The sequence below is a fragment of the Oncorhynchus gorbuscha genome, linkage group LG17 (assembly GCF_021184085.1).
Source record: "Oncorhynchus gorbuscha isolate QuinsamMale2020 ecotype Even-year linkage group LG17, OgorEven_v1.0, whole genome shotgun sequence".
Taxonomy (NCBI): domain Eukaryota; kingdom Metazoa; phylum Chordata; class Actinopteri; order Salmoniformes; family Salmonidae; genus Oncorhynchus; species Oncorhynchus gorbuscha.
Genome location: NC_060189.1, coordinates 38,078,689 through 38,150,777, shown reverse-complemented (window position 1 = coordinate 38,150,777; position 72,089 = coordinate 38,078,689).

Sequence of the window (72,089 nt, the reverse complement as noted above, 5' to 3'; positions counted from 1 at the left end):
CGCCCGAACTCGTCTGATTACAGTCATTCCAGCTGACCTCAGAAAAGCCACAGTGTTGGCAGCCACCTTCAACTAATCTACCTTTGCTAAGTGAGTAATTGAATGTGAGAGCTTATGTATTTTTGTAATGAGCTGACAGCATATTTCCACTCGCTGCCCAAAAGGTTACCCTAATCAACATGGTCACGCTGTTTCTTTCCTCATGACAGCTCTGCGGGTAGGCATGACAAAACACGGAGCTACGCCGTGTCGCACCACACCACACTGCCTTCCCCAGCCTCCCTATGGACATGTCAGGAGTGAGAGGTTTGTCTGTTCTCATGCAAAATGGAGGGATGGAGGGGGTGGTCGAGCGGGTAGACGAGAGAATGCGACCTCTGCCGTTGAATTAACATCAGTTCTCGACCTTGGCCTGGAAGCGGAGTTGAAATAAATCCTCCCTGTCCCTCTGCATGATGGGTAACTTTCAAGACGATGGCACGGTGTGTGTGTAATGTGTGTCCCCCCTCCTTTCCCCTCCACTTCTCGTAGAGACAGTAATGCGAGAGGGTTGTTATTGCTTGTGGGATTACGCATGCTAAAACCCAAACATTTGCAGTCGAAAGGAAAAAAAGACCAAATGATATAAGAGGTGATCCTGTCTTTTGAATCTGTAACTTAACCTGATGGTCTATGTGGGAAATCAGCCCTGGCCCTGGGCCCTGCTTGGGTTAGGTCTTTCTACCCCTCTCTCTCTCTTCCTCTGGGCCGGCTCAGACCACAGAGGCCTCCCCTCTAGTTAAACACACGGCAGGGATACACACAGAACGGAGGCATCTGGGGGATCATTCTAGATTGCGTACGGAGGTGTTCCATTTAGAATGCCAAAACAATTTCATTGAGACGTTCTGAGGTTCTGTTTGGAACCTCTCTGAGGACCTCTACCCACAACACATTCCAGACATGTGACATGGTTGGGAGGCCGGGTGAACCCACGGTAACCTGTGTGGGGTCGTTGGATTGGTCAGGGCCCACGAGGACCTCTACTACTCACGCTCACACTCTGTTCATCACAGGTAAGCAGAAAAAAAACGTAACTGTAGATATGTAATCAAAGCTCCACCGCACCAGTACACTTTTCCCTGGGAAACGAAGCAATTATAATCACTCTGTTCTAGCTCTCCTCTCCACGCGTCCTTGCAGCAAATCGGCCTTGCACTCTGAAGATCACTCCCCGGCTCTTCGCTCCTTCTATGTTCTATCTGCAGAGCGTCAATCCATGCGTGAACGTTTGTAATATAATCAAAGTCTGTGTTATATTCTACAACCAATCAGGACCAATCAATCATGAGGAACAGGCAGTAAGGAGAGGAGGGCCATAACTAGCAGTGTGTGTTACTCATCAGTCTCAGGGCCTGCTCTGTTTGGATTGCTGTGTTTGGATAAACCAGATTGGTTTGCACTTAACCCTGTAATATATGCAAAACAATCCTCCTGATAATAGTGTGTAGCTTTGCCAGTCACCACTCTGGCAGCTGCTGTAAATGCCACCGCCCCAGAAAAATGGCCGGTAATAAATTATGACAAGAACCCTCCTTGTCCCTCCTGCATCACCATTTCTCACCCCTTCGTTCCCCTCCTTCCTCCTTCTCACCAAAGCTCACGCCCCTCTCTCCTCACCCCTCCTCCCCTCTCAACCCTCTCCTCCTCAATGCTCAACCCTCACACCCTCTTTTTTCCCCCTCACCCTAATCCCCCTCCCCCTCCTCCTCATCCCTCTTCACCCTCTCAGATCAATGGTCAGGAATTTAAATAAGGCACAGAGATTTAGCATGCCCATAGGACTCTGGTTCAAAATTAGTGCATGATATATGGGATAGGGTGCCATTTGGGACGCAGACAATGGTGGATTTACTGATCAGGGGTCAAGGTCAGGGGGTCAAGGTGTTGTTGGGGGTAAGCGAGCGGAGCTTGAGCCCTCATAAAGGACTATGTTAAATAAACACACAGCAGTAAGAGATTGTGTCCTAAATGACACCTTATTCCCTGCACTACTTTTAACCAGGGCCTCTTGTCAATAGTAGTGCACTTTATAGGGAATGGGGTGCCATTTGGGACACACAGGCTGCAGTGATTTACCCTGCGTCGAAAACTTACACACTAACCCACACTCAGGGCTCTGGAGCATGACAGACAGCCAGGAGAGTGAAAGAGAGAGACAGGGAGTGTGCGTAAGTTGTGATAATAATAATAATAATAATATATGCCATTTAGCAGACGCTTTTATCCAAAGCGACTTACAGTCATGTGTGATAAACAGCCTTTAGGTTAATGAACTCATACTAGACACACAAGAAATGACTTAACATTTGTCTTTGAGGATCTCTATAAGTGGGTCACTTCTAGGGCTTATGTAGGCTAGCTGACTGTTTTTGAGTGACATATCCACTGCTACAGTATCAACCCGTTTCTCAAACAAAGCCTATCATTACAAACAATCAAACAGCTGCATTGCAAATGAAAAGCCCTGTTGTGTTTGCCTGAGGACCATTGCTTTCTTTGCAGCATTTGAGAGCCTAATGTAATGTATTATCATAACCAAACATCAGATGGGATCTCCCCCATGTAATAAGTAGCTGTGTGGTTTTCATAGTTTCATAGTCCAGTGCCATGCAGTAATGTTGGCCTCCCCAGCAGTCTCCTGCCAGATTCTCTTCATGAAACTTAATAAGAGCTGTGTGTGTGTACACGCAGAGACTGGGGGCGCTATGCAAATGATGTCATAATCAAATCTGTCTGTTTCCAAGAGTTCAACAGCACCCTGAAGGTACCTCTGTCAATAGGCTCAAAGTGAATTTACAGTAATGCACGCAATTCTCACCAGCCAGGCTGTAATTAGGACCGCTAAGCTCTCTCTCTCTCTCTCTCTCTCTCTCTCTCTCTCTCTCTCTCTCTCTCTCTCTCTCTCTCTCTCTCTCTCTCTCTCTCTCTCTCTCTCTCTCTCTCTCTCTCTCTCTCTCAGGTGTCTACTGCTGTTTTGTGTGGCAGTGGTTTATGAGAAGTGGCAGCTGCATATGACTTTTTTTATCACTTTGGTGTAATTTTCACAAGTATGTGGTACATTTTCACAATTCATAATACAAAACTTAAAACAGATAATCAAAAAAAGGCAGTTGTTTCAAAAACTCTAAGCACATTTTCAATTGACTAAGTACAACACACAACATCATAGTCACTTTTTCACCAAACTTAATCAGTGTTTCATCTGGAAGTACATGTTTCACATCGCAATAAATGTTTTCATATAAAGTAATTAAAGTAACATGCATTTTTGTCTCCCACAGTACTATCATTGGAATGTGATACAAAACGAGGCAACGGTGTGCTTTAGGAACACGTGGACGCCTCCAAGCGTTGGATAATGAAAATGTGTCTGTAAAGTAGAAAAATAGAAAGTATGAGACACACTCAGATGTACTGCCATGATGATGACCACGATGATTTTACTTACAAGCTACTGTAAGGAAAAGAAATGGGATAGTCACAAGATCAGAGATGTACTGTGTGTAACAAATCAAAACAAAGTTTGTTGGTCGCGTACACAGATTAGCTGATGTTACAGCAGGTGCAGTGAAATGCTTGTGTTTCTATCTCTTACAGCGCAGTAACACAACATCAACACAATACAATACCAATGCGCAAATCATCCAGAAAGACCAAAACAAGAAAGAAATGCATCCCCTATACAGTAAACATTCATCCCAAAATGGAGGAGGGCACACTGCTTTACTTAAAATGTGGTTTGGCAATACAGTACTGTAGCACAGTAAATATATTCCATTTACATATCAGAAACTGTTATCCAATGTGACAACTGTCCACACGTTTTGGTATGTGACCCCAGTGGGAATCGAAACCCATGACTAGGGTGTGGCTAGTGCCATGCTCTTGTGAACCAAGCCACGTACAGGACCACTACAATGCACAAGTACAATACAATACATGAATACAATACAGGTGGCAGATGTGTGACTGCCATCCTCATGATGCCACCACCCTCCTTCAGGTCATGGATGAGGCATGCAATGATTTTCAATCCAGACCTATGTTCAGGCTTGGATTCCAGGTGCATGAACAGTGAGGATATTTACTATGATTTTGATGGGAACTATGGCCAAACGCTCAAGACAGGCTTAATGGGAACTAGTGCCATTGTTTCTTTCATTTTTTTGTTTTGATTATATTGTAAAATATGTTTCAAGTTTTATTATTTTAGTCGGATGTACGGGATACACACGGTGTACACCGTCCAACAAAATGCTTACTTGCAGGCTGCTTCTCGACAATGCAGCAACAACAAGAAATGATCAAATATACAAATACGAACATAAAGTCAATGGCTCAGTAGAACAGAATAAACATTTTAGCGTAAGTAATACAGGAAGGCACAATCTCTAGTCCAATGTTTACAGGTGTTTTGGGGAAGGGGGTATTGGGAGAGGTGTCTTCAATGATCACGCCATTGATCAGACATGGTATGGACACTTGACATTCAGTCAATTTTAACGGGTAGTGCAAGTGTGTTGCCTAACACCATGTATCCTAATGTACAGTACTGTAGCACATTCAAAGGGGAATTCTGAAACGAGTGTCTTCAAACGCGAGTCGGGCGTGGCTTCGTGACAACGATCGCAAGAGCAGCTGCTCACCAATTGGAAGGCTCCAACACAGTTCCACCAATGCCTGTGCGGGTGTTTGCTATCACCACTTGATCTGATTGAATCTAGGCCTAAACCAATGTACTCATTATGTTTTATATTTATCAGTAAACTTTTAATATTTTGGATCAATGGTTGGGTGGAAAGATGTCTACAAACAAAATGAATGCACAACAAAAGGTTTGGAATGTAAATACTGACTGTGTTACAAGTTACAATTGTTACTGGATCTTTGGTTCTGGCATTTAGGTCGCCACAGACTAGTACATGTCCCTGGGCCTGGAAATGATTGATTTCCCCCTCCAAGATGGAGAAGGTGTCTTCATTAAAGTATGGGGATTCTAGTCTCTCTCTCTCTCTCTCTCTCTCTCTCTCTCTCTCTCTCTCTCTCTCTCTCTCTCTCTCTCTCTCTCTCTCTCTCTCTCTCTCTCTCTCACTCTCTTTCTTTCTCTCAATTCAATTCAATTCAAGGGACTTTATTGGCATGGGAAATATATGTCAACATTGTCAATGCAAGTGAGGTAGTTAATATACAAAAGTGAAATAAACAATAAAATTTAATATTAAATATTACACTCACAGAAGTTCCAAAAGAATAAAGACATTACAAATGTCATATATATGTATATATACAGTGTTGTAACGATGTACAATGGTTAAAGTACAAAATCGAAAATAAATAAGCATAAATATGGGTTGTATTTACAATGGTGTTTGTTCTTCACTGGTTGACCTTTTCTTGTGGCAACAGGTCACAAATATTGCTGCTGTGATGGCACACTGGGGCATTTCACTCAGTAGATATGGGAGTTTATCAAAATTGGGTTTGTTTTCGAATTCTTTGTGGATCTGTGTAATCTGAGGGAAATATGTGTCTCTAATACATTGGGCAGGAGGTTAGGAAGTGCAGCTCAGTTTCCACCTCATTTTGTGGGCAGTGTGCACATAGCCTGTCTTCTCTTGAGAGCCAGGTCTGCCGACGGTAGCCTTTCTCAATAGCAAGGCTATGTTCACATAATCAAAGCTTTCCTTAAGTCAGTCACAGTTGTCAGGTATTCTGCCACGGTGTACTCTCTGTTTAGGGCCAAATAGCATTCTAGTTTTCTCTGTTTTTTGTATTTTTTTTCCAATGTGTTAAGTAATTATCTTTTTTTCTTATGATAATTGTTGTTGCTGTGCTGGGGCTCTGTGGGGTGTGTTTGTGTTTGTGAACAGAGCCCCAGGACCAGCTTGCTCTTCTCCAGGCTCATCTCCCTGTAGGTGATGGCTTTGTTATTGAAGGTTTGGGAATCGCTTCCTTTTAGGTGGTTGTAGAATTTAGCATGTCTTTTCTGGATTTTGATAATTAGAGGGTATCGGCCTAATTCTGCTCTGCATGCATTATTTGGTGTTATACGTTGTACACAGAGGATATTTTTGCAGAATTCTGTATGCAGAGTTTCAATTATTTTTTTTGTCTCATTTTGTGAATTCTTGATTGGTGAGCGGACCCCAGACCTCACAACCATAAAGGGTAATGGGTTCTATAAATTATTAAAGTATTTTTTGCCAGATCCTAATTGGTATGAATTTTATGTTCCTTTTGATGGCATAGAATGCCCTTCTTGCCTTGTCTCTCAGATCGTTCACAGCTTTGTGGAAGTTACCTGTGGCGCTGATGTTTAGGCCAAGGTATGTGTAGTTTTTTGTGTGCTCTAGGGCAGCGGTGTCTAGAGAGAATTTGCATTTGTGGTCCTGGTGACTGGACCTTTTTTGGAACACCATTATTTTGGTCTTACTGAGATTTAGGAAGTGCAGCTCAGTTTCCACCTCAATGTTTGGGCAGTGTGCACATACCCTGTATTCACTCAGTCTCTTGAGCGGTGCAGCTGTCTAAGGCACTGCAACTCTGTGCTAGATTGTGTCACTATAGACCCTGGTTCAATTCCCGGCTTCATGACAACTGACCATGATTGGGATTCCCTTAGGGTGGTGCATGATTGGTCCAGTGTTGTCTGGGCTAGGGGAGGCTGTCATTATAAATAAGAATTTGTTCTTAACTGACTTGCCTAGTTGAAAAATAAAAAATAAAAATAAAAAGCCAGGTCTGCCTATGGTGGCCTTTCTCAATAGCAAGGCTATCCTCACTGAGTTTGTACATAGTCACAGCTTTTCTTAATTTTGGGTTAGTCATACTGGTCAGGTATTCTGCCACTGTGTACTCTCTGTTTAGGCCCAAATAACATTCTCGTTTGCACTGTTATTTTAAATTAATGCTTTCCAATTTTGTTCGGTCTAAAATTGTTGCTGTCCTGGGGCTTTCCCCCCCCTCTCTCTCTCTCTCTCTCTCTCTCTCTCTCTCTCTCTCTCTCTCTCTCATTCTCTCTCTGATGCAAACTGTTAACAGTTACATCACATCCCCTCAGGCAGAATGTCAGCTGGAGTATGAAGCTCTATCTCTCCCCAGATTCACCTGCCACAGACAACATACTTCACTGTTTCAATTGTCAAAGAAATGTGACTGATGTCAACTGCACATTAGGAAGCAGAGAATAAAGATTCTTTGGAAATCCACAGGAGAGATTGGAGGATTCTGGTAACTTACATCTTGTTCACTCACATGCTCAGGGTGAAGAGAGAACACTCTCACACAGAAAGACTTTGTCAGTGTTGTCAATGTGTCAAGTTGTCAATGTGATGGCACTAGAAATGCCAAAAATGTGAAGGAAAAGTGCTGTTGCTAGCAGTAAGTAAGTAAGTAATGCATTAGAAACAGCTTACCTAGCCACCACCTCGCGGGGAAAACATTTTAGTAACCCCTACTCTTGACGGCAGAGAGAAACACACAAGCATACATAGATACATGTAAGGTTCTTCATTCTCATTGTATAACTAAATATTCTAAACAGCGATGTCATATATGTCATCAGCCCATCAAGCAACAATATTAGTCAATCTGTTTAACTACTTTCGTGTAACCCAAGAACTCTAGAGTTTGATCAATCTTATCCTCACCATGTTGTGGGGTTAACCCTCCCGTGGTCCTGGGGGTCGGGGTGACCCAGGTCCTGTGTGTGGAGGGCTCCCCTTTCTGCGCTCTGCGCTCGCGGGTCAGAGCGACCCAGGCCCTGTGTTTCCAGGGCTCTGCGCTCTGCATTCATGGGTCAGAGCGACCCTGCCAGCCACTGGCGAGGCGTGTGCCTTTGAACGTAGTAGAGAGTCTGTGAGTGTTAGAGTCGTGCTCTGCGCTCTGCACTCGTGGGTCAGAGCGACCCAGGCCCTGTGTTTCCAGGGCTCTGCGCTCTGCGCTCGTGGGTCAGAGCGACCCGGCCAGCCGCCGCACAGGTCCGGACGTGCTCTGGGCTCACCGCTCTGCGCTCGTGGGTCAGAGCGACCCAGGCCCTGTGTTTCCAGGGCTCTGCGCTCTGCGCTCGTGGGTCAGAGCGACCCAGGCCCTGTGTTTCCAGGGCTCACCGCTCTGCGCTCATGGGTCAGAGCGACCCAGGCCCTGTGTTTCCAGGGCTCACCGCTCTGCGCTCATGGGTCAGAGCGACCCTGCCAGCCGCTGCACAGGTCCGGACGTGCTCTGGGCTCACCGCTCTGCGCTCGTGGGTCAGAGCGACCCAGGCCCTGTGTTTCCAGGGCTCACCGCTCTGCGCTCATGGGTCAGAGCGACCCAGGCCCTGTGTTTCCAGGGCTCACCGCTCTGCGCTCATGGATCAGAGCGACCCGGCCAGCCGCTGCACAGGTCCGGACGTGCTCTGGGCTCACCGCTCTGCGCTCGTGGGTCAGAGCGACCCGGCCAGCCGCCGCACAGGTCCGGACGTGCCCCCCGCTGTGTGCTAGAGAGCAGCCGAGTTGCGCTCTGCGCTCGTGGGTCAGAGCGACCCGGCCAGCCGCCGCACAGGTCCGGGTACGTGATGCACTGGGGTGGTCTTTGGGACATAGAGTCCTTGTTGTGATAATCTCGTAGGTGGAGATAGTCTCACGTCTACCTTGGTTCCATATGCACCCGTTGCCTAGAACAGGGCCTCTCTTGTATTTCTCCATTCTGATTGGTATAGTGGTTCAGTTATAGTAGCTTATATGGGGTGCATATGGAGACCCCTCATTGACTTTTGCCGGGGGGTTGTTAAGGTCTGACCAAACAGTGCTGTGTATTCCACATCTGTCTGACCAACCCGACCACAGATGCACAAGTCAACCATGATGCTGCCTCAAGCTTGGTAATCCGACAATGGTTCCTTTGAGGACCCGATTAGGACAAGAACGTCCAGCCATTCATTTGCAATATAAGCACGATGATGCTCCTAGCTTGGTAATTGGAGGACCAGTCCTACAAAGACCTGTTCTATCTATCTTGCCTCACTGTCAAAGGGTGCTGTTATCCTGCAAGAATGGCCCAGCACTTATACCGGTCTCACCTACACGTCCAGATAAATGGAACCTTCTCACCACAGAATGGTATCCTGTCCATAGAGACACTGTTAGAGAACACATCCTTTGACAATGGACCAGGTTCCAAGGGTCTGACAAGATGTGCATTAGGAAATTCCTCGATTGCGCCGTAAGTCACACACTGTCACTGTGTTAAACGGACAAGGGTAAGGTAGTGAGCTTGTGTAACACATTGATTCTGTCTCCTTATCCCCCCCTCAAGGTTCAGAGACCCCAGTATAACAGAGTTCCGCTTGCATTCAGCCTGAGTGGATATATCGCCGTGAGAGATCTCACCGAGTCCCAGTTTGGGAGCATAGCATGTCCGGGTCTGTCTATTTACACAGAGGGTAAAATCAGTTTTGGTCGTGCACAAAGCAAGGCTTTGACTGCTTTGGAAATGGCAATACTGTTCTATTTTACTCCCCTCTCACTATGTACTGGGTGTCCAACGATGCATATATAAAGCACTCCGCATGATGTGATAACCGCTGAGTGCCACTCTCCACCCGGCGCTACGATCGACCGCTAAAGTCGCGACTAAGACCGCTACGGGATCCAGGCTGTGACTTGTACCCGTGCCACACACTTGTTAACCAGAGTTGAACAGGGCTCCAGATGACACAATGAATGATTGTGAACAGTTTCTGTTGCAGTTGTACATGAAATACATGATGATGTTACCAGATGCACTCTGTGTTTGTGAGTTTTATTGTACACACACACACACACACACACACACACACACACACACACACACACACACACACACACACACACACACACACACACACACACACACACACACACACACACACACACACACACACACACACACACACACACACACACACACACACACACACACACACACACACACACACACACACACACACACTTGTGTAGCATTTCATCATTGTATTATTGTTCATTTGCAGTGGATCATTTGCAATGGATACAGACACAATGGTACATTGACATGGTTATATTCTCAACAATATACAAGTGATACATACTAAAAGCAAACCCGCGCCACTATCCTGGCAACACGGATTGGGCTATTTGTTACATGCCGGGTGTCCGAGATCCACACCGGTCCCTTCATCCGTGGCGGCTACCGGTTGTCCTATATCCACACCTGCTCCTTCTGAGCTTGCCCCTTCCACACTTGGTCCTTCCATCATCTCGCTCATATCCCTCCCCATTCCATCTAGTCCACAGAGCGGCAGGTAGGTAGAGAGCAACACTCGGCACACCACATTCTTCATTGCGCACCAGATGTCTTCCATGTTTATAACCCCGTCCCTTGTTCAAGATGAGTATCATGTTCTTGGGACACCTAGGACCAGTCTCAATCCTAGTCTGATGCTGTAGAGTTTGATCGATCTCCGTGGTAAGGCAAACATCAAAGTTGTCCTGGGTTGGTTGTTTGACGTCGCCGGAGCAGTTTGACACCAGAGAAGACGTTCCCGGAGCTTTGTCAGCAGCAGCAGCAGCAGCAGCAGCAGCAGCAGCACCTACAGCACTTATAAATGACTTACTATACATACCATGTGAGCCCTATACATATAGGTGTGATAGATGCTGTGCCTATACGGGCACTCGTGTATATCCTGCAAAATGGCCATCATTCTTCTGTTGCCCTCCACAGAGATAGACGTATTGACTCTGCCGTAAGCTTGACATCATCACTTTGAAAGTCAATGTGAAAGGAGGGCCCGATGTTGCAAATTCGACCATACGGTTGAACATATCATCAGCTGCATCGGTCATATCGGCCGTATCCCTCGTCTCAGCCCGAAGCCAGGGGCTGCTTTCGTCAGTTAACATCAGGAAGCGATTGCTACCTTGGCATACCAGTGAAGGCTCCTGTGTGGGTTTGCCATTGAAGCCTGAGTTCGATGCCATTGCAGAAGCTACCGTTGAAAGAGTGTCTACACCACCACCACCACCACCACCACCACCACCACCACCACCACCACCACCACCACCACCACCACCACCACCACCACCACCACCACCACTAGCTTATATAGGAAACGTGATAGCCTAGAAGATGTGAGACACAACTATGATGTGAGGTTGGATTACCTGGCCAACCGATGGATGTTTCAGTACTAAGCCGAAGGGTGTTGTTGCTAGGTCTTCCCAGTCCGGCCGGCCGGCCGGCCCTACGTAGAGAGGATACTAATATTGTCAGCGGCAACACCCTCACACACACAAAGTGACCGGCTCCCCACCCGTGCCAAGTGCGCTCTTGCCCGCAGCTCAGCGGACCCGCTAGGCTCCACCGATCGGCCATGGCCGCGCGTTTTACGGCCGCGCAGGTTCTAGAACAGATCTTGTCCAGCGTGGACCAAGAAGACTACTCGGATTGCCAGGAGGAGGAGGACGAAGAGGTTTCGGAAGAGGAAGACGGCGAGGAATACAACCCCGAGAGCCGCGAGGTCGACGATGCCCCTCCTCCCTCTTCTGGGGAAGAGCAGCCCGAGGAAGAGGCGCCCGAGGACGAACACGAGGACGAGCACGAGGACCGCGGCGAGCAAGAGATCTCCTCGGCCCCGGACCGACGGGAGCCTCCGTTGCTGTCGAAAAACGGCAAAATCGAGTGGTCCCCCGTGGCCTACGGTCGCCACCGCGGGCCCCTGCCGATCTGCCACGCCGGGCCGGACCAGACTCCGGGCCCCACGGCCTATGCCGCGACACAGGCCCGCGACATTGCGTCCGCCTTCCACCTGTTTGTCACACCGGCGATAGAAAGGATAATTGTGGAAATGACGAACCTGCACAGGGCCAGAAAATACGGCGACAGCTGGCGACCCATGGACGCCACGGACCTGCGCGCCTACCTAGGGCTGCTGATCCTAGCGGGCGTCTACAGGTCCCGGGGCGAGGCCGCGGCAAGCCTGTGGGACGCCGAGAGCGGCAGGACCGTGTTCCGAGCCACCATGACGCTCAAGGTCTTTCACAGGTACTCGAGGCTGCTGCGATTCGACGACCGCCAGTCGAGAGCCGCCAGACTCGCCACGGACAAACTCGCAGCCATTACGGGAGGTCTGGGACCTGTGGGAGGCGCGGCTGCCGGCCCTCTACAACCTGGGGCCCGACGTGACGGTGGACGAGCAACTGGTCCCGTTCAGAGGTACTGTGCTTTTGCGCTTGTGCGTGTGCGTGCGCGCGTGCGCATGTGCTTACATGTCTACACAGAGCGTGTGTAACACAAAAGGTGGCCCTTGTCTACCCCGGTTGCACACAGTAACCACACAAATGTCTTGTCCCCTTTCCAACAAGGCCGCTGTCCCTTCCGTCAGTACATCCCCAGCAAGCCGGCCAAATACGGCATCAAGTCGTGGGTGGCCTGCGACGCCAAGTCCAGCTACGCTTGTGGAAGATGCAAGTGTACACCGGCAAGGCGGCCGGCACAGGCCCACGAGAAGAACCAGGGGATGCGCGTCGTCCTCGATCTGACAACGGGCCTGAGCGGACGCAACGTCACCTGCGACAACTTCTTCACCTCCTACGACCTGGGCCAGCGGCTCCTTGAGAGGAACCTCACCATGGTGGGCACGGTGAGAAAGAACAAGGCCGAGCTCCCGCCCGCGCTGCTCGAGTCCAGGGGCAGACAGGTCCTGTCCTCCAGGTTCGCCTTCACGCCCACCGCCACTCTGGTGTCCTACCTGGCAAAGAGAAACAAGAACGTGCTACTCTTGAGCACGCTGCACACAGAGGGCCACATCAGCCCCGCACCGAAGCGGCCTCAGCGCTTGTCAAAGTCCTACAGAGTGCTTACGGCGGCGCCTCCTGAGCAACAGCGCCAGGGCACGGCCGCTGCCCCGCTCGTTGCCCCGGCCCCGGCAAGTAAGAGGAAGAGGTGTCAGCTCTGCCCACCCAAGGAGGACTCCAAGACACACACGGTGTGCTGCAGGTGTAAGAAATACATCTGCAAAGGCTGTTCACACCGCTACTGTCACACTTGCGCACATTGGGCCTTTAGCCAGGACGGGACAGGGTGACCCGGAGGACACGGGGACTAGACACAGTACCAGGACAACGGGAGGGATAACAATACATAACGGCCATACCCAAAGGCACAATGCACACAACACAGGGAAGGTAGGGTAGAGGGTGAGGGGGAGGGGGGCGTTTTTAAAACCCATACCCAAAACCACACGGGGCCCAAGGGCACAACGGGGGGCAGACTGCTGGAAATCACACACACGGGTCTGCCCGTGAAATGTCCAGGATGTGAGTGTCAACCACAACTTCTCAGTTATTATCCAACACTTAATGTTCTAGCCAACGTACTAAAACAGGGAAGTACTTATTTGGGTTGTTTACAAGAGTTTACATTTATCAACACTCGGGAAACTATAACAAGTTATGGGTAACCCGTTCATCTTCCTTGCAACAATCCACTTGTCTCTATGTGTGCATCTGTACGAAAAGCACAGTGTAATCAGTGATGGACCTGTGCTTGAAGAAGGGTGTGGATGGGGGACCTGTGTTTGACGGAGAAAATGGGGTTGTGAACTCAGGCCCTGAGTTTGTGAGCGGAGGCCCTGTGTTTGATAGACTTTGACAGGATTACAAGGGAGATCTAGAGTGGCCCGCTCTAGATGGTTCGGATGACCACTCTATGCCTGACCTCATTGGGGTAGAGGAAGGTTATTGCTAATTTGTAGGCAATTTGACATCTGGAACGTTACTTACCGGGTGACATTGATGAAAACATACCAAGTGTATAAACTTGATGGTAAATGTCTGCCTATCAACGTGAACACTGGTGCCAGACTACATTCCCTGGGTCTCAGTGTACTGAAGACTTGAAGGTGTGAGGATGATGGACACGGCTTCGGTCTCACTGAATCTGACACTGCTTCGAGAAAGTATGGGGGAGATGTAATTACCAGTTGAAATGTTATATTGTATTAATTTGGTACTATGGTGATGTGGACCTCTTTTATCAATAAAGTACAGTGGTTACTCTTGACAGTTGCTTGTCTGAGCATACTTTATTTTTTAAACTTGCATTCAACAGCATTATAAACTATAACATGGCTACCCAAGCCCTCACAGTGAGCATGCATGGCAGCCATTATAGGATCCTGTGGCTTCTGTCAAGATCTGTGTGATTGATGAGGCTTTCCTTAGGCTCGCCCTATATCATGACTCAGTCAGCAAGCATGGCAGCCATTATAGGCTCCTGTGGCTCCTGTGGCTTCTGTCAAGCTCGGTGTGATTGATGACGCTTTCCTTAGGCCCGCCCTATTATGACTCAGTCAGCAAGCATGGCAGCCATTATAGGCTCCTGTGGCTTCTGTCAAGCTCTGTGTGATTGATGAAGCTTTCCTTAGACCCGCCCTATCATGACTCAGTCAGCAAGCATATGGCAGCCATTATAGTATCCTGTGGCTTGCGTCAAGCTCTGTGTGATTGATGACGCTTTTCCTTAGGCCCGCCCTATCATGACTGTCTGCAGAGCTGTGGGTCTCTCTGACAATAGGGGCCAAAGCGATATATTAATGACTATTACGGACGTCTCTCAGGAAGCACAACAGAGTGTATAATGGCACATGGGAAATCAGAGTACCAGAGTGCCTACTCTGTTTGTTTTCAGAGCCAGCCAAGAACAGGGAAGGATTAAATAGCCTCGACGTGTCCTCCTACAACGCCTTTGTCATATATGGCGAGAGGTCAAGCCTGACTGGATGCCTGGCAAGCAGAACAAGCGCAGGGTGTTCCTCGAGCAGCTGGGAAAGGCAGCATCTGCCCCGCACCGAAGCGGCCTCAGCGCTTGTCAAAGTCCTACAGAGTGCTTACGGCGGCGCCTCCTGAGCAACAGCGCCAGGGCACGGCCGCTGGATAATAGATTTGTGGTGAGATGTACCAGTCACAGTCAGATAGCCACACTGTGCTGGATACTACAGTCATGTTTGGATCATAGATTTGTTGTGGGGTGTACCAGTCACGGTTCAATTATCCAACCTGCGTTGAGTCTACTATGAGAGAAAGTTACATTAGCCAACCAATGGTAAGTGATGTCAATATAAGGCTGTCATGTAACAGCACAGGGAATGCACAGGTCACATCCACTTCACAACCTTGGAAAATTTGAGAGAAGTCTAACAGGCTCCCGGTCTACCCCATATACTACAGTGGGCTACGTGTCGTGTAAAGGCAGGTTCATGTGAAACACAAGACCCGTTTATGAGAGGTGATATTAATCAAACACCATGGAAAGGTGTAACCACAAAATACATCGTTACAGAACAGCCTCCTTGGTATTTGACATCTGATTACAAAGATAGCTTCACTTGTAAACAGACAGAAGGACTGTTTGATAAAGTGGTCGACCTGATGATGTGTAAGCAACAGGCCCTGTCGGAAAGGGAGAAGAGATACAAACCTAAAACCATACATAAGATTATCAGGAATATGGTGATCAAGGACGCTAATCACTATTACAACAACAACCTTCCCGGTCGTTCCTTCTTGCGCTGATGGACCTAGTTGACATTGAAAGTGGAACAGGCTTAGAGTCTATGGCAGATGTAGACAAGGCCGGTCTCAAGCACGTGATACTGGCATATGGTAACTACAGAAACTTCTATATACCGATACCAGTGACAAATTCATAAATGACGGATCTACCGGTGAGTCATATAGCAGTGACGAGGAGGAGGACGAGGACGCGTTCTGTGCTCAGGTGACAAACAGGGCCAAAGTGGCTAAGTGTAAAATCAAGAATGCTTATAAGCGCGGACATAGGTATAAGGTGGAGGAGTCACACTCAGAGTCTGAAAAGGATGCCCGCTCCCCAAAGCCTGGCTGCAGTGGTTTGAAAGAGGAAAGGAGCTGCTATAAGCGCGCACTGCTTTCCGACTCGGACACGGATTCTATGATGCCAGAGTACAAGCGTGTCAAACGCACAAAAGACAACCTCAGGTCCCACAAGAGAGGATCTAAACTGAACAGGAGTGACAAGGTGGTTAAAGATTACGGCTCTCCAGCTCTTAGGAAAGCAAGATAACTTGTGTGCTAAAAAAGAGACTGGACAAGTCTAACAAAAGGTGCAAAGCAAGTACAGACTGCTATAAGACCATACCAAGCCGCAATCGAGAATCCCACCAATACAAAAACAAACTGTCGGATACGGAGGACGACGACTACGAAGGGGAGTGAAATCGCTGGCAAGGTATAAAAATTGTTCCAAGCTACAAGTGACTCGCTCTCCGGTCATTGATACTGACTCAGAGCACAAAGATATATGCACGCTTAAGAAGAGGCAAACAGGCACACTTGTCAATAGGTCCGGAGAAAACCTGGACAACCCAGTAACCGAGAGGTCCCGGGTCCAGCAAGACGATTCCAAAAGCCAGCAAACCCAGCAAACTCTCCGGTGCTAAAAGTTCTACATGGGAGGTCTGATGTGTCACAATTCAAAGGACACGGATTATCTGTAGAGGCTGGGAAAAAGAGATCCAAGGTTACTGATCAAGCTGCTGCCTGGCCTGCTGACACCACTCAACAGGATTGTTCAGATCAGGAAGGAAACAAGGGAGTGGGGCCGTGACCACGGAGGACTAAAACAGAGAATCACCCTACCCATCCTGTTGAGCCTCTACATCCGCGGCCGAGCCAGAGGAAGATTCTGGTTCGGACTTTCATGGAGGAACAGCAAGGACAGGGTGTAGCCACCCTGTAATGGAGGCAGAATATTTCATTTCTATGTGATACTAGTTATGTCTTCCCGTATAATAAAGAAGCAGCCTGTACGTGGGCTCAGGGCCGATTATGTGATACGATATCTAGAGGGGCGGGCTAACAGCGTGTCTGTCTCACAGTTAGACGAACCGGCCACCTCATCAGCAGTGCTGTCAGCAACCTAATTCAACTGTGGCTTATAAAGCAGAGGAACGAAAGGTTGTTGTATAGGTATCTTGTAGGTATCTTGTGAGGAATAGGTATCTTGTGAGGAAATGATAACAAATGTGGTTAGTTTGATATGTAAGTTCAAGAAATGTGTGAATCTGTGTGATTGCCTTATAGCCAAAGTTATACCCAACCCTGTACCACATAATAAACTTGAGTTTAAACATGGCACATGTATCAGGATCTCTTTGCATCTGTCTCTAACTTCATGTAGTTGTTATACTACAATCATTGACAAATACGATGGTACCTTTATCGCAACTTTATTATTTCATGCAGGGAAATGTAAGGTACATGCTGTTAGGGAGTATCACATATGTACAGATCCTGCAGGTCGTGTCACAAGGGGTTCAACGATGCTCTTTATGGTACATGAGCATGTAAGCTACGCCATTGCATATAGCATAGATCCCGCTTCGTACGTCGACATCTTCCCATGAGCACACTCTGACACGTGAGAGTCGTCTGCAAGATACCAAATGTCATCTTCTCGCACATAAGCTGTGTAATGTCCACAGTAGTGAGAAACCACTGTGGGCTACAACAGCGTACAGCTTGTATACAGTATCTACCGTGGATTCAGGTTCTTTCATGACATATTTCAGGTCCAGTGTCTCAGGGAAAGCACACCTGGAGCCCGTCTTGACTATATCAGCTGTATCTCTGCCAATGTTCCTAACCCGTTCAAACCTCATACCGTGCTCGTGATTTCTATCTGTGTTCCTTGTGTGGCAGTGTGTACAATGGTAGTCACACGTTGTAAACGTGTTGTCAGTGTACATTTTGATATAGTCCTTGCAGCTCCGTGGGGAGATGAGCTCCTATCAACACGGTGATTGTGTTGGACTTAATTTGAGTGTGGACTGGACTGTGTTACTACAACTGAGGCAGCGCACACGGTCCTCGTTCTCAATGTCCCACAGAGAATGCTAGAGCGTTGATGATTACACTTGAAGACCACGTCTGAGTCCTCCTGAACTTCGAAAGGCGCTCCTCTGTACGATGTCATTGCGTCTACTAAGTAGACGGATCACACGGCGACGGGTTGCCTTTGGTCATATCGGAGATGAGACGCTTAAGTTAGGAGACGGGTGATCGTGATCATCGACCAGCAGAAGGAGGTCCCGTAGCTCACTTGTCCCATACAGCACTTGGACAGCATGGTGTACTGTGTAAAGGGAGATAGTGATCAGCGGAGACAGCAGGCTTTGGTAGAACAATTTCACAGAGTCCGATGTGGCACAGTGAACATGGGGTTAGGATATTTAGTTATAGTACTCGGTCACACTGAACGTAGTCACGCTCTGGAACATCTCTCGGATGTGTATTTGGGTTCTTAGACCCCTGCGGGCTCAGTAAGACCATGATTATTGTCATCTTGTAATAGTCGCTAGTGAACTCCTCCACAGGTCCCTGCCGCTTACGCTTTGTGAACATTATAACAGGGGCCCACTTGGAATCGGTCTGGGACACTAGGTCGTGTGTGAAACGGCTGGCGTTCTCGGTGAGTGACATCGACCGGTCCAGTTGATCTATCCTGGTAATCACAGAGAGCGCAGAGGCGTCCAGAGTCACCTTGGTCAACCCCTGCGTACAATCCAGTGTCGTCACTTCGAGCCTAGACGTTCGGAATATCTTTACTCTCATCCGTAGCACTATGTTCCTAACCAGTGTACTCAGCTTAGTAGCACCCAGGCCTTCCGATATCTGGTTGCCCCTGTAAGGATCAGGTTCTCCGTATCGCAGCAGTTTGCCCCTGCTTCTATTACGAGTGTCTTCTTCCTCGCCCACGTCTGTCATGTATAGTCTCTGAACGTGAAGTATCTACCAAGTAGATTTTTGTGGTGTGGACTTGTCCTTTCGCAGCTTTGTTAATCCTCTCAACCACTCGATCGACACAGTCAGCACCTGAGAGGCAGCCGTGCCTCTGCTCAGCTTGCAAAGCCATTGGCACAGTTTCGATTCGGGTAAGTACTTTGCCACCAGAGTAGTACAGAGACTGACCAAGCTCCTTACATTGGTCACCGAACATCGAGGACAATGGCTTGTTGAAGTTCCTCGATCATCACGGCTCCTTTACCGATCAGGACATATCTCCATTCGGTCATGTGCGTAGGCAACAACTGCATATCTAGGGCTGCTTTGAGCGTGAGAAACACTTGTAGCAGGAAGGCATGTGCCGAGTGAGGTGAGTCCGAGGTGGTCCAGTCCAACATATTGGAAGATGAACATAGCCCTGTTCCTAGAGCACTTACACAATCCATCTCTGGGACCAGCAAAACATAGCAGGGTTCATTCTGGTCATGATTTGTGACTGGATAACCACCCTGTCTTTGAAGCATGCAATCTCCTCTTCGTTGTTACTATTCCGAATGACCATGGGAACGCTAACCATCTCCCCTTCGATCATCTTGCCTCTTTACAATCACTCTACCCTGTATGTCATCACTGAACCCGGGGACTGTCTCTGCTGCCCGGGTGCTGCTGGGTGCTTTTGGCGCATCCTCGCCACTGGCGTCAACAATGTTCCCTTGCCAGTCGGCTGACAATGTGCTTGTACACACAAGCTTCAGTGTCACTGTTCGAGTGCCTAATAGTGGCAGGCGCACCAGCTACAGGGCTGCTCCAAGACAGTGGGTTAAAGAGCAGAGAAGTGCTCCACAGATGGCATTGCAGGTCTTGAGAGATATGTGGAAGAGAGCCGATACCTTGTATATTTACCCAGAGGTGATGTAGAATCTCTCCACCGCATGGAATGCTACTACAGCACTGCATAGCGAAACTCCTATACCCGAGAAGATATTATCCGATGCTGGCAAGTGCTCCAGATACTACATATATCTGTTGTTCCGTTACTGCATGACTTCAGATGGCCCAGCGACATACAGCCAGCAGGGTCTGGATGGGTATAACTGCCTGATCCGCAAGGCTCTGTGGGAACCCAAGACAAAAACATTTCCCCTAGGCGATATACCCAGGAGCTGGCTCGATGCTACAGTGTCTACAACCCTCCCCTCAGCTCCACCTAGCCCAGATGATAGCTTCACGAACGGCTTTCATCAGTACCTTCCCCAACAGCCACCTCATACGGTATCCCCCAGCAGCAGCAACATCTTCAGCCACAGCCACCGCGGCATGTTCGACAGTGTAATGGACCCTTTGACCGTACCAAACCTCTCCCTTTATAATGCACCACCAAACAGTTATATCCAGCTCTGACTGAGCAAAACGTTTGTGAACCGTCCCACGGCAAGCCCATTGCTGGTGTGGTTACCAAAGCCTAGATCAAGGAATCTGTCTATGAAAGGCTGTTATGACTCCAATGTTGACAGTGAGGAGGACTATAATTGAGTGGATGCAGAAGAACACATAACCATGTGCCCAAGTGCCTAGTAATGGTTGTCTAGGAAACAGTATGTAATCATTAGGGGCATATAGTCCACCTGTACATGGCAAGGAATGTAATAGTAAAGAATTTGGGCGGTTGGATGCCAATGTTCAATGTAATAATAAAACAGTCTACAGTATAATTCCCTGAGTTAAAATGTTCGGTGACACGGTCCTTGTGTTCAGGCTATTGGATCTTTAAGAACACTAACAGTGGTGCTGTCTACCTCAGTAAGACTTACAATCATCACAGATTGCAATGGCAGCAGCATATATAGGGGACCAGAGGAGATGGACCATACCAGTGAGGTTATGAAGGAGGTGAGACAGAACTCACTTATGGGGCCTGCCATTGGGGCCACAGTTGCCACCCAGCGCAATATGGCCATGGTATGTGGTGGTATGTGGTGACACGGTCCTTGCACTTGGAGACACTGACTGTTGTGGGGCGAGGAGAATAGTTAAAGATCTTCCTCTGTGCACCAAGTCGATCCCCTATTGACAGTCTCTTGATCTTGGATGATAGGGTGTCCAGGTCCACGGGTCCTGGTTTCCTTGGGTTTCTTCATCAACACCTTCCGTAGAGTATCGCACAGACTCCGATGTTGTTTAGCGAAATGTTCTCCGTAGTCGTCCATCAACTGTCTGTAAGGGATAGCTAGAAACCTATCCAGGGTCACATGCTTTAACTGTCACTGTGATGACATTGATCCCATTCCGTCAGATAAGGACTGTACAGCCATGACTTGTAGATGTGGCTGTTGTACAAGAGTCAGAGTCTAGGTTAACATGAGTACAATGGTAAATAGAAAGTGTGTCTTTTATTTCTAGCCGACTTTACCCACTTTGACCCTCGTGTTCCGGTTGAGACCTCAGCCGGAACACGAGCTTGACATTGGGTGCACGGGATATCCTGTCTTTACAACTGGAGGACACAGAGAACTGGCTGTATGAAGACGGAGAGGACCAAACTAAACAACAGTACATCGACAAACTGGCCGTGCTGAAGAAACTGGGCCAGCCTAGCCAGGAGAGGTACATGGAGTCTGAGGAAAGACCCAGAGCCTTCGATGACATGCCCGACACCAAAGTGATATCAGTTGACAACTGAATGGACGACTCTCCACAACATGAACCATGTTTCATTCTCTGTGATGTCCATATATGCAACCCATGTTTTCTTTTCGTAAAATAAACCGAATATCAGTCTTATGTACTAATAAGTTATTGTGTATGTTCATTGTGCACTACAAAATGTAAACCACATTCCGTTTGGTGATAATCAACAAAGAACTGTTAAAGGACATGTAAATTTGCTAAGATGCACATGTACCTCAAGGTAATGATCTGTGGATAACCCTACACACATCCAGAGATCGGACACCTTCCTCTTCAGGGTTAACAGCAAGGACGATTGGCTCAATATCTCCTTGCTATAAGGGGCTCCGTTGATGATTGTTTTTGGGTTGGCGCTGCTGATAATTCACAGGACCTGTAACAAACGGGCCTTGTCCCCTATTTTACACACCATGTTCGCGTGTACATTCGCTACATTATGATGCCGTGTATGTGCCCACAACGTGCTCCTGTGACAAGTTGAGCTACGATGGGAACTGCCGGTGCCATGTCGTGGAAGCTACAGAATCTTCTGTGATTCCTGTTGTGGAAATATGTCTCCGGTCCGCAAATATAAACGCTTGCCTTGCAACATGTACAACAACATCTGACACATACAACTGAGGTCTACTTCTTGTTTCCTACTCCATCCTCCACATCTGAATTTAGAACCAGAACAGATCGAGAAGGTCGTGTGAACACCGGGACCGGGCTAGAGTGAGACATTAGTTAAACTCCAGGAACACACTTCGACTGTGTACCCTATATAATACATTATCTACACACCCTTCCCATTCATTGTACGTCTGATGTCGTTTGTGTTTGGACAACCAATAAAGGACACTACTGGGAATCTCGAATGTGTTTGTTTATTAGCAGATGAAATGAATAACATCACATGTACATAATAGAATCACACCGCAATCAAAGGTAGTAGATACACAGCCAATATTAGGACTGTAGCCATGCTCCATATGCACAGCCCTATGTCCGAATGGTACACAGTAGTTATTAGAAAAGCTGGATATTACGCCAGACATGGCTGCTGCTCCTCGTGCCTCGGCAGACTGTCACCCGGGGCTCTGTACGGGCTCACAGCTTGGTTAGGTGTACTGTTCCACAGCAGCCCCTTCCCTTCTTCACATGAGCCTCAGAACCTGGTGTCAGAGGCGCAGGACACAGGTAGTTTGTAGGTCGCAATATGTTGTTAGTGTTCCATCATAAGGTAAAGGCGTGCTGTAATTGTAGTCTGTTCACTGTAAGACAGTAGACATTTACTACTACATAAATTGTTGACGTGAACATTATCCTTACACACAGAACACCAGCTTACACCCACACCCATATGGGTGGTCCTTCTGTAGCTCAGTTGGTAGAGCATGGCGCTTGTAACGCCAGGGTAGTGGGTTCGATCCCCGGGACCACCCATACGTAGAATGTATGCACACATGACTGTAAGTCGCTTTGGATAAAAGCGTCTGCTAAATGGCATATATTATTATTATTATTATTATTATTATTATATTATACCAGTAGAGGCTACACACCCAGAGGGCCCAGAGTCCCTAGAAACAGCAGTGTATAATAGCAGTGCAATGAACACGTCCATTACAGAGGTATTGCAGAGCGACCCTGGGTGGATAAATGTGCCCAAGTGCATTGATTTAACATTGGGCTGGATGTGAACATGACAGTTCTCTGTATACCACTTGGTTAACACTCATTTGTATGTGTCACCCCTAGAAACCCCACGTTGTCACCGTTATACTGACTGGTTCATCAAACAAGATATAATAACAGTACAATGTGAAGAACCTCAGAGAATATACGACCTGATGCTGCAACGTATGGGATTCCAACATAGCACTGTCATCGACTGCTGCTTTGTACAGCACTGAGTGACCACTAGATGATGCTATAGTCTATGCAAACACGATCCCCTACACCGAGAATGGTGGTCAGGACGCCAATGTGGACACATTCTACCACAACATGAAATACATCACACTGGAAACGAAGGGCAGAGTACTGAGACACAGACCATACACCATGCCTCTCCGCCGCTGGGTAGATAATACCACCACAGCCATCGACCAGTCGTAACAACATCATCTCAAGGGACACTCAGGACGATACTATACCACTTGCTTCTGTACTACGGTGATCAATGGGCAAAACTAAGCGCCGTTATCAAGTCAGACGGCCGATTTGTTACAAGTGTGGAGTGTGAGGATACCCAGATTGACCAAGATACAAAATTGAACCGGGTGAAAAAGTTGTGCTTATAGGTAGGTACATCATTGTACATAGGACTGTTGTAAGGATAAGCTTATCTGGTTACACTTGTGTTGTGTAACTTATGTGTCTATCCTTATATAGGTACCGATGAAGATGATGGGTCAGAGGACATGTGCCGCAACCCGTTTTAGCTGTCTCTGCTGCTTGGAGATATCAGACCGTGCTACCTTTCCTGTGGACACTTCATGGCTGATGGTGTCATTGTGTGCCCAGTGTGCAGAACAGAGGCAATGTTTACCAGACCCCTTATAATTAGCACCCCACTTCGTGTTTACATGTCCTGCATGTTGTAGTACCAAGACCTGGATTGGAGAGTGTGGACACGTAAACATGTAGATGCAGCACCAGCTGTGCCGAATGCTCTAAACCCATTACAAAACTGGACAAACTGTATGCCTTAGGGTAATTAAGACAACCAGAACGACTCTAAGGGGTAACATTTTTATTGTGCCATGATCCATTGCTAATGACAACATAGATGAGTCTGTTGAATAAGTCTAACATAATATCTAACAACATATGTCTATATACCACTGTCACAATAGAATGCTTTGTGTTATTGCATATATTACCTTATACGAATAAACTGTTGTATATTACATTTAATATCCTTTCAATAAACATCAACTGTTGTATATAAAACTGCTGCCACCACCTTGTTGCAAGCTGACAAAGGACTTTGTTGAACACAGTCAAACTATACATGGTCTTTTAGTACAATGTGACGAGTTTCAATGGTATCTACACTAGGTGGGGGGGGGGGGGGGTCTTTTGGGTTGGAACCCACTGGGACCTTGACATGCTCCATAGGACGTGTGACAAAAGGGATGCGTGTGTACCTGGAACGTCACTGCGTACGGTAGCTTTGCAAGGTTGTACATGTAAGACCCTTCACTTTTGACAGTAAGCAAGTAGTTCTTGTCTCAACCTGTTCTCTCTGTATACTATGATAGTATATAAACAACTTCTCCTGTGATCAACTCCATATACCTCGTATTCCTCCCCAGGTGGCCAACAGATAAAAAGCCCACATTTGAGCCTCTGAGAGAGTTCTGTCATCTGTGAGCAAATGGCAGGTGCTTTGGTTATGATGGGACAGGGCCTTGACTATCTCCTCAGAGACCTGTAACAGACTCAACAGAGTATCAATAGGTTTCTCACATCCTAAATTTATGATCATTTGTGTATCATCAGTGATTCTGCTATGTAGTCCGGAATCGGTCTCTTTCCAGGGGTATCATTCTCACCCAGTTGAATGTCTAAACATGTGAACCTTACTGTGGCTACTGATATGATCCTTGACCAAAGGGAGGTACCTATTCGGTTGTGTTATTATTTTGACAGTGAACCACATTGTTAGTTCGGTTCCCTTGTGACTCCATCTTCACTGGAAGATTAGCATCTTCTTGCTTCTCAGTTTTGACTGTGTATTCAGAGTTAGCGTCGTGGTTCACTTCACTCGTGCATTCCTGCTTCTTTACACACTGGGTGGTCCTCTGGGCTACTCTCCAATATGGCAATTGGATTGAATCTTCGTTTCACTGGAGATTTGATGGATCTTGGTCTTGTAGGACTAAACCCTCTCACATCCATGGCTCGATGTTCTGAACTCAGACGTTGTATGATGTCGTGTAGTATCTCTCCCTCTCATAGTCTTTGAACAGCTGACCGGTATCCGACCCAGTGTCCATAGCATCTTGATCACCGTGATCGTCATTATCGTCCTTAATTACCTGGATAACTGTTCCTTTAAGAATCTTTACGTAAATCCTTTCAACCGAGGCCGTTATCATATCTAGCACAGTTCTATGCTCACCATTGGCCATTATAACACCTAACAACTGATCCAGTGAACACAATTTCATCTTAGCAATTTGCAATTGATTGACCGTAGTGCCTAGTTCCGTGGTCAGCGTGTCCATGGTCTGAAGGAGCTCATTTTTGTTGTCCTTACACATGGCAATGGTGGCCGCAAGTTCTTTGATATGTGCTCCCTGATTATATATATATTGCTATCTAGCAGAGCCGTCTTTCATTATCTAGCTCTAGTTTATGCCTAATCTCCGTGTCTTGTCACCTTTTAGCTTTTTTTCATTCCGTGACAGGGTGTCCGTAACCTTTTGCAGAGTACATATCTGATCTTCACGGTCACACTGTTCATTTAGATGGACTCTCTGCATTTGCCTTGATTCTGGACTCTGTTGTGTCTACTTTCAAACTCCACTCGGACCTCTCCCTCTCCTGTTCACCTGTGATCCTGACTATGTAGGTCATCCGCTTTGCTCTGCGCCCCGCGGTACAACTATTTTAGTTCACTGATGCGATTGTTACTCTCCAGTGATGTCCTCTGCATATCGTCGTTGTACATGTCTGCCGCAGTTGCTCTTTGACAGATCACGCTGTAGTTTATCAATGGTTTCCCTGGCCGTGTTGCACTCGGATTGCAACAGGACATGTTCTTTTCTAGCTAAGGTCCAATGTCCTTTAAGAATCTTTACGTAAATCCTTTCAACCGAGGCTGCTTTATCATATCTAGCATTGTCGACTTTACCTGGGACAAGAAAGAGCCCATTGCACCTGAAGCGACTCAAAAAGAGCAATGTCAACAATGAGACGGCGGACGATATGTTGCCTGTGTCAGTGGACAATTGCTCGACCGCGGTCTGTATGCTCTTAGTGTCCGAGTTGTCTGCGCTATTGTCTGGTTGGCAACCCAGCTCTTCCATGACAAGTTTCAATGCACGGGTGCAATCTCCTTTTATAAAGGTCGCAATGTACTCCACAGCGCTAGGTCTGCGGCTTTGACGTGTTGCGCGCTTTGTATGACAGTAGTCTGTCCAAATGTGTCCCTTAGACTATTCCCCAGTCTACGGATGAAGAGATCGTAACATCAGCACAGCTCCATAGCCAAATCGAATGCTGTACACTCAAATAATTGAAACCACTCAGCCAGGTCTTGGAAATTATTCCCCAGTGCCTCTACTGCTATTAAGGTCTCATCTAGGGTGTTTAGTTGTGGGGATGTCAGGCTCTATGCTATATGTTGAAGGCTCCGCATTGATATCCAAAGGGAAGAGTTTTGATATGACATTGAAGAACAATGCATGAGAATCGCTTCCAAAGTCCGATTGAAGTGGAGTATCTACTGCGTTCATCGCCTCTGTGGTGTGATCCTGACCCAGAGAGGTCCCAGAACCTGTGTTTACGGACCCTTTACGGACCCTTTCGCCGTGCGTGTAGCACCCGAGTCTCTCGAGTCGTCTCCGTCGACAGTCCTTCTGCCATGACCACCAGCCTGGGTCGGAGTCCTCTTTGGGCTCTTTCCTTCTGCTCTTCGGCTCCTGTCTCGATCTGTCTTCTTTCTTGTTCTTCTCGTCCCGTGTACCTTGCCGATATTTGCATCGACCTGTATTTTCGTCGATGTTCTGATCTTTCCCCTCCCGTCGTCTGTTTCCTGTCCCCCCACCTTGATCCATCTTCCCACCACGATGCGATCTGGTTCGCTCTCCTTTCACACCCGGGGGTGTTTCGTGACTCGGGTTTAACGATGTCTTCTTCGACTTCTTTGGTCGACCTCTTTGGTCGACTTCTCGTTCTCTCCCTTGCACTTGTAGTGTTCCCAATGTTCCTCGCAGCTAGCTCTGTAGACCCTTCGGTGATTGAGACAATATCTCTGTTCTGCCCGTTCTGCCCGGCCTCGGTGTTCCGAGGGGTAAACGGGCTTGTTTATCTGATCCTGCCGCAATCGATCCATCTCTGTTATCTCGGAGATGGATCGCAGATGCCACCCAGGAGCAAATTGTCTATCTGCAACACAGCTGACACTCTCTTGGGCCTTGACTCACTCACACACCACGGGTGGTATATTCGATAAGCGTACCCGCAGCGTTGACACAACTCGTCCTTCTCTCGTTCACTCAGGAGTAGATTTTTGTCGACTCTCAACGCTTTTGACTGGTTGTCTAGCGCGAGAGACCAACGGTCCAGTGCTCCGCAACACAGGGCCGCGAGTACAACTGCCCAGTAGGGAGCCTGTATAGTGTCTTTGGTAGCACTTCCACCGCAACACCTAGTCACCTCTACACCCGGTGCCCGTCAGCCTTACGCTCAACCACCGAACTGCAGATGGACTGGCGATTAGGTCCGTGTGTTGGTTAACAGTTGCACGTGAGAGAGTGCCTAGGGTCGAGTCTAGCTGCCACAATACACAGGTACCCCAAAGCGCTTTGTGTGGATCGGGTATGGTGAGAATCTCACGGTCACTCGGACACCAGCCGTTCCAGGGTTAGCCTGCTCTGTTCGTGTAAGGCCTTGAACGCAAGCGGGGCCCCGAGTATGGACAAACGTCTCGCCTACCAATTCTGAGGCTAAACTATCAGGACTAACACTAAGGTGTTGTGCACGTGACGGTTCATATTGGCGTATAATTCTCGAGACGATAAGCTCGGGTTGATGTCCACAAACCATGTCCCCTGTGTAAGGGTGGTGTGTTCATCTTCACCCAGGCCAAGGGCGCTCTTGCTAACACGCTGATCCTTTTCACTTTGTGGCCCTTTGTGGCCCTTGGTATCGGTGTACGTGTTGGTAAAATGTTTGGTTGTAAAACAAGGCCGTAGCTGTCTCCCCCGGATAACTATATAGCGTGTACTAGGGATCATATGCGACCCTACGGCTATGCGGAACACACCGGGCTCCTTCAGACCTACAGATGTCGGTATTCGCTTCTCTATATCAGCAACCAGGTGTACTCTACACGACTTATAAGATGTACGTCGTCGAACCGTACGCACATATGACACGTACGGCTCCAGTCACCTCTCTGAAACGGTTCCATGGTCATATGCCCTGAGCTAGAGAGGCATGAGTGGGCACCGAGATGAGGAATAGCCAGGAGACAGGGTTGCGTGTACAACAAAGGTTTAATTTATTTCTGTGTTTTTACAAGCAACAACAACAATGATTACAAGACCGTGTATAGTATAACAATACCAAATGCTCACAGAGGGATAATGAACAGTCAGTCGTCATCAATTATAACTTTAGACGTTCTCACAGTCCCGTGTTCCAATATACCCTTTGCGCCCCACATTATTGTCTTGTGTCACGTTGTCTTGGACTGGAGCAGACATGCAGCTCAGATCATCCTCGACCACACAACAGTTGAGTCCCTCCTGTTCCCATTCCTCATCTGAATAAATCTTCCCCATCGTAACAACTCAGTTTCCCCAGTTCAAGGCAGCAGCTTACGAGTGGTATTACATTTGAAAGTCTCCAGATACTCGCTCATATCCTCAGAGTCCTCCAGTCCCATGAGGCTCTCGGCTGCGTCGATCTTTGAGTTATCACACTCTGATCCAATGCCAAGGTCTCCACTCTGCCTTTGCTCCCGGATGCCATTTTGGTGATATCTCTGTTACTACAGTCCCATAAATCTCTCGGATGGCCCCATCTTTTCTGTCCAGCCTATTTGTGATGCTTAAGTACAGGTAGAGATTTCTGTTACCCATGGCCGAGCCTTGCTGACCGGATCGGACTCTCCGCCACTCAGTGTCAAAGTGATTAGCTCCGTAATGTGTGCAGATTATATCTTTCAATCTTGCAAAGGGTATACAGTGTACCGCTCTAAACAGCGTCACGTCGGACTGGTGCACAATGCCCGATGCTGCTTCAGCCATACCTTTGTCCGTCTTGGAGGCTTGGGCGTTGTGAACAATGCCTGAGGCAGCTTCGGTCATAGCCTCCTAGGTCTTGGCGAGATCGCTAGTGTCTATTCGGTGGTGTCAGATAGGGTCCCGAAGTGCAGACCACACAGCGCGAGTAGAGCGTTTCCATATCCACTAGTAGTTCGGAAAAGATCGGCTGCTTTTGCATGTCTTACATCTGTTTCATCTCGGTAAAGGTACAAGTGTTGACTGTCTCCGTGCTGAGGGGTACGGTATCATGGGCGCAGCGCAGCACGATGACCCAAACCTCATCTGTTCGAAGTAAAATTCCACATCTATTTTTCTCGGGTTGCCTTTCACCTCGGACGAGTGGAAGGTCTGATTCTTCAGACATCTCGAGCACCTCAAGTCTCCATCCCGGTTAGGGGTGCGGGCGCTCGGTTGCCCGGGCATGAGGAGTATCTGCTTGTGGTTGTGGTCGACCCAGTTGATGTGGCAGTTGAGCACAGCGTAAAGCAGCATCTGAGACCCGTGAGGCAGTTCACTCAACTTGTGAAACTGTTCATTGTGGATGAGGTCCACTGCTTGACGCAGTTCGGGTAGACAGGCCGCTGCCATCTCCAGCGGCTGATCCGTGGTGTAGGCGACTGCTAGTTTGTAGTAACAGCTCAGGCCCCATTCGGAATTGAGTGTAAGCATAGAATGTCCGACGCCTTTCACAAACTGGAAGGCTCTTATGAGCTTAGCTGTCTGTCTCTGGGTCGTTCACCGGTCTGTGTGTAAAGGTTGATTGCTGCGCCGATTGGGCCGTTTAATCTTCCCATTATGGATATCCCTGTTATCAAAGGGCCCTGGTCCTGTTTGCTCATAGACATTGGACATGGCTCGGGTCCTGGTTTGAGGTTACGTTTCTTGCAGACCTTTTTTGAGTGCAAAGGGTATACAGCCTGGTATACAGCCTGGTAACCTCAGCTGCTTTGGGTCCTTTGCAAGGGTGCCACCTCTCTGACTCGTTATCTGTGCAGCAGCCTCATGTAGACTGGGCGGCAGATCGTCTGCTGATTCTCGGGTGTGCGGAGAGTGTATCCACCCAGGTAATCCCTCGCTTGGACACGAGAGCTGCCATGTTCAGAGAATCCTACTACAGTTTGACAAAGGGGCTGTGGCTGTAACGATGGTCTGGGGACGGGTGAGTTGGCCCTAGTTCTATGACACAGAGGCGTTTTGGATAAAGGGATTACCTTTGGTGGTTTTACGCTCTGGTCGGACATCAAGTCCTTTTGTGTGGAAACTTCTCAGCTGACTCCTTATTTAAAGCCAGATTTTCCTTTTGGTACCTATAAAAATCAGCCAGGAGAGCCAGTCTGATCATATCTTCATGGCCCTGCATCTGACACAACTCAAGACTGCACTCGACTCTTGTGATTCAATCAGGGCCAGAGACAATTCGTCCCACAGATCCAAACAGACTTAGAAGTCAACATCTTGACTAGTTTCGTCTGTAGTCGTGGTGTGGACCCACACTATCTCTCTGTTTAGAATGGCAAACTGTGTTAGGACACTCCAGGTAAGCCTGTAACAGGATGGATTTTGCATAGCTACGGGACCACACGATTCCGGCATATCAAACCCATTTGCGCCGGTGCTTCTCAAGTCTCCCGTGGTCTTGCATCTCCATTGTCCAAACGTCTTCCCCGACGAGGTGTTGAAAGTGCACGCAGAACACCTAGGGCACTTCTTGGCATTACAGAACATCCCTAAGATAAACGGGGAGTTCGAATCGACCCTGTTTCTGAGCCTGTGCAAATTGTTCACTCGGGACACGGTCCTCTCCCTGTACGGAGAACACCCTGACTGACGAGGCTCTACGTGACAAGGTTCTTAGTGTAGCCTCAGAAGACAAGGGTGGGGATGACTCCTACCCAAGTGTATTCGTCAACTTCCACAAAATCAAGGCAGGTCAGATTCTCTCGTTGCTGCGCAAGTTGCTGGACCTGTTTGACCTGGACGACCTTCGCGACAGCGATATAGTTACTCGCTATATTCGTGAGCAGCTGCATTGAGGATAAGGCCCTTGCCACCATAATGAGTGTTGCATCGGCCACTTTCCTGGAGGTGAATCATTGCGACCCCTTGTGTGCGGCCACGGTGGTGAAGCCCAATGTTCATTCCCTACTATGATCAGCAAGTGGGTAAAAAACACAGAAAAGGTGAGACCGAGGGAGTCAAGCAGGACGATCCCGAGGCAAGATTGAAATATTACAGGCTGGTCACGGGCTATGAACTGGACACTAAGGGGTCTGACGTGTCCAGCGGGATGGATTCGCTGGACCGATCACAGTGTACTGCAACGTATGCAGGGGTGCAAGATCGTAGAAAGGCAGAGCAAAACGTTTTGGTTCGTGGCTCCTCAGATGGGAGACAGGATGGCGATGGTTAAGAATTAGTGGCCTGAAACTGATGGGAGGACAGACAGGCAACAAGGCCCTGAAGATATGCTTCTACCTGATTTCGGATAACACAATGGCTTTACATGCAGTGCGCCGTATTTGGCACGATGGCCAACATGCTGCCCTGTCACGCAAACAGCGACTTCACTGAGACTGTAATGACCACCATCAAGGGTTCCATGACCACTTTCACAGAAGTGGTGCGTCACCAGAGCGCGAACCTGATGGCAGAGCTGAGTAAAATGCCAGACAGCTGCCTGTCCACCACTGGGGTAGGGTTTGCTGGGCAGGAGACAAGGCAACTCGCTCTACTTTGGAAAGAGTCTTCACTGGTCCAGAAGACAAGAGACCTCCTCCCAGCAGTCAAGTGAGGTTGGGGGTCTTCACTTCAGTGACTCTGGGGATGACGAACAACACCATGATGAAGAGTATGCTGACTATTGCCCTGAAAGCAGAGTCTAAGATCAATCCCAGTAGTAATTCTATGCTGTCTATGCCATATAAGCACGTGGGAGTTACCAAGGTGGCGACCGATGTTTTTTTTTACGGCCGATACCACCACAGATTTAACACGGGCGAATTCACAGAGGTGGCCTGTGTTAAACCCAGGTACAACAACCTCGTACACGAGGAGAAACTTACCAACAGCAGCAAGTATCAGCTAACCTTGTCCCATGGAGCCTTGCCAATGTGCACACTCACCCTGGCCATGACCGTAAGACAGACTGTGATGATGGCAATGGGGTTCCTCTGCACCGAGCTGGCCCGTGTTGTATGTAAATATGCCCCGAAGATGACCGAGGTTAACCTGTGCAAACATCTTATCACAATATGGGAAGTTCAGACACGAAAAAACGACGACGAGAGCACAAACGTGTTCGAAGCGTCCTATGGCACCTTGATAAAGCTGACCGGACCAGCTTTCGGCAACCCGGGTATGAACGGTGTCAACTACCACGATCTGGATTCTATGGAGTGGTTGCAAGCCGAAGACAACCGTCTCCCCGACTACATCCACAGGTCTCTGAACATGATATTATAGGGGACACAAAGAAAGAGGTCCGAAGGATCATGCAGGAGAAGAACATGTCATTACAACAGGGTTGTGTTTATGGGAGAGCTGGGGCCGATGAAATATGCCACTCTCTTTGCTTAACGATCCACGCGCCCATGGTGGTCATGTCCAGCATGAGGATGTTCTCGAACAACAACAACAACAACAACAACAGCTACGGCTCTGTCAAGCTCTGTAGGCAGGGTGTCTACTACCATGTGAAGGTGTTCAGCAATAGGTGTATCGATACAACACTGTACAGTTCCCAGGGAGGTAGAAACGTCAGCTGTGCCAGTGAGAACAAAAGTACGATCGATGAAATTGTGGAGAGGATCAAGAAACGGGTGTCCTGCGTGTTGCCCAGGATAGACGTAAACCGCATCAAGATGATGACGCCTGAGCTGAATGAAAAGGAGTTTGGCTTGCTAGTGTCAGCTGTTAAGAATAACAACTGGACAGGAGCCTTGCTCTTACTCCTCATCGGCGAAGCACCGAGAGCTGATCTCAGGCCCTAACGTTTGGTCCCCTAGAGCTCGAGCCTACGTTCACTTTGAGCAGCACAACCACGGAACGTTCGCATTTCTGAAACCCAACGGCCCGACGGTGGTTCAGTTACTGGGAAAGCTACTACCCGTGTACTGCAGGTTGTGCTTCTTGTCCGAGTGTCATGACCGAGCGAAGGCTGCGGCTCAGGCTTTTATTGGCCCGTCTGACAGTATCAAGGGACTTGAGGGGTGAGGTTGCTGAATTTGAAATCAGAGCCCTGGTCTACCTGATATAGATAGCCTGTCGGCGACACCTCCCTCGGAATGGGGGGAGGTCTGTCAGTCATCTGACGTGTCAGCTGAGACCAAGATCGCAGTCGAACTCCTCTGGTCTCTTTTGGTGCTAGTGTACGCTGGCAACCGCAAGATCCTGCTGTGTAATCTTGAACTGTTTTTCACCAGACCCCAAGATTCCCTGCATCTGTGTCCCAGCGAGCTTCGGGCAGCGCTATTTGTGCACGGTAAACATGAGCCATTCACTCGACAAGAGCTGTTGTACACAAGAAAGTGTCCCGTTCTTCCACACTGTGCATACCCCAGGTCTAAACGGTACATCTGTAGATCCAGAGTCACTGCTGTCAACCAACTTTACGAGTCTCGGATGTCCCGCATTTGCTGGCTGGGAGCCCTGTTGATCCTCGACATCGAGTGCAACAAGGGCACCCTTCACTGGCTTTACAAAGCCGAACCGCACAGACTGTAAATTCCACCCGATTCCAGGTCCCACTACAGCTACCTAGCCTGTCCAGAGAGAGCACGTGAAACGCTCAGGGCCGAGGGCTGCTGGTAGAGTTTGGACAACAACGTGCTCCTCCACGTGCTGCACGTAAACACGGTTGACAATCAGAAGTTCAACGCGACCGTAGTCTCCAAACATCTCAGAAGGTACGCTTCAGATACAGTCCAACACCACTAAGACCAAGCTGCTGAGCAGACTGAGGTTTGTGTCAGACAAGAAGAGGCTCTGCTCCCAACACGGCTATAAAAACACCCGCATAGAGTTCTTGTCCAACCCCAGCCGCTGCGCCAACTACACCTCGAACGCCAAGTACCTGCTTTTACAGCCCTACTTCAGAGGGGTGTTCGAGACCATAGCCTTATCCCAGGGAACCTGCATGGTGTCGACTAAACCGTTCACGGTTAGCAACGAGAACCTCACCTGCTACATATACGGATTGGCCAACCCTTTAACCGTGGTGATCCTCATGAAGAACACAAGGAAACATTTCCACACACCCTTCTTCTCCTCAGTCAACGTGGCTGGTGAGGAAACCAGACATCAGCTATTCTCATCCATGTCTATCAACTCGCAAAAAGTGAGGGACGTAAAAAGCCAAAGAACTCCCTAAGGCACTGGCTAAAGTGGCAACGCTGGTGAAGATACACATTCATCTCAACAGGCTGTGCTGCGAGCTGGCTCAGGAGCGGCGCGGCGCGGCATGTTGACATCGCAGGAGAAGATGTGTCTGGTGTACCTTACGGAGACATACTTCATAGAAGTGAGAGACCGCAGTCACCCCAAATACTGGCCTGGCTACAGAGAGAGTCCGTGAGAGGCGCATTTGTCGAACGGTACCGTAGCAATCTGACTTCGTTCCAGGATAAGGTTCTAACAAATTACCATCTGAAGAACCCTGAGTTTATTAACTTGGTCTCCTGGTTTCTAGACAATCCCAGCTCTCTGCATGACAAGATCATAGTCTCACACGAGGCATACCTGAGAGAAGAGGGTAAAGTGAACGCTAGAGTGGAGCTGATCACAGCAGTCGACGTTCACGTCAACCACCACCCCAACTGTCGCCGACCTTGCGGATTCCCCAGCTTGGAGGACATTGATTTTACAAACCTAGGATACAGTCAGCAGACAACTAGCTTTAACGAAATCCCTCTGTGCCTCAACAAAGTGACCATTAGCTAACATCAGGAAATCCATCGAGTCAACGATGGGAGGCCAAAGGCAATACTTAATAACAAAGGCCCTGTGAGAGGTATAGAGTAGAGGGGGCTCTCAGCCAGCAACGGCATCGATGGCAGGTGAGAACCCGACCATCGGCTACCGGGAGGCTCCCTCGGCTGCTTCTAGATCGTCCATTCTAAGGGTATCGCGTATAGTGAACACACACTTTGAATCACTACTGACAAGGGCGGAAGCCCCCACCAAGAGCAGGGCTGAGATCAACATACAGAGTCAGGTGAAGGAGCTGCGAGACCTAATGGGAACGTGTAGCAGGCGCCTCAAGACCATAGAGTCATATATATCGGAACTGCAGACACAGGACACTGGTGCCCAGAATAACTGCCCGTCGAGTCAGAGGCCGTCCTGACAGGAGAATGGCATTTTCTGTACATGGAAGACAACAGTCCTTTCGGCTACATGAAGTTGGTTCCAGAAACCGTCTCGGTCACTAGCGAAAACGGTCACCGTGAAGGATCTACCTTGGTGAAGCGAGCCGAATTCACCATCCCAGGTGCTGTGATGAGAGAGGCGAACGAGGCCCTGGTTCATGACGATTAATAATATAATAATAATAATAATATATGCAATTTAGCAGACGCTTTTATCCAAAGCGACTTACAGTCATGTGTGCATACATTCTACGATAACAACATTAGACATTAAACATTAGATTACACTCAAGCCGACCGCAGTGCCGAGTACGCACTGTGTCCCTGTTGTCAGATAACTTTCAAACATTCCGAATTCCTGAAGCACGCCTTGTTTGAGATAGCAGAGAGAGGTAACAGAGTGCCAGCCTGGCAATCCCTGGATAGATCAGAGTGGATAGTGGACCGAGGTGCTGGTTGGAGCAACCCTATTTACAGACCCCGAGGTTTACAGAGTACTTGCCAGATTGGACAAAGTTTTGCAGAGCTGACCCTCACTCACTTCCTACGACTTCTCTCGAGCGCTCGACAGCACATTTGACTTTCTGGCTTTTACAGTTGAGAACCTGAAACATGTTATCCTACTCGTGTCATCCTAGCGCTATCCTCCTCAACCTCCTATGCCTCAGCAGCAGTCGATCGTTCACGAGTCTGATGGTAGAATCTTGGAAACAATACTAGAAGACTTGGTGACCCTAGACTACCTGATTGGTGTTGCTTTGCTGGGCAGAGAGTATGTTTTTGTGCAGGCCCACAGAGAAACACAAAAGGTGCGCAGGGCTAACAATCGACCCTGTTCAGCAGATTAACATGTTCATCAAGGCGCTGCGAGACAGGGCCATAGCGATAGAGACATTGCTATACACACTCATTCCGTCAGCTAAAAAGTCTTTCTGGATACGTGTGTCACTAAGCAGACCTGACAGAGCTCAGCTTGGAACCTCTCTGGATGATATAAAGGGGAAGGTTGAGCTGTACCCGAAACATCGGTGGGTCACGATTACGATTGATGACCAGTCGCTCCAGCCCTGCGTCCTTTAACCCTCAGTCCCAGCTCCTCTTCTCTCCACACAACAGAAACGGAACGGAGCAATTGCTAAGAATGGTCAATGAAGGTCTAATGGGTCATCGTCAGGATGAGAGCGAAGACGACGATTAACGATGAGCACCTCTTGACTGGAGAGAGCAACAGGAAACATGTGGCGAGTGCAAGGTGGACAGGGTTCCACAAAAGCGCAAAGCATGTAAAGTAGAAGAGGACACGCCAAATAAGAAACGCAAAACGCCTGGTCGGTAGTTGTAAAGTGAGCCCAGGCTCTGAACCAGATGGGCGATGTCGATGCGAGAAAGACGTCAAACAAAGATGCAGTACAACACAGTTAGGACACACAACCTTTAATCGTGGCATGCAAACTAGAATTAAATCAAGACAATATCAACCGGTGAAAAGAGGAATGAACAACATGTACAATAGAACAATGAAATCCCATTTCCCTTACATCAATCCAAACAAAGTCACCCTGAACCAGAGCTCGGTCGCTCAATCTCATCCATGTCCTTCGTCTGTCCCTCAAGTGCACACGGAGCAAGTCTCCGTGGCTAGCGGTGTCACGCACTATATGTCTAATGTTGCAGCTGCCTCCCCTGATCACCCTGAGCAGAGCAGTCCTGATGAGTCTATGAGTCCTTGTGTCTCTGCTGCAGTGGAGCAGCGTTTCTGTGACCCCAATTCTGTCTCTGCAGCCATTTGAGCATCTTGCCGATTGTAAACCAAAACATCTCCTTTGCGATCTCAGCCGCTTGGAGCCTCAAAGGAACCCAGTTGCTCAGCTACGTGGGGCTGAGGAGCTAAGGAGTTGGCGCTGCTCGCTGATGTAGCAGACTTGCAACCCACTCATGCACTCGGTCGCAATATCCCCCTGGTCCTTTTCATCTTCACATTTAACATCGGAAGGCCTGAGACCCAGCTTGTTGGCCAATAGTAACCCATACGCGGTCGGGTGCAGCGAGTCCCGGGTGAGCATAATGTCGTTGACTGTGAGGGAAGAGTCTGGTTTTCTCCCTGATAAGCTGTCTGCGAATGTTACACCGGACGTGTTCAAGTGTCACCAGCATACAGTGGAGAACATGCACCGGTGACCCTGATTGTAAGCTCTCTCACTGTATCCCTGTTGTTGTACTGGATCGTATGTCTCCTGTTGAACTGGCTAAATCCGGACAGAGCGCTCCTCCAGAAAGTGGTCCACATGCTCAAGGTCTCTTCCAGGTGGGCCACGCTGACAGTAGAGGGGTAGTTGCAAACTAGTTTAACGTCTGACCCGAGCTCTGTGACGGGCTCTTTGGCTTCAATCTCATCGCCCTGGCTGATGGCGTGTTCCAGCTGCCTTGTAACGCTCTTAGCCATCTGCAGCAGCCGCGGTTCCTTGCAATTACTCTTGAGCCGTTCCAAGGCCATGCGAGGGTGCCTGGTCACTTCGCCCAGGAACTGTCTGATCAGCAGAACCTCTTTGCCTTCGGAGATCATCGAGGCCATCATTTTACTCAGGCTGTGCGAGACGCATGCGGACTTGTGCTCGGAAACCGTAGTGCCGACCCCGGATCTCAGAAACACATCTGGTAGCTCGGCCGTGTTGAGGCCAAACATATCAGGCTGCTGGTCGCTGGCCAGGAAGCGGGACAGGTTGTCAAGTAACGGTTTGCCAAATGAGTTGCCCGCTGCCGAGATCCCAGCACGCTGCTGCTCCCCACGCGATGAAAGCATCACGTCAGCCATGTGCGTCAAGGAGGACCGGTCTACGCTTGTGCTGGTGTATAAGTGTCTGGTGGAGGCCGTTGTCAGCCCCTGTATGATCTTGTGAAAGAGAGTAGCCCAGCTCTTCACCGTCGCGTGAGCGCTCTTGGCCAAAGAGGACAGATTGGAACCCCCTGACCAGCTGTGATGGAACCCCCCATTGAGATGTGCCTGTACAGGACCCCGTCCACTGTGGTCGTAACAAGGTCCGTCTCCATGTCGTAGAAGGCCAGGCAAGTGGAAGCCCTGCACTCGGGTATGACTGGGCACCGGCCGTGCTCGAAGGTCTTCATCACACCCCACAGGGCCACTGTTGCCATCTTTAGCTCTGTTTCCTTGATCGGATCTCGCTTGAGCGTGATGTCCCGTTGGACCCAATCTCTGATGATCTTACACACCACCGAGACCTGAGTCTCAGGGACCGAATAGCTCATCAGCAGTTTCAGAGTGTCAGCAAGGTGGTCGAGCGGCACGTCCAACACCGAAGGCAAAGCTCTCTTGTGAGCCTCTCGTTCCTGTACTGCTTCGGCAGCGGCATCGGGAGGGCTGAGACCGTCTCGTACAATCCTGAAGCAAGGTTCGTGCCGCTTGCGTCTAGCCTTGCCCATGTGCTCGCCTATGGCTAAGCCACCAGGTCTCCTCTGGTTCTCAATTCTCCTCCGTTTACGTCGGTCATAGCTATCGTCATCATCATCATCATCATCATCATCATCATAGACCTGTTGCCTGTACGTCTCCCCGTGGACTGCGGGGTTGTCAGAGACTAGGTTGGTTACGGTAGCTTTACCCGATAACCCCAGGCCGAGAGCTCTGAGTTTCTTCCAGGGCAAGAAGACGCAGGGCACAAAGCCCGCTAAATACAGTCCAGCGAATCATGTTCCTCAGGGTGCTCTTGATGTGTTCGCACAAGTGGTTTGAGGAGTAGTAGTTGATGAGGTACCGCACCAAGCAAGTGGAACTCTCGCTGTTGCTCCCCAATACGTTGTAAAGCAGCAGCTCCACGGAGAGAGCCGGGCTGAACGTGTTGACAATCTCCTCTATTGCTATGGCCAGCTGTGGATCCTCACTTACGTAAGCCCAGGAGTCGACGTCCCGATGGATAGGGATCCACCCGTAACGCTCGTAGTCGACATTGTCACACTGAACCCTTTCACGATGACTGAGCTCACGTTTTCTGAAGATGTCTAATACGTAGGCGCTCCCTCTGTCTTCCAGAGCGGCTTCGGCAAGCTCCTTCTCGCAACGGCAAAGACGCTCTCTGGACACGCTGGTAGTAGCTCTCGTCATCTCCCTGCACGGTCCAATCGGATAGCCCAAGGTGTCTGTAATATCAAGCGTTCGATGTCTGGTTAACGATAGCACCGTGCTTTCCCGTATACTTACAAAGTGCTCAGCTTATGAGCCGAGCCTCCAGCATGTTCTGGATGCTGTTCAGAGCCTTATGTTGTCTGTGTAGCAACAGGCAGACCCTGAGTAACCTAAACCGAGGTGGTGGATATTACCGCTACTACCAGGAAGACAGCGACGACGAGGACAGCGACCACGACGACAGTGATACCAAGGTCCAGGCCCGTGTGGTTAAGCTCTCCAATCTGAAACGCAAAGCCATCGACGTGACCACAGATGTGATTGTTGCGGAAAACCTTCTAAGGCGACACGGTGACGATTCGAGTTTACTAATGTACCACGACAAGTGTTCCAAAGAGATATATAGAGCTCTCGGTAAGCTCCCTGTAACGTCACACAGAGCTCTGGTTTAAGAGTCCTTACAAGAAGCTTCGCAGGGGCGTGTGGGACACTCAAGACATTGTCTAACCAACAAAATAAACATCTTATCAATGGACTGTGTCTGTCTCAGATGTTGCTATTGACACCAACTCTATCTCTATTATAGCAAGTACACAGCCAGGTCGCCTGTTAGTCCGTATAATTTAATTAAATCGACTAGAGTCCCAGGAGGTTGCCTGCATCATGAGTGTGGTAACCATGGACCCGAGTAGCTACACGCTGAAACCACTGGAGACAGTTGTGCGTTTGGTGAAAGCCCCAAACTTTCTGGCCTCTCCGAACAGCACATTCGCTGAGTACATGACGGATAACATAATCAGAGCCTCGGCCACCAACAGTTCCATCTCGGCCGACGCCACTGTCCTGATATCGCAGGCTCACATGGGAGTTACGCTTTTCAGACAACAGAGAGACACGAGTCGCCTACTCGCTGGCTTTGTGTACAAGATGCTGGTGCCGGATGAAGTGGTTCCCAAAGGTACGAGGTTCTGCAGGCGCTACAGGATCACGGACCAGCGCGAGGCTCAGCAAGGCACCTATGACACAATCAGCAACGGAGTGCAGACTAGGGAGTACATCCAAGTGTTCCAACATAGGTCACGATGCAATTCGGAATCCTCCTGAGCGTTACAGTGCCTTCGGTGGCCATGGATCTGATCAGAAGAGAGTTGGACAGGGTCAGCACTTCCTGGGAGCTAACTAGGACTATTGAGGTGCTCAGATATTGTTCAGCTCAACCCACCTTGACAGACAGAATCGTACAAAGGACAAAGAGCTCTAGTCGAGCTGAGAAATTGGACTCTGTATTGGTGATGGCTGAACTCATGTGCGGTATGATCAACATACAGGCCGACTCTTTTGTTTGCGCCCTAGAAAACGCTCGGAGGATACTGGGGAGCGATAAGCCCGAAGTCATGATTGTGGGTGACACGCTGTTCCGCGTCATCTCCCAGAGAAGCTCCAATGGCATAATATCGTCTCAGATCGTCAGCGAGGACACCAAACTCACCCCGGAGTTCTCTGTGTACACCATGGCCAACGAGACCGGTAGAGCCGGGGCAGGCTACGAGTTCACCATGAAACAGGTCACCCAGCACGCTCTCGGTGACAAGGACCTACCCTTCACCAACGAATCGTGCTTCCAGGACAGGTCAATCGACATGAAGGTAAACTACATTAGAGTCGGAGGAGGCCCCAATGATAAGATCCCCATCGTGCAGGTGGACGGAGTGCAGATGGAACACGGTAGCAACAGAGACACGTCCACTGAACACAAGGCCTTCTGTAACTCCGAAGGATTCAAATGGGAGTACTTCACGGTCGGCTGCATGGCGCCAGCTCTGAATCAGATCAACCCGTCACATGTCCTCTCTACCACAGAATCGGACGACATCAACTACAAGCAGCTTGCTCAGCGATCACCCTGCGCCTCATACCTCCACCAGTATGACGGAGCGGTGGCCTGTGTCACTCTCCGTAGCCTACACCCCGTGGGTAACCCGCAAGAGCTGTTCAGTGAAACACGTCGTACGAGACTGCAGAATGATGTCAACTCCTTGATGAGAGCCGACCCCAACGCCATTTCTGTAGAACAACTGGCCAGTCTCGGGTACAGTAGAGACTGGTACAGTAAGATAGAAAACCCAGCGTCTATACTTGAGTTCGACGCCCGCAACATGGTGGTACCTCGTCCCCCTGACAATTGTGACAGGGACCACGTCATGCCCGAGCGCTGGGGTGTTAGACCTCGCGTGGCTCTGTTCAACTCGTCGTCCATGAACAGCATCGAAAACGAAATTGCTCAGATAGGCAGCGAGTTACTCACTCACTTCGGCGATACAGAGCATGCCAGACATGTGCGAGATAACTTGCTATTCCTTGAACGGGCGCTCCACCACGGACAAGGTTTTAGAGTCAATGATTGTCTTGAGAAGGGCTATCCTGGAAGGAGGAAACGTTACCCATTTCCAAAATGCAGACTGGACCAAGGGAAGAGTTTTCTGGTCTTGGTTAACCGATCCGATCTGCGCAGTGTACACACGGAATGTCCTCACTGACAAGGAGACCCAATCGACCATTACCATGCAGGAACGTACCATGTTGTTACAAATAGAGGGGCTGATGACCAGCCTAAGCGCACTGTTTAAGGGTATAATCGGGAGCAGACGCAACTCTGTGATAGCCTCCATGCCTATGTTTACCAATACCACTGGCGTCACGGAATATGGCTACCCACCTACCTTCACCTTAGATGAGGTGGACTATTGTAATCTCATGTACTGGATCATCCTCCCAGTCCTAGGCGCTAGAGTGTACCGCTTTGGGGATATTGGCAACCTTGCTGAATCTGTCCATGTCCCTATCCTATACAGAGAGCACGACCTCAATCTAACCAATGAGTTGAACCTGCCAAACGAGAGAGCTCTCACCGTGATGCGTTTGAATGGGCGCCTTCTCCAAGGTAGCACTGCAGGGCTGGGTTGACGTCAGTGAACATTTTGAGCCTACCGCGTTGACACACAAGCGGTGTACCGATACCGGATTTAGCGATACGTCCCTCGTCACGTACATGTGGGCCATCAGACTGCAAAAGCTTGCGGGTATCAGCAACACCTTGGCCAAGGTGTTGATGGGGATGCATTACAGTACCCTGTTGACTCACAATGTTATATGCGATCACTACGACACCAAGTACTACTCGGGCATATGTCCTACCTTCTGTTCAGAGGTGTTCGGTTCACGGGATGCGGTGTCTCCCTCATGCAACAAAAGTCCGCTCTATACACACTGGGCACGGAGATCGTCTGCAAACCCACGTCTCACAATACGCACCAGGTGCACACCGTCAACCAATACTGCGAGTCTGTCATTATACCAGAGACCCTAGACTCTCCCGGGGTGTACATCCCCAACTTGTACATGAAGGACGTACGAGGAGGAAACGTGCACATAAACACGGGAGGTCCCTTTGACATGGTGGTCGCAGACGCATTCAACGGATTTTGCCCAGTCGGACTGCTCGAGCGGCTATCGCAGACCTTACATCTTCACCACGGGCCGATCGGAAAGACTCAACGGGTCCGTCACGAGGGACACTATGATGCGAGCCGAAGCGTACACTTGTATGCCAACCCTACTCCAGCCGTTCAGCTCAGCTCTCAGGGTTAGAAACAAGCACGCCAGCAGACACCGCAACAAAAAGGAGAGTAACCATAAGCTCTTCTGCAACACCCTTCACATGGTGGAGTTCGAGAAGGGTGTACTTGATCCCATAGGGGATCCTTTCAAGGATACCGTGGAGAGAGTGAACGGTGATAAGCGTACCACAGACATAATGCAGCCAATGCTCGGGGTGGCCTTCTGCGGTACTTACAGTATAGGCCTGACGTCTGACAAGAAGCTCATGTGTGTCGGCGATGCGACCCGGGAAACACTGGTCGATAGGCTAGCGCCTAGAATCAGTGGAACGGGTATATTTGCCTGCAACCCCATCCATGTCACCACTCGCTTAATCAACCCCATCTTTAACAGGATATTCGAGAGCACACGGTACTCTCGTCACCTCCAGTGTTGAATGGACCCTCGCAGTACCATGGGAAATGGCTGCTAGTAGTCAACATAGCTTACTCATTACAACCACGGTTCATTGAGGCAAGGATGCGCAGTAGCGGACTTTCACACAGCATAGACCGGGGAGTATGCGCCTTGGCCGATTTCGTACTCTCATGCGGAGTAAATTTCTTCACCTCCCTGTACATGGACCCCATGGAGCAAGAGAATAAGCTAACCCTTATTAGACGGAAAGAAGAGGCCGCTGTTGACAGATCAATAAACACAGTTTCGAGATCCATATCAAGCTTAGACGTCAACATAGCCCTGCTCAAGGAATCTATGACTACAACGATAGGGGAACAGAAGGAGTACAACAAGTTCAAGAAGGAACTGCTGTCCACGCAGATGGAGAGAGCAGACCTCCGTTATCTACTGGGAGCGCTCCGGGGAAGACTGGACGTGCGGTGGTTACTCGGTGCAGTAAAGACTCTCTCTGACAATGTGGGACTGCAACTCAATGCCTCGGCCTACATCAACAGGCAGGTGTTAACCCTGGCTGTTCAACGGGATCTGGATGACATGAGAGAACCAGTCACTAGAGTGAGCGTTCAGGATGCATACAAGGAATACAGTAGAACAAAATGTCTAACTGAAGGGGATGTAGTATAACAAAATGTTGTCACCTTTTCACAGTTAAAAGTTCCCTATGCCCACTAAGTGTTTGTACACTTTGGTTGTTTTGTATGTACTCTGTTAGATATCTCAATGTCGTTAAAGTAAAAATAAAACATATCTGTGGCTATAGCACAATGTCTCTGTGTAATTGGTCTACATGGGCATGGAATTGATGTGGAACTGTCACTAGCACATGGTTGGTAGTAAGACATCACACAGGGCCATTGGCTAGACACCATGTACCCCACTGCCCTATCACATGGGAATCACCAGCATATAAGGGGGTGAGTAAGCACCTTCCTTTGTAAGTTCTAAATAGACAGTACACAGATGTGTCCCTGTGCTGAATGAAATAGCTTCTGAATCCTCTGGCGGTGATAACGGACCCTGGCCGTGTAGAACTAACACAGAACCAGTGCCTACTGAGTAATCAACCTAGATGTGCACCCGATCAAAGCTGGTTCATTCTGAATTACTGTCACATCAATTGTCTTTCAAAAGGTTGTGTCGCTGTCATCTTTCAAATGAACACAACCAAGATATATCAAGAGTCAAGACATATTTTATTTCAAGGCAATAGATATATACAAGGTGATACAAACTTGGAAAAGGGTAGGTGCAAACCGGTATACACATTACCCAGTGTAATATGGTCGATTAAAGTAAGGCATAAATCCGTACACAGGTGAAATAGAGAACATCACTATATTCATTTTATCAGTCATGGCCCATTGTCAAACAAGACCTCAAATAACCTTTAGGCATCATGTCACCACACGGTCCCACATGTAGACTCTTCCAGGCTGAGGTAACAATATACAAACATCAGTGCTCTACTCTAAAGGAAGCTGTAACACTCGGTGGCTGTGGACATGTGAGTGAGACCAATACCATCACTGCCACCATTGTGGTAGGAGCTAAACTCCTCAACAATATCAATGTAAGTACCTACACAATTACCATCTGAGGGGCATGTGACCATGCTATTGGCATTCCTGACATTGAAACAGTAATTGCTATCATCTTTGGCCCGTTGCTGTGCCAGGTGAGGTATTACTTTTTCCATTCCAATCCTGGAGGCCAACAAAGCTATGACATGGACCAAAGTAGCACCTTCACTGGATTTACTTACCAATCTAACACAAGGTTAAGCATCCTGACTTGTGGTGACACATACTGAGCTGTAAACCACCTACAAAGATAGAATACGGTTCATTCTAAGCTTCTAAACTCTATGCTGGAGGTGAGGTTTCTCAGTGTGTTGTCAACAACTGTGACTACCTTAGACTGCCCTCTACTGGCCAACAAAGTGCACCACATAGTCAAAATGATCTGTTTCTTCAAGACAAAACAGCCCCAATGAAACCTGTAGGACTCAAGTGACACATTGAACAATCTCGGTAAGGAGTCATCAGGTCCGATCAGCTTCTCCGTTCTGGGAAGGGGACGGGTTCCCACCACAACGTGATCCCAGAACCCAGGTACATGAGGGATGCAGACATATCTGTAGGCCACCTCTTCTGGCATTGCTTCGTTTACCCAGTACCTGAAGGACATGGTGTCATTCACTGTGATGAGATGGTTGAACGCTGCGTGGGAAGAGAACACTGTCAGTCCAGCTACATTATCAGGGCTAGTCATAGTAGTATAACATAAACAGATATATCTATAAATGGCAATAGACATACCTCTTTTCAGGGTGTCAACTGCAGAGGATTGCTCCTCATTCATAATCAGCTGCACATGGACGTTGATGTCCTTGTCAGTCTTGAACATATCATCTATGTTGAGTTCCAGATCCCATTCTCCTACATTCTCCAGAGCAGGGCAATTTGCAAGGGTGTTGGCTGTGGTGCTTACAGTGGCCCTTGTGGAAAATATATTGTGTAGACGACAACCACCTTGTTCACTGTAACACAGTCTGCACAATACACAGCCGCAAGCACATTGCATGGGCCTGTTCAGCTGAATCAAGTAGTTGTTACAGATGAACGCTCTGTTGAACTTCGTTTTACACGTGGCACATGTAATCAACTGCTTCACCACAGGGATTATCATCGCAATGGACGACACTGTAGACCCGTCTCTCTCCAGGTTATATCGGCTGGGACCAGGCACTGCTTCTTCATAGGTGACAGCTGCTTGGGATTGTGGTGGTGTGGGGAACAATGTCCTTTGCGACTGTAAAGATGTCACTGGCTTGAGTTTGCACAAGTTGGAGCCGTGTATATCAACCGTCTGCTGTGGAGTTTCAGGCACTTGAGATACTGGGGTTTCGGGATGTAGGATCCGGGCCTCCTGTGGCTTGAATGTGCACAAGTTGGAGCCGTGTATATCAACCGTCTGCTGTGGAGTTTCAGGCACTTGAGATACTGGGGTTTCGGGATGTAGGACCCGGGCCTCCTGTGGCTTGAATGTGCACAAGTGTGTCTGCTGTGGAGTTTCAGGCACTTGAGATGCAGGGGTTTCGGGATGTAGGACCCGGGCCTCCTGTGGCTTGAATGTGCACAAGTTGGAGCTGCAACCGTGCTGTGGAGTTTCAGGCACTTGAGATGCTGGGTTGTCTGGATTTAGGACCCGGGCCTCCTGTGGCTTGAATGTGCACAAGTTGGAGCCGTGTATATCAACCGTCTGCTGTGGAGTTTCAGGCACTTGAGATGCTGGGTTGTCTGGATTTAGGACCCGGGCCTCCTGTGGCTTGAATGTGCACAAGTTGGAGCCGTGTATATCAACCGTCTGCTTGTGGAGTTTCAGGCACTTGAGATGCTGGGTTGTCTGGATTTAGGACCCGGGCCTCCTGTGGCTTGAATGTGCACAAGTTGGAGCCGTGTATATCAACCGTCTGCTGTGGAGTTTCAGGCACTTGAGATGCTGAGTTTTCGGGATGTAGGACCAGGGCATCCTGCTGAGGTCTAGGCACTTGAGGAAAAGTTTCAACCAGCACCTCAACCTGCATCGGCTGTAGAGGGTGTGCCAACTGTTGTTGTTGAAATGCATATTCATGACAGACCCTATCCAGAGCACACATGTAATTCTCTGGGTAACCGAAAGGGTCCATGTCACCAATACAAGCGTTGAATTCCACATCTGTAAGCTGGGTTACCACATTAGAGATGGCGCTTGAAGGTGGTATCATAGTGGGAAGGGGATTGGCTGTAGCAGAAAATACTGAACCTGGACAAGAGTCAACGTTCCACTGTGTCCTACTGAAATGCGACTTGGGTGCATAGACTTGAGACGCTTCACACTCCTGAAAGGCGTTTGCATATTCCACATCGGTTAGCTTTTCATCCGGAACTCTCTTGGTACCCCTGTAAAACAAGGCAAAACAAGTCACCCCTCTACCCAAAGGCAATAGATTACTGTTCAGTAATAACACAATGTGTGTGGTAGTTACACTTACGTGACACACGTCATGCTATCCAGGGCAGCAGCAACCTTTTCTGATGTATCACACCCAGCCATGGCTGTGATGCTATCCACAGCAATCTCAAGTTCCTTTGAGGCAGCACACAAGGCCCTGGTTACTTGATACCCAGGTGCAGCTAATACAATTGCATGGTCAACTCTACATTCAGGCACATTGTGAGACATTTCACATGTTTCACTAAAAGGTTTTTGGAGCAATGGTTCAGTTGTAGACTGGGGCTTGTGTACAGCAGACACTACCTCCTCGGTATGAGTCTCATCAGAGTATGGCTCCTCGGTCTGTGTCTCAGCAGATTCTGGGGTCTGAGTCACAGCAGACCCAGTCTCAGCGGACACCACCTCATTGGTCTGAGTCTCATCAGAGTCTGGGGTCTGAGTCTCTGCCGACACAGTCTCAGCAGACACTACATCATTGGCCTGAGTCTCAGCAGAGTCTGGCTCCTCGGTCTGCGTCTCAGCAGAGGTAGCCCCAGCTGGGGCCGACTCAGGCTCTGTGTCATCTGTGGTGGAATTAGGCACAGTGCATACTGTCCCAGAACAGGCAGCATCCTCTGTATACTGGTACTCTGGCTCAGCAGATACACATGGTTCAGTTTCAGGGTCTTGCTGGACTCCACCTACTCTGGTACGGTTTTGTTTGATAGGTACACTATGTTTGACTGGAGAGGATACCCTTTCCGCGACATGTTTGGGTACAGCATTGTGACAGTCATCCTGGTCATCATCGCTAGTGTAAACAGAGTCACTGGAGGAACCTGTGCTGCTTTCATCTCCGCTGTCAGCTGTACCGTGTTCTGTCGGGCCTTTAGCCCGGATTCCACTGCTGGAGTCGTCACTTTCATCTCCGGTGTCAGCTGTACCGGGTTCTGTAGGTACTTTAGCCCCGATTCCACTGCTGGAGTCGTCGCTTTCATCTCCACTATCATCTGTATCGGGTTCTGTAGGTACTTTAGCCCGGATTCCACTGCTGGAGTCGTCACTTTCATCTCCGCTGTCAGCTGTACCGGGTTCTGTCGGGCCTTTAGCCCGGATTCCACTGCTGGAGTCGTCACTTTCATCTCCGGTGTCAGCTGTACCGGGTTCTGTAGGTACTTTAGCCCCGATTCCACTGCTGGAGTCGTCGCTTTCATCTCCACTATCATCTGTATCGGGTTCTGTAGGTACTTTAGCCCGGATTCCACTGCTGGAGTCGTCACTTTCATCTCCGCTGTCAGCTGTACCGGGTTCTGTCGGGCCTTTAGCCCGGATTCCACTGCTGGAGTCGTCACTTTCATCTCCGGTGTCAGCTGTACCGGGTTCTGTAGGTACTTTAGCCCCGATTCCACTCCTGGAGTCGCCGCTTTCATCTCCGCTGTCATCTGTACCGGGTTCTCTAGGTAGGTTAGCCTTCTCATTGGTATCCGTGCTATTGTCTACTTTTTCACTGTTGTTCGGTCTCCTGCTGAAGAACCAGGCCCTCTTTCTGCAATCACTTTTAACACTCGACTGAGAACCAAGCTGATTGTAGGACATGTCGACCCATCTCTTCTGAATATTGTCCACAGTCACAGGTTTCTGATGTCTATGTCTATGTGATGTAGGCATGATGTGGCTTTGTGAAGCTTCCCTGTTATCATATCTGCCAAACGTTGCTGATGTGACCCTGCTACCAAGACCACCATTGCGGCTGCTGCTGCAGGAGACTTCGGACCACAACCTTTGAGCTTTAAGGCCTGTATTGGGTTCTTTTCTTTGCCTACGGTTGACAGAACTATAGGTCATGTCACTGCTGCTGCTGGTGGTGTGAGCTAGGCTGTGGTCCCTGGGAGACTGGGCCCTGATACTGTCCCTTGGGGGGTGGGACCGACTGCTGCCCCTGGTGTGCTGGGGCCGGCTGCTGACATTGTCATAAGGTCCGTGTCTCTCCCCAGTCTTGCGTTGTTTTTTGGCAGGTTGTCCTTCACAGGGTTGCAGTATCCACTCCGGAGGTATACGGCATCTCACCTTTGCTGTAGTAGGAGCAGGACAAAGGTTTTGTGGCCGTGTGTTGTACCGAGTTTGGGGTCCATTGTAAACCCTTGGTCTTCGGTGACAGTACTATGTCATGACTAACTTGTTGTAACCTGTTTTTGTCAGACCTACATCTTCTGTCAAAGGCCTGGGGGTGTCTAGGGTACACAGGTACATTGTGTGGAACCAGACGATCGCGTTGATATGTGTTGCTGTCTGTCTCTGTCTTATACAGCCTGTCATTAGAGGCTCTTTCATGCCATCTTCTCTGCTGTATGTTGCGCAAGGGAGAGGGTGTAGATTCCCTCAAGTGTGTATATTCCTCAACTCTTAGGTCCATATTGTGATGTTGGTAGTACCATTCGCCTCTGTTATTGTATGTTGAACAAAGGTCATGTGACATTCAATCTTGTCTTTTGGTTCTAATTCTTGTTAGTTTGTAAAGTACTTTGCACTAACACTGGAACATGTTCATGGTTCAGCTGCAAATATACACTGAAATTAGCACTGTCTGTCTGTATATATGTGGCTGAGGCTCCGCCTAAAAGATTCAAGGCCATTTGAAGTAATCACCACAATGTGTCATCAGGTATAATATATGTACCTTTCCTGGTTCACTGCTTATAGTTGTCACCCTGAGGTGACCAGGTTTCAATGTCTCACTGTGGGTTGGGGTTCCAACCACTGCTGTTTCTACGGGCTTCCGATAGGTCCAACCACTGCTGAATTGTCCATTATGATTAGCACATAACCTCGAATCGTCCAATGACTCCCGAGATGTCCAATCACTGGTCACCTAACATTGCTCATAAAGTCCAAACAAATATCACACCTCAGGCTGGTTCTTATGCTGATGAAACACACGCTATCCTGACCCACCTAATGTTATTTCCATGGGCCTCAAACATACAATGACTGCATATGTTTCCAAACACTTTTATATCCATGAAGCTGACAATGTCCAAGTGTGACTGATTCACCCAGCTACTGCTTTCTCCATGATGACCAAACATTCACCCCAAATGGGTAAATCTTTGCTTAGCAATGTCACCTACAGAATAACACGCTTTACCTTTGAAACTGTTGATATGCTATCCAAATCCAAACCGGTTACTCTCTCAATGTTGACAGGAGATATCATGACACAATGAAGCCCAGATTGTCCAGCTGGGTCATTATTTGTTTAGCAAGAAACACAATTGAAAACGCTTATGGTTGGGAGTCTAAGGTGGGCACTGAGGTATCATCTGTACCTGGTTCTGTCTGGCTCCCCTGATTAACTTAACAGGATCGGGTCTAACAGGGTTGTCTTATAAAAGGCATGTTTGTTAATCCAGAACAGTTGTGGCGTGAACAGATACATTAAAGGCGACCTGCATGGGAACATTGGACAGCTCTATGACTACCGGTTATATATCTAAATAATGGTAAGTGTTAATGATTACTCTGACAACTACATGGTCCCAGGTCTATTACACCAGTATCATTTTATCAGGCAAGTACACCATAATCATAATACTGTGAGTGTGTGTGTAATTATTTGTTTAGCAATGTCAAGTACATAATTAAAAACCTTGTTGTTACTGGAACAAAGTGTAATCTTCTAAAGGATGCAGTCCATTATAATGCTACTTGTACTTAGGCCGTGTGTGTGTGTGTGTGTGTGTGTGTGTGTGTGTGTGTGTGTGTGTGTGTGTGTGTGTGTGCGTGCGTGCGTGCGTGCGTGCGTGCGTGCGTGCGTGCGTGCGTGTGTGTGTGTGTGTGTGTGTGTGTGTGTGTGTGTGTGTGTGTGTGTGTGTGTGTGTGTGTGTGTGTGTGTGTGTGTGTGTGTGTGTGTGTAGAGACATGCACATTATACATCAGTGTCATTTCGGTTTATTTACCAGCATATCACAAAGCAGTGGTACATATCAGCTGGTTATAGATCAATAGAGACATGTTGAAATGGCACATATATAGCAATGAGAGAGAGAGAGAGAGAGAGAGAGAGAGAGAGAGAGAGAGAGAGAGAGAGAGAGAGAGAGAGAGAGAGAGAGAGAGAGAGAGAGAGAGAGAGAGAGAGAGCTACACAGTGATTTAAATGATTGCTCCCATGGAGGAATAGTGTGTGTGTGTAAGAGACATGCACATTATACATCAGTGTCATTTCGGTTTATTTAACAGCATATCACAAAACAAAGCAGTGGTACATATCAGCTGGTTATAGATCAATAGAGACATGTTGAAATGGCACATTTATAGAAATACTACTGTTCAGTGTAGTAAAACAGTTTATAATTGAATACATATCCTAGGGACTGAGGCCAGCTATGTACTTTTTCAACTGGTCTGCCAGGCTTTTTTGATTCATTGCCCTCAATGTTTTGTAAATGGTATCCAGGTAACTGGGCATGTCATTTAGCACATTATCCTTCAGCACTTTTGCAAGGTCAGTTGCATTTCTGATTAGCTCAGCCGTGCTGCTTGGTAGGTTCAATGTCCATATGAATCTTTTCAATTGTCCTCTGTCAAGGTTGCAAAGTATATTCAACACTTCCTCTGTCACAGCACCTTGATGTTTATTGATAACCTTGCCGAGTGTAGCAAAGGCCACAGGTTGTAGCTGACTTGAGGTGTGAGTACAGTCAGCTTCTTTGACTCAGCTTCACCAGGTCATTGCGACCGATTTTCTTGAGCAGGGTGTGCAACCCTGCCCGTGCTGCAGCTCCGTAATGCAATGCCATAACATCTGCTAACCCGGTTCTATCTGTCACATATTGCAGGTCCAGAGCACTGATGCGGTGTCGATGCGTGATCTCTATCTCGCTCATAACAAGCTTCATCTTCTCAATATCATCACGGGTTAGATTGTCCAAAATTGAGACTATTTCCTTAGGTGACATAACATTACCATTAACTACTGAGGATGATCCAGGGTAATTGTCCCATGTTGCCATCAAGCTATTACTAGTAACATCTCCCTTACTTCTGGCAGTGTCAATCAGAGCCCGGGCCTTGTCATGAGTATCTCTTATACACTGGATACTTTCCAACTCTCCATTGTTTAGCATCCTTTGTGAAAAGAGAACATCTGCAATATGGTCCAACATCATCTTGCCAGTGGCAGCAGCTATGTAGCTGACTCTTTTTTGAAAAAGGACATTCATGGTATTGGCTATTCGGTATGTGACACAGGAACAGCTTGTTGAAATTTACAACTGTATGTTTGGCTCTGCTAGACCTATGCTTATGTTAATAATATCTACCAAGCACTCTTGTTTATAGCCCGAATATGGTTGGACGAGTGTTGGACATTGGTATATGTGGTGTAATGTTGATAACGTGTTTCCGCTATAGCCTATACCACATATGTCAGAGTCAAGGCCCGCGGGCCACATCCGGCCCGCGAGAAGGTTTTTTACGGCCCCTGGGATGATCTTGATTTATTGATTTGATTTGATTTGATTTATTATTAGAACCGGCCCGCAGACCGCAGCAATACTACATTTCCCACAATGCAACGGTGACGCACCGAGCAGTAGGCTGCTTCATTTCAATATTTATTGGCACAGCAGTTGTCAGCATCACAGTAAAATTAACTTTCAGATACCCATCAAAAATGGCAAAACGGAAGGTGGACACTGAGAACCGGGGGTTTCAAACAAGGTGGGAGTCGGAGTATTTGTTCACGGAGGTAGCTGGAAAACCTGTGTGTCTTCTGTGTGGAGAAAGTGTGGCGGTACTGAAAGAGTATAATCTGAGACGACATTATGAAACGAAACACGTGGACAAAAACAAGAATATGGACATGGAACAAAGGCTACAAAAGGCAGAGGAATTAAAACGAGGCCTCAAATCTCGACAGGCTCTGTTCAAAAAAGCCAAATCACAAGGCCAGGCTGCTGTCAAGGCCAGTTTTATTTTGGCAGAAGAGATCGCTAAATCAGCCCGGCCATTTACGGAGGGGGATTTCATCAAAAACTGCATGATTAAAGTTTGTGACGAAGTTTGCCCAGAAAAAGGCAACTCTTTTTAAATGTGAGTCTGAGCAGAAACACCATTGCCGAGAGAGTAGACCAGTTGTCCATCAATCTAAAAGAGCAGCTTGTGAAAAAGGGAAAAGATTTCATTGCATATTCCTTGGCTGTGGATGAGAGCACCGACATTTCTGACATTGCCCAGTTGTCAATTTTCATCCGCGGAGTGGACTCCAGCCTAAGCGTGACAGAGGAGTTTTTGGCTTTACGTCCTATGCATGGCACAACTACGGGGCATGATTTGTATGAAGAGGTGTCAAGATGTGTAAATGAGATGGAGCTGCCTTGGGAAAAACTCGTGGGTTTGACAACCGACGGAGCACCTGCGATGTGTGGACACAGGAGCGGACTGGTGAAGAAGATACGGGAAAAGATGCAAGAGGAAAACGCGACAGGTGAGCTGACAGCTTATCATTGTATCATACACCAGGAAGCGTTGTGCGGTAAAGCCTTGAAAATGGAGCATGTAATGAGCATCATCACGCGCACAGTTAACTTTATCAGAGCCAAAGGTTTGAATCACCGCCAGTTCAAGGCATTTCTGACGGAGTTAGAAACGGAGCATGGTGATTTGCCTTATCACACAGAGGTGCGATGGCTAAGCCAGGGAAAGGTGCTTCAAAGATGTTTCGAGCTTCGTGAGGAGATTTGTCTGTTCTTGGACAGCAAAGGGAAAGACACAACACAACTCCGAGACGAAATGTTTCTGTGTGAAATGGCTTTTCTGTGTGACATTACGAGTCATCTGAATGCAATGAACTTGCAGCTGCAGGGTCGGGATCGTGTCATCTCTGATATGTACAGTACAGTGAAGGCATTTAAAACCAAACTGACTCTGTGGGAGACGCAGATGCGGAAAGAAAATTTGAGCCACTTTCCCAGCTGCCAGACCATGAAAGAGAAGCTCTCTACCAGTGCGTTCCCGAGCGCACAGTTGGCTGATAAAATAGGTATGCTTGCCGCTGACTTTCGACGCCGATTTGCTGACTTTGAAGCACAAAAAAGCAGGTTGGAACTGCTCGGTAACCCATTTGCTGTTGACGTGGAAAGCTCACCACCAAACCTCCAAATGGAGTTGATTGACCTCCAATGCAATGATGCACTGAGGGCAAAATATGCGGCAGTGGGTGCTGCGGAGTTCGCCCGTTTCCTCCCCGACACAATGCCCCAGCTGCGCATCCAGGCTGCTCAAACGTTGTCTATGTTTGGCAGCACATACCTGTGTGAACAACTGTTTTCTTTGATGAACTTGAACAAAACATCACACAGAAGTCGACTTACTGCTGAACACCTCCACTCAATTCTGAGGATTTCCTCAGCTCAGAGCCTTACCCCGAACATTGATGAACTTGTGGAAAAGATGGGACACCACCAAGTATCACCCTCAACCTCAAACAAGTGAACATTACTGTGCAATCACATATTTAGAGTTTTTACTCAGTTCAAGTTTAAAAGTTAAAGTTTAATATTTGTTTTCACTGCATGTTACTTCTCCTTAAACAAAGTGTTGTTTTTGATTAATAGATTTTTGCACTTTATTTTATTGTATTTCAATCCAATTATATTTTAAAAATATTTCAGTTGAGTGGATGATAGAAAATTGCTATTATTGTTTTTTTCTTTGAAGTAAATTTAGCCCACTTTTGCTAAAATAGAAAATATAGGCTACTGATGGTGCCTTGAATACCGGTTTCTTTCATTTAATGTTCATGTTATGGGGATTTTTATATAAAGGAAATTTGTCTTTTGTATCTGTTGAAAATTAAAGATTACTGACAGAGCCATAAGAAAATATTGCTTTATTTATCTGATCATATTGGAATATATTTGTTAGGTTTTCAGTAGGTTCAATTAGGTTCACTAGACTATATGCGTCATTTAAAAAATTTTCAATGAACATTCGAACAGTCCGGCCCTCGGCTTGTAGCTAAATTTTTTATTTGGCCCTCCGTCCATTTGACTTTGACACCCCTGGCCTATACAGTGGTCTGATACATGCTCTACCTTTGGACACCAGCGGTACTGTTGCCAGATTGGGTAATAGGGGGATGGAAAGGTCCCAGTTGTATATAACAGCAGCAGTTGGATGATACTGACACGGTTCGATATCCAGCTCCCAAGGAGGTAACATTACTGTTATACAGGGCACCTATTCGGGTAGCTGGCTTGATGTTAAGTGTAATCGGAGCAACACCCAGTCTACACTGTCCTCTCCTACAGTTATCCTAGATCCGTGACAGATACACCCTAGGACCCTAGAGCTGTGGCTTGTGTCAAATTTGAGTTAAGAAGGTTATTTTCCCAGTCCTGTCTCTGTGTAACAACTTAAGCATGTCTCTCCAATTGTAGTAGAAGGTGGGCTTGTAGCTACCCACTGAGCCTTGAAAGTTGACAAGGTAACCTGGATAGGCATCTATGCACACCTCCGGCAACCCGACGTCAGGACACAGTTTAACATTGAAGTAATAAACGGGACAGCTGGGCTGAGGCTCTAGGTGTAGCCCTTCGGGACTGACCATCTGTGCCACGGCAGCAGACTGGTTGAACAGGAGACAGAGGATACAGCAACAAGGGTTAATCGGATCAGACTCTCCGGGTTTTGCTCTGCTCAAAACAAAGCTGTTGTAAGACTGGGGTGAAATCAGTGAGGTTAGCGGCTTGGGGGTGTTCGGAACGTTCACCAGCATACCCTTACACGAGGGTCCGTTTGCACACAAAGGCAGTGCATTCTCATTTAGCATGCTCAACAACAGGGCTCTGTCATACACGTTCCGAGTCAGCGACCTGCCTGGTATAGCACGCTCTGCTAGGGAGGCTTACAAGAGGACTTGGGTTCTTGGCAAGTAGTTGCATCACGGTCAGCACGGGAGTGCAGCTGCCGCACATGGGGTTTCGGTCACTGTCCGACTTGCAGGTGCACAGTTGAGGCGCGAAGCACTCGTGGAATAAGGTTCTGATATCCGACGCTGACAAGTGTCTACTCTGAGATACCTTTTCGAACACGCGCAATCTGATCAGGTCTCTATAATCTGCAATTTTATCTTCGGGATCTGCGACCATGGTGTGGCTGTCACTTTCCTCGGACGGAAGAGTGGAGCTGCGCCATAGTGTACGGGTCTCACGTCCCGGGCTGCTATCCAAGCTCCGGGAACAGTTTGAACAGGAGGTGCCCTGTTTCTTACAGTCAGAGGAGCAGCTGGGGCACATCCAAACGCAGCACACTTTCTCCTGCAGGCCTTGAAAGCAGGCGCAAATTGGGCAGATGAACCCTGATATGGTTGCACACTTTGTGAAGTGAGGATCGGTCAAATACCACACCAGGTTTTTTCTGAAGCAGGTCGTGCATACCCTAACGTTACACTGACAGAGGAGTTTAATGCCCGCTCTTTGCCTGTCTTTACTGCTTTTAACCAAGGAGACTAGGCAAACAAGACACTTGGATCTGGACGCCTTGAGATGCTTCTTATTGACTTTCCCAATGTTTCTATATTTTACTGTGGACACTCTCCTGTATAGGTTTGTTGCTTTTCAGACTGAACTCACTAGTGTCTCTGTGCGCCTCTTTCCACAATCTCTCAGCAGGCCCTCGGGGACATCACCGGTGAAGAACGAGATGTCTTCGATGGAGTCGGAAGGTCTGTGCTGTCCTCTGGACAAGGCGCTATCACTGGATCCTGTTCCTGTGATAGGCGACATGATATATGTACCCGGAGCGGAAGGGTTCAGGTTGAGTGATCTGACAGAAGAGATCGTTAAGCCTTGCCAAGCTCACAAGTACAACTTTAAACACACAGCGGAGCTGTTGCTTCGGTACGCACCAAGGGAGAGTCAGTGCCCTTGTGAATCTTCCTCTTGTGTGTCTGTGGACCAGAGGAAGGACGTATCTTTTGTACACAATGGCCCTGACAACGCCCTCAGTAAAAGACCAAGGGGAGGGGGGAAGAAAGGGGGAAGCGGGTACACCACCAGAACCCTCTGGGCGTACGAAATCGACAACGTGGTGACGGCGTACAGGTGGCTGATGCAAAATCGAAGCCGCAAGTACCCGAAGTGCTGCGACGCAGTGATTGTGTATCAGCTGAGGAAGTCGCACAGTCTCCCTTCGGGTCTATACGTGTACAGGACTCCCCCTCTTCACTTTGGATGCACAGTGGCTAGACCCTTGACTGCGGTGGACCAGTTCAACTTTGGCAGTCAATCGAAGCCGTTCATAAGCCAGGGAGGACTACCCAGTTCCATTATCATTGAGATGTTCCCAGGGCGTGACAACTTTAGCGCTCTTTACGTGATCAGCCGCAAAATTGCCATCTCCGTACCCGAGTACGGGAACAGATTGTTCGGAGAGGCTAGAGCCATGGGGATCATTGAGGGCTGCACAACGATGACCGCTGTCGCATGCGAGCACCACGAAGTGGCCATGAGGACAGAACGAGTGTGTGTCATTGATCTACGTTGGAAGGGGTTCCACACTAAAAGCGCTTGCTTGGCGGCCATACCCAGAGTGAGAGGACTGCAAGCCGTAGTGTGGTCCAACCACAACGCCGCAGTCCAGGATATCGAGTGTAAGGTGCTCAGCTGGATATTCGGCCTCTCCAACGAACTACCAAAAGAGGTGCAAATGATTGACTGTAAACGCGAAGCATGCGGTGTAAGGTACATACTGATGGATATGGAAACGTTCCCAGGAGTTCTACCACAACCTCCAAGTACCACTAAATCGTTTTTCATACACACCTACTTCATGGGCGATGTTAAGTTGGCAACAAACGCAATCGGCCTGGTGTCTGAAGGTAGAGGTAGAATAGGCTCCCCTTGTGAAAACAACTCAGCGTTTGCTATGTGGTACGAGTTACCTACTTTGGGACACTGTCAACCCACACCATTTAGCTGCGGGGTTAGGTACGGGGTCGCCCCGTCAATCACAGCTGAGTTTAAGAGCTCCCTGATAGAATTGTCCTGGCAAAGGATGGAACTAGTTGCTTGGCAATTGCAGTGCAGCATACCCTGTACTATCATGATGAGGAGATGAAATACAAAATGATGTTATCCCACACAGTCATGGACAATGACAACACACTGCACATGTTTAAGCTGTGAATATCATGCCCATGTACCTACAAATAGACTGTTAGGGACATACAGGCGCACACACAGGAGGCATGTCAATTTAAATGATATTTACATATCTGCAGACAGTGTAGGACATCTCCAGAGTCCTATGCAAGTGGTGTTATAACAATAAGGTCTATGATTGCTTTTAACCGGTGATCCCCATCTGTTAGTGTTTATAGTATCCACAATGGACGGCCAGGATGAGGTGCTGAAGTGGAAAACCATAGCAGCAGCTCTTCACCAGGGAGCTCTCAACCACTGTGAACCATTCCAATCCACGGAAGAGGCTATCGGCTACTTGTACCACTACCGGGGTACTCAGAAGGCTTCAAGCTCCCTGCCCATATCACGGCAACATCATGACTTCTACTACCATCGCGATAGCCTACCGGGCCCTGTGGGACTGAGTCAGTTTTTCTCTGACGGAGTAGGGGATCCTTGCTTACTGTGCAATGACACAATAGTGACTGTAGACACGGATATGTTAAAGTACAACTTAGTCAGTGTAAATGCTACCCGGGACAGGGTTCTGAAGGGGGAATTGACCCGGAGTCGCTTGGAGCACCTGGCTGTTATGCACACACCTTACTTTGTCTTGTTGTTTTTGGACCTCGTGCACAACAAACGCTACATATTTCACGACACCGCACGTGCTAGACACAGTATCTCTAGCTATGTTTTCGATCACCTCAAAGAAGACAGGACTACCACATTCATCAAAAACGATGTCGCTTCCTTAAAGTTGTTAACGCTATGGTGGAGATTTCAAGACAGACGAAGTACCAGGACGCTGAACGTGTCCATCCCTTCGTATCTCGAGTTGCACACAGAGTGGACTACATGGAACCCAAGGAATGACAGTTTTGCAAACAGAAAACCTGAACCTCTGTACACGTTCCTGGCGAAGCACTGCCTGTGTCACGAGATATTGCAGAGGGGCCCGGTCACCTTGTCCGACACTTTAGATCAGTCACCCAGAACGGATAAACTGACCGAGGGACAAGTGTCTACGTACTCGTTGAGTCTTCTGATCCCCAGGTTGCACATTGAAGACATTCTACATTCTACTGTAAGGGCGTGCACCGCGAGGCAATCTGTGCTTAATGACTCTGGCCTCGTAAGTGTTGATTCGAAACATATGCAATGTACCAACACACTGGAACCCAGGCTTGATTGTCTGGTCTTGGAAGATGTGGGACATGTCAAGGCTGTGATGTTGCATTTCGTGACAACTCTCCAGTTCCAATGGCAGAGCTTGAGCTCTTGGATGGCAAGCGTGAGAGGCCAACCGCTAGATGAGCGGCTTGTGTGTAACATCCGCAAGGTCTTCCTAGGTGTAATGGGCTCTATTAGAGACATGTGTCTGCTAGACAAGAGACCTCCTAGACAACTTTACGACGGGCCCAAGTGTCGAGAACCGAAACTGGCTACAACGTTCCTTGTCCACAAGGACACCGGAGACGTACTGTCATTGTTGTCATTTGTCTCCTTGCCCAGGATGTATAGGTCTTCGAACACTACCAAGGACGAGGACTCTTTCTGCATGGCGTGTGCTAGCTTGGCATTGGCTATGCTGTACGCAGACCTCAAAGGTGACGAGGTTCTACTGGACAAACAGCAGGAGCTGAATAACTACTGGGAAACTGGAGGGTCGTTCTCAAACGCCAAAGACACAGTGCTCTCCGAAGGGTACCTGGTCTCGGCTGCAGATGAGCGCCACGGCTGGTGGGACCGGACCGTGTCCATTGTGAACATTTGCAATTTCTGCAGGACCGGTCTGGTGAATGACCACACATGGTCTAAACTGGAACCAAATGAAGCCGGATTGAGGGATATGAGCAAGGTCGATGATCCTCATGTGTGGTTGGGTGAGAAGTCAAGATCTCCTGAATCTCTGAAGGGTAGGCTGCTAGCTCTAGGCTTCCGAGAACCCCTGCATGTCAGCGTTATAGAATTGCTGAGGGAAAAGGAAGCTTCCCTTATCCGGAGGTTAAACATGTCCTTCACTACACCTAAACCAGAGCTCCACCTGGGATTGCCTAGGGCGCTGGTAGCTGACAAACCTTCACAGGGTTGGAACCCTTTGTCGTGTAACGCCTCGGCCGTGAGCTCCAACACGCCCTTGTACAGAGCCGCAGACTGCGGGCACACCAACAAGCGCTCTAACAGCAGGGTTACATCTGAGGTTGCACAAAAAATGCCTCACATTGATGCCTCTGGGAATGCTTTAAAACACATGGAAATGCTAAGCAGCGAGGTTATCAGGGAATTGGCTTGCTCCTCGTCCAGTCCAACATCTGCCAAAAGAACCACAGACATATATCTTGATGTCCCCAATGTGAGCCAGGTCGAATGTGATATGGCGAATGATCTGCCAGACTTCTCGACAGACCTACACTTGACGGCAGACACTAGAAGCGGCAATGTGCATCTAGAGCAACTGGCCCAAGGAGGAACGTCTAGACCACTCTGGACAAGTGATGACACTAGTGCATTCCTTCTGGCACAACCTCGTAGCCTTGCTTCTGAGAGGTTCATCAGTTCCAGGGTACGGTCAGAAAGGGGGTCCCGTTACAGCAACAGGAACGCCTTCTACACCAGTACCCCTCCTGAATACAGTTCCAATTCATTAGACATGTCTTCCTTGCTGTTTGACTGTTTCAGGGGGCAGTATGCAGCAGATCCTCAGATACTCAAGAGGATTATACATGACGGCTTAAGGAATGAGATCATAGGCAATCTCAGTGGACTGGCTCTGTCACAGTATCAGGAGCAACAACCACAGATGCAGTTTGAAGAGCCAGTCGACCTTGTGTCTCAAGGACCTGCTCATGATATGGTAGATGTATCCCAGAACCCTGAGGGGGTAACCAATATGGATCAGCAGATGAACCATCAAGGGGGACAGCATGTAGTCTATGACAAACCTGGTCCATGTCCCCTAAAGAAGACTATGGTGGTGGGAAATGTTTTGAAAGTGAATGATGACAGAGGGCTAACCGATCACAATAATGAGGTTCCGGGCATTGACACACTTTTCCAATGGATAGGTGACCAAAGAGATGAGTTTATGAAATATAACTCACGCTGGAGATCGGTAGGGTTTAACAAAGCCACCCTGGTGCACCTGGGAATTCCACCATACCAGCAGATGGTTTATGTCACGTGTTCCGGTATGGCCGGAGCAAGGTTGAAGGATACAACGATTAACCAAGCCACCAAACATATCAGCCCCATAACTGATCCTTGTGTAGGTCTGACACATCCACCACAGTGCAACGGTTGGGTGAAACCTACCAATTTGCCCCCGGTGGTAGGAGTGTCACGCATTGATCCCAAGTGTCATAAAAAAAACTGGAAGTTCGGGATCGAATCCAAGTCACCGTGCTATAGCAACCTGAGGTACCCTATCATGATGGGTTACCGCACTCAGATTCTCTGTAGTAGACTGAGCTGCGAGAAGCAAATGCAAACGTACCAAACGGTGAATGTCGGGACGCCTCCAAATAAGGGATTTAAACATGTTGAGCTGATAATCAGCGACTACCCGACTCTGACTAGGGAAGATGTACCTAAACTCCTGATGGTTAGAAGTTCAGACACCTTGTACCTGGGGGCTGTCTGCACCGTCCAAAACGTAACCGGTCTGTTGGTACACAGGGTGTTTGCCGAGGGGGAACTTCTACAAGATATCTTGGATATGCACACACACTCTCCAGGTGCACCCGTTCGTGGCCAGGACCTTCGCCCTGCATCTGATGACCGTCCCCATTATCACCGAGTCAGGGGTAGGGGTGTTTGTCGGCGAGGCAGTCGGAGAGTGGAACCTAGGCTGTGTGCACGGAATGAACATTATCACAGAGACCGACAAGTTCATCCTGGCTTACCATGTACTCCTACGAGCACAGATCCTATCTCACCGAGTTCTGGGCTTCACTATGAAGTCTATACAACCTGCGAGGATATGGCGATGGGTTACTGGATTCAGAGTGGACTTCATTGGGTGTCTTGCTGACACTATATACGAGTGTCAGAACCAGGATCCAGTTGGGGGAGACACGGAAGGGTTAGCTGCCATTCACAGGACAATGGAACAGCTGGGATTACTTCACTTTCTGCCAGGTCATGTGAAAAGGATTTTGGTGGAAAGCTATGCAAGGTTCTTTCAAACGGAAGGCAAGCAAAGGGGGAAAAGACGAGCCTGTCCTAATCCGCTCCAGACCCAGTGTAACCCTCACACTGGGGACTTACTCTATACTGTGTACAACCTGTGCACATTCAAAAGGTAACCGATCACGGTAGCCAGTACTTGGGAGACAATACTAGGCTCTGACAGGTACGAAGACATGGAACTGCACACTGTGGGCTCGAACGTTCAACCCTACGGACCGTTCTACATACAGATCCACAACCAGTGTTTCAAATGGAACAAGGCTACTATAGTCGAGCCCGTTCTCGAAAGAGTTCCATCACTGGCTGAGGTATCACATGTGTTTAAGGGTAACACTCACGTGACAGAAGGGCGCATCGCTAAAGCTCTACAACCAAAGAAACTGTTATCCGCACCTTGTGTAGGTCACCCGAACCAAGCTTCTACATTAGCAGCGGCCTCATATGGACCTTTCCCTACTGCTGCTGAGGCTGCTGCGGCTGCTGCGGCTGCTGCGGCTGCTACGGCTGCTGCGGCTGCTGCAGCTGCTGCGAGTGAACGTGCTAAGGGCAGACAAGAGCTTAATGTCGCTCAGGGAGGCACTCCTAGACTAGTGTTAACAGAGCACAGCATGTATTACAATGTATACTGAGATGTAGTATAGAGTAGCTTTGTGTTATCCCTTTGTTTCAATATGTGTTCAGACTGTGTTTCATTGTGTGGTTCAATATGTGTTTAAATGTGTGTTTCAATATTTCTCCGGGGTTACATCAACCTGACTGTGCATTATGATACGTCCATTGTAGTACCGTGGTTATGATATGTGCATTAAAGATGGAATACACATAGTAGAGTGTGTCTCAGTGGTTGTTTATTTCACATTGATGTCATACCATTCAAACAGATTAGGTAGCTACTACACATCATTACATATAGCCTCTAGCGATAATATAGAAGTGAGGCTTACACATGCACCACAGGTTCATAATGATGGGCCTTGATAAGGAAATGAGCACACCCTAGCTTATAGATGGGGTAGGAATGTTCTGTGATCACGACCGGGAGCCTTTCGTGTGCCATGAGCATGAAGGTAACTTCATCAATGCTCAACCACCTATCTTGCTGCATGAGAACATCGGTCAGACTCTGGTCGCTGGTACAGTTAATCAATTCTAGGTACACTCTTATCCCCGAGTCATTCTTATTCTTTATTATATATTCTGCAGTTGTACTGACCATAATTTTGCGAACATCACGGTCACACTTGACATTGTCTCTGATTACATACCTTAAGGGAAGATTTCGGCAGTACCTGTATGGTTAGTGAGAAAGTCCATATTGCAAATGTACGGTCCCTTACTAGACGTCCGAAATCGTTTGTAAAATTCGCGGACGGCGTCGGGCCGAGCGGCAGGGCCGGACCTACCAGGAAGTCATCAAATGAACTTTGTCGGACATTCGGTTTCCGTTTTACAAAAATAATAAGATTTAGGTCATTTTTCCGATGTCCCGGAAATTCCCACAAGAGGGCATAAGCAATCATATTGCTATTGGACAAAACATCACGATTCACGACGGGGCCTTATCTCGAAAACTGAAAATATTTAGAAGCCGAAACTCGGTGAGCGTAGGGGCGGCATAATGGGCAGTTGGCCCCGAACAAGATGGCGTCTAGGCCTCAACGGTTTTTGAGTTATGGCCATTTATCTGGGATTAAAGGTCCAAAATGAAAATAGAGAAATTATTTTTCCACTTCACGTCAAAGTAAAGGAGCCTCCGGTGTCAATAAAAAAAGAACCAGCCATTTATCTATCGTCATTTAAGAGAAATCGTACAACGACACCTTGGTGATGTTCACGGATAGGTGTTTTTTTTTTCAACGGTTACAGATCCAGTTGCAGGGTGTTCTTACGAATCTTTTTAAAGTGTGCTGCGGAGCTCTGCGAGATTTCTGTGATTTTCTATGATTTTCTGAAATAACACACACTCACTAAACCCTCCGTAAATAACTCAGTTCTTAACTTAAAGACTTAAAACTCAGGATTCTGTAAAGGCATACCCCAATCATGATATGAGTTTATTTATAGCTTCCTGTGCCAACCGGAAGTGCCTTTAATGGTGTCACAGTGGCAGTTTCCATGGGTTAAAAAGGTCAGATCTTTTCAAAACTTCATATGTGTGACTAGGTAACCCTCATGAACTGTAAATCAGTCATTTCTCCCAACAGATGTCAAAGAAAATCTCTCACACGCACACACAGCAAGGATGGAGTGAAAAGTGCGGTTCTCAAAGACACAGAGAGCAGGCAATGGCATAAACATAATAATCTCTAGGCCGTGCCGAGTTCAACGAGATATCCCGCTTGACCGTAGCTCGCTCGGTCTAAGCGCAGCGACCATTAGAAAATTAGGCCCAAAATGAAGCCTGCCCCACAACGTCATTTGCTTTTGGGTGACAGTGAGAGAACCGTTAGGGTGAGAAGCACAATTCGACCTCAGGTACGTTCCTAAGGTCCTTCCGATCCGTGCAAGCCTAACGTTGACCGTGTGGCATTAACCCTTAATAGTTAAAAGAAGGTGTTTACTTCAAAGAGTTTGCATTGACTTCTCTCCCCATAGGAATACATTGCCTTTACCCCTAAATTCAACCTGAAGTCTATATGGGTTATGAATGCCGTATGAACCTGTCTTTGGTAACAGTCCATCAGGCCAGTATGAGGTCTACCTGTGTTGATTCTAAGCTTCCTGGACCAACCGGAAGTGGTTAAAATCACCCTAAAAGTGTTTTTCCATTACCTGCCTGCAGTTTGATAGACATAGTGCATTCAACCCTGTGTAAATCAGTCAATTCTTAACGTAAGGACTTAAAACTCAGGATTCTGTAAAAGCATAGCCCAGTGAGGATATGTGTTGACTTATAGCTTCCTGTGCCAACCGGAAGTGCCTTAATTGGTGTCTCAGGGGCTGTTTCGAGGGGTTAAAAAAGTCAGATCTGTCCAAAACTTCATATGTGTGATTAGGCAACCCCCATGAACTGTAAATCAGTCATTTTTCCCATAAAATTTCAAAAGAAAACTAAATCACACAGACACACAACTTGGAAGGAGGGACGTATTGGGGTTTGTAGAGACAGACAGTGCCTCCAATAGTTAGCTTTGTTCGAGCTAAAAAAGAACCGTCAGACCTAGAGTTCCGAAACTTTAGAAACCTGTTCTAGACCTCGGGTCGATAGTGCGTGGTGAGTTAGGTGGCTCTAGAAGGTTCTCGGACCGAGAAATAGCCTCGTACATTTGCAATGACTTCAATTCATTTTGACCATTACGAAAATGGCGACATTTAGAAAAGTCTCAGAGACACAAGACTAGGTGCATTGAAACCGGCTCGGCCCATAGAGACGGACCCCAACGTTTCGGTCCGATAGCTCATTCAAGGACCCCATAGCAAGGCATGGAAAAAAGTGGATTTTCAGCACCAATTAGGGTTTTACTCGGGCACCGAAGGACCTATCGAGCCGAAACTCGGGATTCGGGGTCGCCTCACATAGGCCTTCACATAATGTCCGACCTGGACCCGCAGCTAGAACGTAACTATGTGTTTTACGTTTTTATTATGTTTTAAACTAAAGGCGCTGTGAATTATGGGCCTGCTCTGACATATATGATAGTTGGCTTCTAAATGAGTTGGAAAAAGTGGGTTTGGTGTCAATTGGTATCAGTTTGGTGTCAAAATGACATCTAATTGACTGATGGACACTGACTTGCTAGTTGACTTTTGTACATTTGCAATATGTTTAAACGGAGAGGGACCATCACCAAAATGGCATTCTGAAATCAACACAAAAAATGGCATCACCATAGTCTCCAGACTGTGCCGAGTTCAACGAGACGCCCCGCTTGACCGTAGCTCGCTCTGAGTGCAGTGACCTTGAAAAAAAGCAGAACCAAAATGAAGCCTGGCCCTCAATGTCATTTGCTTTTGGGTGACAGTGAGAGAACCGTTAGGGTGAGAAGCACAATTCGACCTCAGGTACGTTCCTAAGGTCCTCCCGATCCGTGCAAGCCTAACCTTGACCCTGTGGCATTAACCCTTAACAGTTAAAAGAAGGTGTTTACATCAAAGAGTTTGCATTGACTTCTCTCCCCATAGGAATACATTGCCTGCACCTCTAAATTCAACCTGAAGCCTATGTGGGTTATGAATGCCTTATGAACCTGTCTTCTATGACAGTCCATCAGACCACTATGAGGCCTACCTGTGTCGATTCTAAGCTTCCTGGAGCAACCGGAAGTGGTTAGATTGACCCAAAAGGAGTTTTGATGTACATAACCTTCAAAGGTGAAAATGACTGCATTCAACACTGTGTAGATCATAGATCAGTCAATTCTTAACTTAAAGACTTAAAACTCAGGATTCTGTAAATCAGTTTATTCAAAGTCAATCAAGACATGTGTTTACTTATAGCTTCCTGTGCCAACCGGAAGTGCCTTTAATTGGGTCACACTGTCTGTTTTGAAGGGTTAGAAAAGTCACATCTCTCCAAAACTTCATATGTGTGACCAGGTAACCCTCCTAAACTGTAAATCAGTCATTTCTCCCAGCAGATGTCAAATAAAAGCTCTCACACGCACACACAGCAAGGATGGAGTGAAAAAGTGTGGTTCTCAAAGACACAGAGAGCAGGCAATGGCATAAACATAATGTCTAGGCCGTGCCGAGTTCAACGAGATATCCCAAAAAATGGCTTGACCGTAGCTCGCTCGGTCTGAGCGCAGCGACCATTAGAAAAGTAGGCCCAAAATGAAGCCTGCCCCACAACGTCATTTGCTTTTGGGTGACAGTGAGAGAACCGTTAGGGTGAGAAGCACAATTCGACCTCAGGTATGTTCCTAAGGTCCTTCCGATCCGTGCAAGCCTAACGTTGACCGTGTGGCATTAACCCTTAATAGTTAAAAGAAGGTGTTTACTTCAAAGAGTTTGCATTGACTTCTCTCCCCATAGGAATACATTGCCTTTACCCCTAAATTCAACCTGAAGTCTATATGGGTTATGAATGCCGTATGAACCTGTCTTTGGTAACAGTCCATCAGGCCAGTATGAGGTCTACCTGTGTTGATTCTAAGCTTCCTGGACCAACCGGAAGTGGTTAAAATCACCCTAAAAGTGTTTTTCCATTACCTGCCTGCAGTTTGATAGACATAGTGCATTCAACCCTGTGTAAATCAGTCAATTCTTAACGTAAGGACTTAAAACTCAGGATTCTGTAAAAGCATAGCCCAGTGAGGATATGTGTTGACTTATAGCTTCCTGTGCCAACCGGAAGTGCCTTAATTGGTGTCTCAGGGGCTGTTTCGAGGGGTTAAAAAAGTCAGATCTGTCCAAAACTTCATATGTGTGATTAGGCAACCCCCATGAACTGTAAATCAGTCATTTTTCCCATAAAAAAAGAAAAAAACTAAATCACACAGACACACAACTTGGAAGGAGGGACGTATTGGGGTTTGTAGAGACAGACAGTGCCTCCAATAGTTAGCTTTGTTCGAGCTAAAAAGAACCGTCAGACCTAGAGTTCCGAAACTTTAGAAACCTGTTCTAGACCTCGGGTCGATAGTGCGTGGTGAGTTAGGTGGCTCTAGAAGGTTCTCGGACCGAGAAATAGCCTCGTACATTTGCAATGACTTCAATTCATTTTGACCATTACGAAAATGGCGACATTTAGAAAAGTCTCAGAGACACAAGACTAGGTGCATTGAAACCGGCTCGGCCCATAGAGACGGACCCCAACGTTTCGGTCCGATAGCTCATTCAAGGACCCCATAGCAAGGCATGGAAAAAGTGGATTTTCAGCACCAATTAGGGTTTTACTCGGGCACCGAAGGACCTATCGAGCCGAAACTCGGGATTCGGGGTCGCCTCACATAGGCCTTCACATAATGTCTGACCTGGACCCGCAGCTAGAACGTAACTATGTGTTTTACGTTTTATTATGTTTTAAACTAATGGCGCTGTGAATTATGGGCCTGCTCTGACATATGTGATAGTTAGCTTCTAAATGAGTTGGAAAAAGTGGGTTTGGTGTCAATTGGTATCAGTTTGGTGTCAGAATGACATCTAATTGACTGGTGGACACTGACTTGCTAGTTGACTTTTGTACATTAGCAATATGTTTAAACGGAGAGGGACCATCACCAAAATGGCATTCTGAAATCAACACAAAAAATGGCATCACCATAGTCTCCAGGCTGTGCAGAGTTCAACGAGACGCCCCGCTTGACCGTAGCTCGCTCTGAGTGCAGCGACCTTGAAAAAAGAAGGCGCAAAATGGAAGGCTGGCCCTCAATGTCATTTGCTTTTGGGTGACAGTGAGAGAACCGTTAGGGTGAGAAGCACAATTCGACCTCAGGTACGTTCCTAAGGTCCTCCCGATCCGTGCAAGCCTAACCTTGACCGTGTGGCATTAACCCTTAATAGTTAAAATAAGGTGTTTACTTCAAAGAGTTTGCATTGACTTCTCTCCCCATAGGAATACATTGCCTGCACCCCTAAATTCAACCTGAAGTCTATATGGGTTATGAATGCCGTATGAACCTGTCTTTGGTAACAGTCCATCAGGCCAGTATGAGGTCTACCTGTGTTGATTCTAAGCTTCCTGGACCAACCGGAAGTGGTTAAAATCACCCTAAAAGTGTTTTTCCATTACCTGCCTGCAGTTTGATAGACATAGTGCATTCAACCCTGTGTAAATCAGTCAATTCTTAACTTAAGGACTTAAAACTCAGGATTCTGTAAAAGCATAGCCCAGTGAGGATATGTGTTGACTTATAGCTTCCTGTGCCAACCGCAAGTGCCTTAATTGGTGTCTCAGGGGCTGTTTCGAGGGGTTAAAAAAAGTCAGATCTGTCCAAAACTTCATATGTGTGATTAGGCAACCCCCATGAACTGTAAATCAGTCATTTTTCCCATAAAATTTCAAAAGAAAACTAAATCACACAGACACACAACTTGGAAGGAGGGACGTATTGGGGTTTGTAGAGACAGACAGTGCCTCCAATAGTTAGCTTTGTTCGAGCTAAAAAAAGAACCGTCAGACCTAGAGTTCCGAAACTTTAGAAACCTGTTCTAGACCTCGGGTCGATAGTGCGTGGTGAGTTAGGTGGCTCTAGAAGGTTCTCGGACCGAGAAATAGCCTCGTACATTTGCAATGACTTCAATTCATTTTGACCATTACGAAAATGGCGACATTTAGAAAAGTCTCAGAGACACAAGACTAGGTGCATTGAAACCGGCTCGGGCCATAGAGAAGGACCGCAACGTTTCGGTCCGATAGCTCATTCAAGGACCCCATAGCAAGGCATGGAAAAAAGTGGATTTTCAGCACCAATTAGGGTTTTACTCGGGCACCGAAGGACCTATCGAGCCGAAACTCGGGATTCGGGGTCGCCTCACATAGGCCTTCACATAATGTCTGACCTGGACCCGCAGCTAGAACGTAACTATGTGTTTTACGTTTTTATTATGTTTTAAACTAATGGCGCTGTGAATTATGGGCCTGCTCTGACATATGTGATAGTTAGCTTCTAAATGAGTTGGAAAAAGTGGGTTTGGTGTCAATTGGTATCAGTTTGGTGTCAGAATGACATCTAATTGACTGGTGGACACTGACTTGCTAGTTGACTTTTGTACATTAGCAATATGTTTAAACGGAGAGGGACCATCACCAAAATGGCATTCTGAAATCAACACAAAAAATGGCATCACCATAGTCTCCAGGCTGTGCAGAGTTCAACGAGACGCCCCGCTTGACCGTAGCTCGCTCTGAGTGCAGCGACCTTGAAAAAAAGAAGGCGCAAAAGGAAGGCTGGCCCTCAATGTCATTTGCTTTTGGGTGACAGTGAGAGAACCGTTAGGGTGAGAAGCACAATTCGACCTCAGGTACGTTCCTAAGGTCCTCCTGATCCGTGCAAGCCTAACCTTGACCGTGTGGCATTAACCCTTAATAGTTAAAATAAGGTGTTTACTTCAAAGAGTTTGCATTGACTTCTCTCCCCATAGGAATACATTGCCTGCACCCCTAAATTCAACCTGAAGTCTATATGGGTTATGAATGCCGTATGAACCTGTCTTTGATGACAGTCCATCAGGCCAGTATGAGGTCTACCTGTGTTGATTCTAAGCTTCCTGGACCAACCGGAAGTGGTTAAAATCACCCTAAAAGTGTTTTTCCATTACCTGCCTGCAGTTTGATAGACATAGTGCATTCAACCCTGTGTAAATCAGTCAATTCTTAACGTAAGGACTTAAAACTCAGGATTCTGTAAAAGCATAGCCCAGTGAGGATATGTCTTGACTTATAGCTTCCTGTGCCAACCGGAAGTGCCTTAATTGGTGTCTCAGGGGCTGTTTCGAGGGGTTAAAAAAGTCAGATCTGTCCAAAACTTCATATGTGTGATTAGGCAACCCCCATGAACTGTAAATCAGTCATTTTTCCCATAAAATTTCAAAGGAAAACTAAATCACAGACACACAACTTGGAAGGAGGGACGTATTGGGGTTTGTAGAGACAGACAGTGCCTCCAATAGTTAGCTTTGTTCGAGCTAAAAAAGAACCGTCAGACCTAGAGTTCCGAAACTTTAGAATCCTGTTCTAG